The 70,356-nt window shown below is 40.8% G+C and overlaps 4 protein-coding genes across 14 annotated transcripts in view; 1 reads left to right on the top strand and 3 right to left on the bottom strand.

Moving 5' to 3' along the window:
* Positions 1-1,014: 1,014 nt before the first annotated feature.
* On the top strand, positions 1,015-14,675 carry si:dkey-23f9.4 (hydrolethalus syndrome protein 1 homolog). Of its 4 annotated transcripts, XM_031299908.2 has the most exons (12): positions 1,015-1,200; positions 3,205-3,342; positions 5,127-5,249; positions 5,393-5,466; positions 6,040-6,272; positions 7,692-7,747; positions 11,749-11,915; positions 12,014-12,059; positions 12,146-12,200; positions 12,380-12,461; positions 13,710-13,736; positions 14,412-14,675. In XM_031299908.2, exons 2-12 carry the CDS (start codon positions 3,243-3,245, stop codon positions 14,544-14,546), a joined length of 1,098 nt encoding a protein of 365 aa, XP_031155768.1. In that variant the 5' UTR covers positions 1,015-1,200; positions 3,205-3,242; the 3' UTR covers positions 14,547-14,675. The 4 variants fall into 4 exon arrangements, with proteins under 4 accessions (XP_031155768.1, XP_035856351.1, XP_035856350.1 ...); XM_036000458.1 differs by lacking the exons at positions 1,015-1,200; positions 3,205-3,342; positions 5,127-5,249; ... (1 more) ...; positions 6,040-6,272; positions 7,692-7,747 and adding exons at positions 8,204-9,221; positions 9,339-10,221; XM_036000459.1 differs by lacking the exons at positions 1,015-1,200; positions 3,205-3,342; positions 5,127-5,249; ... (1 more) ...; positions 6,040-6,272; positions 7,692-7,747 and adding exons at positions 8,206-9,209; positions 9,384-10,221.
* mrpl4 (mitochondrial ribosomal protein L4) lies at positions 14,600-23,052 on the bottom strand. The gene is made up of 9 exons (XM_031299909.2): positions 22,807-23,052; positions 20,719-20,800; positions 18,709-18,880; positions 18,471-18,522; positions 17,260-17,377; positions 16,922-17,028; positions 16,211-16,320; positions 16,045-16,118; positions 14,600-14,858 (listed from the first exon to the last, which is right to left on the bottom strand). The coding sequence occupies exons 1-9, from the start codon at positions 22,852-22,854 to the stop codon at positions 14,713-14,715; spliced, it is 909 nt and encodes a 302-aa protein (XP_031155769.1). The 5' UTR covers positions 22,855-23,052; the 3' UTR covers positions 14,600-14,712.
* A 1,822-nt stretch (positions 23,053-24,874) lies between these two features.
* Positions 24,875-38,241, bottom strand: si:ch211-69b7.6 (neuroblast differentiation-associated protein AHNAK). Of its 3 annotated transcripts, XM_036000450.1 has the most exons (7): positions 38,098-38,234; positions 35,052-35,105; positions 34,787-34,907; positions 33,924-34,093; positions 33,202-33,563; positions 33,005-33,159; positions 24,875-32,884 (listed from the first exon to the last, which is right to left on the bottom strand). In XM_036000450.1, the coding sequence occupies exons 2-7, from the start codon at positions 35,052-35,054 to the stop codon at positions 25,782-25,784; spliced, it is 7,914 nt and encodes a 2,637-aa protein (XP_035856343.1). In that variant the 5' UTR covers positions 35,055-35,105; positions 38,098-38,234; the 3' UTR covers positions 24,875-25,781. The 3 variants fall into 3 exon arrangements, with proteins under 3 accessions (XP_035856343.1, XP_035856341.1, XP_035856342.1); XM_036000448.1 differs by having other exon boundaries at positions 24,875-32,843; positions 32,952-33,563; positions 38,098-38,241; XM_036000449.1 differs by having other exon boundaries at positions 33,005-33,563.
* A 5,172-nt stretch (positions 38,242-43,413) lies between these two features.
* Positions 43,414-70,356, bottom strand: part of abcc10 (ATP-binding cassette, sub-family C (CFTR/MRP), member 10) — a 28,717-nt gene continuing 1,774 nt past the window's right edge. For 5 of the 6 annotated variants that reach the window (XM_031299901.2, XM_031299904.2, XM_031299900.2 and 2 more), the window contains 21 exons: positions 70,133-70,346; positions 68,157-69,522; positions 66,568-66,795; positions 65,307-65,463; positions 63,737-63,894; positions 62,382-62,461; positions 61,429-61,600; positions 60,343-60,441; positions 58,248-58,437; positions 56,508-56,585; positions 55,897-56,085; positions 54,055-54,193; positions 53,489-53,681; positions 52,384-52,727; positions 49,832-50,001; positions 49,594-49,754; positions 48,440-48,693; positions 46,957-47,102; positions 46,148-46,245; positions 44,320-44,432; positions 43,414-44,127 (listed from right to left, as the gene is read on the bottom strand). In XM_031299901.2, coding sequence (XP_031155761.1) covers positions 43,992-44,127; positions 44,320-44,432; positions 46,148-46,245; positions 46,957-47,102; positions 48,440-48,693; positions 49,594-49,754; positions 49,832-50,001; positions 52,384-52,727; positions 53,489-53,681; positions 54,055-54,193; positions 55,897-56,085; positions 56,508-56,585; positions 58,248-58,437; positions 60,343-60,441; positions 61,429-61,600; positions 62,382-62,461; positions 63,737-63,894; positions 65,307-65,463; positions 66,568-66,795; positions 68,157-69,522; positions 70,133-70,308 — 4,647 coding nt within the window. In that variant the 5' untranslated portion in view covers positions 70,309-70,346 and the 3' untranslated portion in view covers positions 43,414-43,991. The remainder of the gene's footprint in view (positions 44,128-44,319; positions 44,433-46,147; positions 46,246-46,956; positions 47,103-48,439; positions 48,694-49,593; positions 49,755-49,831; positions 50,002-52,383; positions 52,728-53,488; positions 53,682-54,054; positions 54,194-55,896; positions 56,086-56,507; positions 56,586-58,247; positions 58,438-60,342; positions 60,442-61,428; positions 61,601-62,381; positions 62,462-63,736; positions 63,895-65,306; positions 65,464-66,567; positions 66,796-68,156; positions 69,523-70,132; positions 70,347-70,356) is intronic. The other variant, XM_031299903.2, reaches the window with a different exon arrangement.

The following is a 70,356-nucleotide window of genomic DNA, read 5'->3' on the forward strand; positions in this document are numbered from 1 at the left end:
AGTCCAAGTCGGTCAAGCCCAAAGCAAACTGGCCATTAGATGATGCATTATTTGAAGCATGTGTTAAAAGTAATTTCTGTGAACATGTGCTTTTATTGTGTAGGACTAAAAGCTAAAAAGACTGCCCTTCCTTTTTAAATTTTACCAGGTTAAAACTTTAGACTTAAATGTTTATTTCGAAGTGTCTGAGTGAAGTCTTAAAGAGCTCAAGTCCACCTCTGAACTCAAATGTTACAGCTTTGAAAAATAATCATAATGCCTATGTTAAAATGAGAATGGACAAGGTGGATGTTAAATAAATATAATTTTAGTTAATTTAAGAGACAAGGGTCTAGAAGAGAGAATTTAGCCTAGGTTGTTAGCAGTGGTGGAAAGTAAAAGAAAGAAATAATAAAAGGTATTATAAAACTAAAATAGGGTATTATGTAGTAAACTGTAGTATATAATAGATAATAGATGGATGGATGGATGGATGGATGGATGGATAGATAGATAGATAGATAGATAGATAGATAGATAGATAGATAGATAGATAGATAGATAGATAGATACTGTATTCATCCAGAGGGAAATTTTAGGCATCTAGTAGCTTAGACAAACACAACACAACAAACACACATACACACACATATCTCACATACATAAAAATCATTCACAGAAATTTAAAGAGTTATAAAAAGTTATAAAAATCACTTAACAAGAGTTAAAGGTGCTACGGTAGACTGTGTGCAGTGGTGGTAGTGCAAAAGAGAACAGTGCAGGGATTGAACAGTGCAATAGCTTATTATTAAATATGAACTATGACTATGAAAAGACAAGAATGTAAACATAATATAATTGCTTGACAAACAACAAAAGAAATGATATACGTTAAAATATAGATAAATATAGGATAGCTAATATAAAATATTTAAAAAAAGTTGAATATATCAACCATATATATTGCCGCTTTTACGTCCATCAGCCGACTATGGGTGGCGCTAGATCACTAGATCTCTCACCGCTAAAGAGTACAACGAAGAAGAAAAGGACCGGAAGTTTGTAGCAGGCGTCCTTTTCAAAGCTCGTTAACGGCTGTTGTCTTGGTGTTGTTGTGTGTTTCGGAACTAGTAAACAATAAAACACGAGCACTACTGATACACATAACCGGTGATGCTACCGTGATAGATACCGTATAACAGCAAACTGAGCCTCGTGCAGGTGAGAAAGCAACCCGTTAAAAGTATTTTACTATTTAACATTGTTTATATTTACTGCCTGTTTGGCTGCTAACTGTTAACTTAGCTAGAATGTTAGCTTCCGTTCACTTTTTCATTTGAGAACGATGTACCGAAACCCCTTCAGAGATCAGTCACTTTTGGATTGGCTTGCTTATTAACTATTAAAGTTGAAATATTAACAAAGCTTTTGAGCTATGTACAATCTTAATAGCTTACTGATAAGTTCGGCTTGCACAAAAACCACAACTAATTTTATTTGGTTTTAATAGCAGCTATTAAAGTGTTCACAACGATGGAGATCTTGATAAGATAAAGACGCAGTAACGTTACAAGTTAGTAGGGCTGGGCTATATATCGATATTATATCGACATCGTGATATGAGACTAGATATCGTCTTAGATTTTGGATATCGTAATATGGCATAAGTGTTGTCTTTTCCTGGTTTTAAAGGCTGCATTACAGTAAAGTGATGTACTTTTCTGAACCTACCAGACTGTTCTAGCTGTTCTATTATTTGCTTTTTCTCCACTTAGACATTATATCCACATTACTGATGATTATTTATCTAAAATCTAAGTATGAAGATATTTTGTGAAAGCACCAATTGTCAACCCTAGAATATCGCCGCAATATCAATATCGAGGTATTTGGTCAAGAATATCTTGACATCTGATTTTTTTCCCCTCCCTATCACCCAGCCCTACAAGTTAGTATGATATATGACACGGCAGACACATATGCAGCACAGAGTTGTAAGACGCAATTTTAGAGAAACCGATGGAGTGCCTTCTCCAGGTAGGGAATGAGTCCTTACCCCAAGTGAAGGAGTTCAAGTACCTTGGGGTCTTGTTCGCGAGTGAGGGGACAATGGAGTGGGAGATTGGTCGGAGAATCGGCACAGCGGGTGCGGTATTACATTCAATTTATCGCACCGTTGTGATGAAAAGAGAGCTGAGCCAGAAGGCAAAGCTCTCAATCTACCGGTCAGTTTTCGTTCCTACCCTCACCTATGGTCATGAAGGCTGGGTCATGACCGCTGCTCCTTCACGTCAAAAGGAGCCAGTTGAGGTGGTTTGGGCATCTGGTAAGGATGCCCCCTGGGCGCCTCCCTAGGGAGGTGTTCCAGGCCCGTCCAGCTGGGAGGAGGCCTCGGGGAAGACCCAGGACTAGGTGGAGGGATTATATCTCCAACCTGGCCTGGGAACGCCTCGGGATCCCCCAGTCGGAGCTGGTTAATGTGGCTCGGGAAAGGGAAGTTTGGGGTTCCCTGCTGGAGCTGCTACCCCCGCGACCCGATACCGGATAAGCGGACGAAGATGGATGGAATTTTAGAGAATACCAAATTGTTAAAGTACAGGCAGTAGTGGTCTAAAGGTTAAAGAAGAGAGCTTGTGACCGGGAGGTCGTCGGTTCAATCCTCAGACCAACAGGATAAAAATCTGGGTGGGGAAAGTGAAAGAGCAGCGCTTGTCCCTCCCTCATTACCACCACTGAGGTGCCCTTGAGCAAGACCCTTAACCCCAACTGCTCCAGTGGAGCTTCACAGTGGCCAGCAGATCAGACTGTGGTTGCACTGGGAAGCTTCCAGGTGTGAATGTGTGCAACTGTGCTGTGAGATCAGGGCGTTCCTGCAAAAGAGAGGCTGCCTCTCAGTGAACCTTCCCTGAATAAATAAAGGTTAAAAAAAAAAAAAAGTATATATATATTTTTTTTACATTGATTTGATTTATTTGTGACCCTACAAAACACTAAATCAAAGCTTTGGATGCTACAGCGAGAGAACTTATTTCCTACATGGTTTCAAGATGTTAAAAGACATAAAATAATAAAAGCCACAATTACGTAAAGTATTGCATTAAATCAAGCAAATACAATAAAAACAAATGAATGGCTTTAGTAAAAGAAGTAGCAAGCTTTCACCTCTAAAAAAGTCTTTTGTTCTTTATATCTGTTTTGTTGTAGTAAATATTTGTTTCCCTTCAGGTTTTATGCTACCTCCTTGACTTGAAGCTGGAAACATTATGGACAGCCTGGATTTCTCAGAAGAGGAAATTCATGAACAACTAGTGGCCCTGGGCTACAAAAACATACCAAAACACAGGCTGCGTGAATTCAAGCAAGGTTAGAATCTGAAATGTAAATGAAACTGAATGTTTATGTTGTACATTGATGTTAAAAAAATGAACTCTTAAAGTGCTCATATTATGCTCATTTTCAGGTTCATAATTGTATTTAAAGGTTATATCAGAATCAGGGTTTCCCACAGAAAATGTGTTAGTTAAGGTGGTAGGTTTGCCATCTGAATGTCAAATTTAAATATATAATTAATACATCTCTGTAGTGCAGACTCTGTACTACACACTACACTAAATATTAAATTTAAATAATAATAAATAATTAATAAATAACCAGCTTTTCAAAATAACAGTTGCAATGTGCAATTTTAAGCTCAAACTATTTTCAAAAAAAGTGCTATAACAGTTTTACTGCCATTGCTCCCATTATCCTCCGTGACACGCTCTCTTCCTCTTTGCCTGACAACTATAACAATAATAATAACAGAGCTCAGCCCATAGCTTCACTCACTCCAGCAGATAGTATGCGTGAAATAAAAACCGCCCGGGCATGCCCCAGCTGCCGCACATTTGTTGACACACACGCGACGGTGAAATGGCGATTGTTCTCACGGACACACGCGCGATATCAACTGGCTAGTTATCCTCCAGACAGGACGGACCACGTCTCGTTTTCTTTCTCTCATTTCGGCCGTGTGGCGCGTGTGCCCGCTCGCGATGTGAAGCGTGTCCACGCTTTTGTCCGAGATGCACTTGACGGCCTTTTGTGCAGCGGATTTTTTTTTTGACGACCTAGTTAAGGCGGTAGGGTTCCACAGCGTAGGTGGGCCGCCTGAGCTGCAAAGTGCTGCGGGAAACCCTGGGTTTACATGGTTTAATTTTCAAAAAACACCATATTTTTGTTGTGCTGCACATTGCTGCAGCTCCTCTTTTCACCCTGTGTGTTGAGCTCTCAGTTTTAGCTACAGAGTGAGACATCTCACTTCTGTTCCATCTTTGTTGGGAGTCGCACGTGCGCAGTACCTAGGTAAGGACTACTAGCCAGTCAGAAGCAGAGTATGAGGGCGTGCCCTGACAGTACCTAGGTAAGGACTACTAGCCAGTCAGAAGCAGAGTATGAGGGCGTGCCCTGACAGTACCTAGGTAAGGACTACTAGCCAGTCAGAAGCAGAGTATGAGGGCGTGCCCTGACAGTAGCTAGGTAAGGACTACTAGCCAGTCAGAAGCAGAGTATGAGGGCGTGCCCTGACAGTACCTAGGTAAGGACTACTAGCCAGTCAGAAGCAGAGTATGTGGGCGTGCCCTGACAGTAGCTAGGTAAGGACTACTAGCCAGTCAGAAGCAGAGTATGAGGGTGTGCCCTGACAGTACCTAGGTAAGGACTACTAGCCAGTCAGAAGCAGAGTATGAGGGCGTGCCCTGACAGTACCTAGGTAAGGACTACTAGCCAGTCAGAAGCAGAGTATGAGGGCGTGCCATGCTAGCAGCTAGGTGAGCATTATAACGTGTGTTCCAAAGTGACCACGTTTGTCTCTGAAGTAAAGGCTGGACTACAATAGAGCTGTTTGGAGCAGTTTGTGAACAGTGTTTTCTGTTGGAGATGGTAAGTCCCTTTGGGGTGGACTTTGGGCTTTTTCACTTTGTAAACCTGTAACGTGCACAAAAAAGATATATAACACAATAAAGGAAAGGGGAAAAAGTCAAAAAGCATAATATGAGCACTTTAAATGATTACATCTCAAAATATTGAGTACATGGGGGGGAAAGAAACTTCAGCACTCTTGATTTTCCATGTTTTAACTCAGCCAGTCACTCTTTGTGTAACGTCAGATCTTGATGAACTGGTCCGACATGGAGAATGGAAAAGCCTGGCTTCACCCGCTCAGCTAAACCCCGCCAAATCTCAGACGGCCACATCTCAGCAGAGTCCTCCCGCCTACACCAAAGAGAAAGGTCAGGGCACTGGGGGATAATGATAACTGTATTATTACGACACTTTTCTCTAAACAAAGCATGCCAGCAAACAAGTGAACAGATTTTCCATTAAAATTAGTTGTATGGCAACTTGGTGAATTCTTTGTGTTTCTTCTTCACAGTAAGTCAGTGCTACTTAGAAAGCTCTGGTGAAGGGTTTTTCTTGCATGCCGGACAAGCGGACCATGACAGACATGTAAGTGTTAGCCACACATTACTCTCATTTTTTTCTTTTATCTGATATCGAGTAATCTTATCCATCAATTACAACACTCAGCTTTTAGAATCGGTCGCTCAGAAACGAGAGAGACATTCTTACAAAGAGTTTTCTGAAGAAGAAACACTTGTATATTCCTATAATATTCCTGTATATGTCTGTGGTGCTCTCTGGGCCATTTATTGACCTTATTTTACTCTATAGTGTTTTATTTCCTATGCATACTAATAATATAATAAATAGAGAATCTGTGTCTGTATGATTCCTAAAAGTAAGTTTATATCTAACATCTTAAATACGTTTTGAAAATGGAGTTACTAGTTAAAGATCCACTTTCAGAAAAAAATAACTTGCGCAGTTTAATCTGCATCACCTGGTATGAAACCAGATTATTCTGTGAAGTTTGGTGCTTTGTCAATCAAGGGACGGTTTGTTTTATTGTCAAAAAAAATAAAGACGAGATTAACATTTAGGGTGGACAAGCAATCCATCCAATACTTTCAGTATGTCGGGCACATATGATTGGTTAACTCACTGTATGATTTAACTCAGGTGCTCACCGCCGGTCTGAGCAAAGACTATGGACGGCAGCAGGGAAACTGTGACTCGTACGCTCAACACTCGGTGGCTCTGAAGCGCCCGCTGCCCCCAGGGGCTCCCGGCAGGCTGCAGGTGGAGCCGGATCCTGACGACACCCTCCAACCGCCGCTTAGTGACAGCTGCGACAGCTCCGCGTTCATTCCTGAATCCCACAGGGGGCGCTTCATCAAGAGAAAAGTCCTGAGGTAATTTTTTAGTAAATACGACTCACGTGTTTGTTCATTTAGCTGTTTTCCATTTGTTTATCAAGTTTCAAGTTAACATTCCATGTGTGAAAAGTAGAGCAGAATGTAATATCGTTTCTCTCATAACCGGGATGTCAAACCGACAAAACATCTTACAAATCATGAAACATCTTAGGTGTACAGAACAGAGCATATGAGCGGAGTGGAGCGGTGAGAATCTCAGCTCATCGCTCACGGAACTGTTCACCCCTCCGCTCCCCCACTCAAAGCTATCATGCTAAATCTACATGTATATCACTTTTAGCTTAGACCACAAGACAGATGGATTCTGGGTCAGGCTTGACTGAGCATGCTTCAGACTTGTGGTGTGAGCGGAGCGAAATTGGAGCGGGAAATAGAGCGACGCTCCGTCCTTTTAAAGATGCCGCTCTGCGCTCTGTCTAAGACCCGCCCGCTCGCGCTCCCCGCTCGCTCCCACTGCACTCCGCTCACATGCTCTGGTACAGAACTGAAAAATATGAGTGCAATAAATGATTTTAATTTGTTTGAATAAAGCGCACATGGCAAAGTCACACATCATATCTCGGATATCTCCCAACATTTTACTGCATGGCTCATCTGTCAAAGGCAGGTATGCTAAAGATTTAACAGAAAACTGGAAAAATAAACAGACCACAGGATCGACATGTAGAGAGAGACACAGAAAATGGATGCATTTATAACAATTGCATCAGAGTTATGGGTCTGTGACTTTCTTTTATTTTTAAAATTGTTGTAAATTATTATATAAACCCTAACTCCCCTGATAATTTCTACAGGCCAAAATAATGAATGTACACTTTCCATAAATATGCTATTTGATGTACATTTGGCTGCAAATAATTATCATTTTCAGTATTGATAACCCGTCAAATTTTAAGTTAATTTATATATAAAATTTATATAGTGTCAATAATGACACATTTTCAAATTTTCATTGAAAGCAGAGCCCAAACTAGTGTCTTAAAAGTTATTTGTCAGACCAGCGGTCAAAGAAATCCAAATAGTGTTTATTTTCATTCATAGTGATAAAATAGTGCAGTATTGAAAATCTGTTTTGTATTTTTATTTGACAAATGACAAAAATTGACCCAAGTTGTCGATCCTTTTCTGTGGATCTGTTGTGTGACACATTGAATAAAGACACATATTTAAAGTAGCTTTAAATTGACTTTATTGCTCACTGGCAACAGAAGATTTGAATTAATCATGAAGTGACTGACTTGTCACATAAGAATGACAACTGTCTATATAAAAGAAAAGAGTGAGGATCCTGAAGAAAAACCTGTGTAACTGCTCAAACCAGAGCTTTTTACTTCCTTAAGATCATCTTTGCTGGAAATGTAACAAAAATACTGTTGTATTTTTCTCTCCCTACAGGAAACATAAAGGCCAATCCCTTGTCTGCGATGAATCCGTCTACAGTGAAGACTCAGGTAATCTATTAGATCTAAACTTATCTAATCTATCTTTAGCAACATCAACAAATTCTAAAATCATGTAAAATTAAATAAAATGGAGACTTTTAGGTGACAATAGACTGGACCAGTATAAAATAGTAATTTCAGTAATATATAATATATACATATTTATTGTCCCACAAGAAGTAATAATTTTTGCAGCAAGCAAAATAAATACATAAAATGAAACGAGAAACACAATTAAAACACAGACAACTGAATACCGAGGTGTCCTGGTGGTTGAGTGATTACTACAGCCCAGTGCCAAGTTCCTGTCACTCTTTTCAAATGGATAAAATAATATTGAATCAAATAAAAGGAACAAACACAAAGAAGCTGAGGTGTCGCCAGCAGTTTGAGCTGTCTCAGCATTGAGACGAGGCTCGGCAGAAGACGGAGCTCCTGGATATCGGCTTAATCCTCTTAGCTCCTTGGTTAAGCCCTCTGCCTCCACAGATCACACACCTCGGCAGGAGTGCAAGTCGTCAACATGTACAAAACGTACGGCACTCCGTGGGATGACGACAAGACTTCTCTTAACTCCTCTTTTTGGTCTGATGGAGAGCGTCAAAAGGAGGAGGAGGAGGTGGAGGAGATTGAGCGAGTGATCGGCAAGAAAGAGTCCACACCTGTTGGTAAAACAGAGGACTCTTACCAGGAGGCTTCAGAGAAGATAATCGGCGAAGAAAAGTCCAAACCCGTCAGTGATGCAGAAGACTCTTACCAAGAGGCTATAGAGGAAGAAGATTCCAGTCCTGCTGGTGATTCAGAGGACTTTTACCCGGAGGCTTCAGAGGAGGTGGAGATTAAGCGAGTGATTGGCAAGGAAGACTCTAAACCTCTTGGCGATGCCGAAGACTCTTACCAGGAAACTTCAGAGGAGGAAGAGGAGGAGGAGATTGGGCGGGTGATCAACGAGGAAGAGTCCAAACTTGCTGGCGATTCAGAAGACTCTTGCTCGGAGACTTCAGAGGAGGAAGAGGAGGAGATTGGGCGAGTGATCAGCGAGGAAGAGTCTAATCCTGTTGATGACGCAGAAGACTCTTGCTCGGAGGCTTCAGAGGAGGAAGAGTCCAAACCTCTTGGCGATGCAGAAGACTCTTACCAGGAGACTTCAGAGGAGGAAGAGGAGGAGATTGGGCAAGTGATCAGCGAGGAAGAGTCTAATCCTGTTGGGGATGCAGAAGACTCTTACCAGGAGACTTCAGAGGAGGAAGAGGAGGAGATTGGGCAAGTGATCAGCAAGGAAGAGTCTAATCCTGTTGGGGATGCAGAAGACTCTTACTCGGAGGCTTCAGAGGAGGAAGAGGAGGAGATTGGGCAAGTGATCAGCGAGGAAGAGTCTAATCCTGTTGGGGATGCAGAAGACTCTTACCAGGAGACTTCAGAGGAGGAAGAGTCCAAACCTGCTGGTTATTCAGAGGACTTTTACCCGGAGGCTTTAGAGAAGGTGGAGATTAAGCGAGTGATTGGCAAGAAAGAGTCTAAACCTCTTGGCGATGCAGAAGACTCTTACCAGGAAACGTCAGAGGAGGAAGAGGAGGAGATTGGGCGAGTGATCAGCAAGGAAGAGTCTAATCCTGTTGGGGATGCAGACGACTCTTACTCAGAGGCTTCAGAGAAGGAAGAGTCCAAACCTGTTGGCGATGCAGAAGACCCTCATAAGGAGGCTTCAGAGGAGGAAAAGCCTGAACTGAACAACCAGGTCAACATCAGCAGGGATACTTTGGAAGGTGGAAGCAACTGTGATGATGAAGAAAGCTGTAGCAGCAGTTGTGATAGTCCAGCTCAGAGTCTGATGACGTCTGGCTACGGCACGTACAGACCAGAGGAGCAGGAGGGAGGAGACTACAGAGACGACCACACCATAACAGAGTTTGATCAAGACAGTCGGGGAGATCTGTCTGAGATAAGAGACGACGAAGACGACGACCGTTCGCTGTGCAGCTTTGCCAGGTTTGACGTGGAAGCCACAGTGCCAGACTACATCGAGACTTGTCCACTGAGCGTGTTAGCGGACGCCGAGCCTGAAGCTAACGTGGCGCGTTGTGCAAACGATGATTTGCACAAAGAGGTGGACATGACAGACATGAAACCAGAAGAAGATAAAGACCAGACTGATGGGAAATCTGAAGATGTACATGCAGCGTCCGACAATGAAGTAACAAATGCAACGTCAGAGGAACAACAATATTACAACGATGTAGTTGAAGACAATTTAGATGGGAATCATTTGGAAGGTGGGTGTGATGATGAAGGGGGAAAACAATGTGAAAGGCTAGAGGAAGAGGTGCAGGACCCTAAAGAAGAGAAAGACGGTGAGGACAAAGTGGAGTCGGAGGAGTCTTCAAGCAACAAGGACATCAAGTTTATCGACTCCAAAGTGGATTTCAGACAAATGACGTTGAGCAAGATGTGTGAGTGGGAAGGAAACCTCAGACAGAAGAAGGGTAAATGGTTTTCTTTCTCTCTGTTGCTGAACCTTTACTGTCAATGTTAGGTTGTTAAAAGGCTAAAGTTTGTGGGATTACTTCATCCCAAAAACCATTTCAGATTGAAATATACCTCATTGCCTTAAACATCCATACCTACTTGGAGCTTGACATGACCTTGATTCATTTCTGTTTCTGCAAGATTTACCTGTTTGAAATCTTGTAATTTAAAACATGTTATGCAGTCAAAAGTGATATTGACTTTCATCCTCACTACTCTATTCCTCCAAGTAAAAGTGGTATACTGACATTTGGATAAAGTGCTTTTTAAACCTAAAATAATTGCTGCTAATTAGAGCTATGTTCACACTTGGCGTCTTTTTTTTTAAGCTGCCAGCGTCTGTTTTACATTACAATCCTGTCGTGAGCGCTTTTTTAAACGCCACCGCCAGCTTTTTTTTCTGCAGCTCAGGGTGTCTTGTTGAAGCCGACGAGCGGAGTAGCCAGACCTGTTGTTTCCATAACAACAAGAAAACATGGAGTCGGAGCACAGCGAGTTATATGAAATGACCGGGTTGTCCCTGTACAGGGAACTCTCTTTGTTTTATCTAACGTTAGCACCGCTCCGCGTAGCGCTCTAGGATACTGTAGCTGTTGTTATAGTAACAAAAGAAGCTCTCGGCTGCTTTTTGGAACCAACCTGCTTTTCTTTTTTTTTTGCTACAAAAGCGCCCTAGTCAACTTTTTCTTGTCAAAAAATACGCCAAGTGTGAACATAGCCTAACTGTTCTTTTTGGCCAACAGCATGTCAGAGGTCAATGTGATTTTCTTTTGTTGAAGCATGTAGATTTGTCTATTTAGACCTCAAACTCATGTTTGATTCAGAAACCCAAAATAGTTCAGGTCTGTATTGATATTTTGTGAACTAGAGAGGTTACCAGCACAGAATCAGAAGGTGAAGGTTTGATAAAGAATATTTTAAGATAAAAAAAAAAATCAAGACAATAATTAAGCAAACTTGCAGTGAGAATTAGCCATAAAAAAGGATTGAGCAGATATCACAGATACAGTATCAGACTAAACATCGTCAGTGAAGGTTCTCAGTCACCCAGGTCATAGTTATCCAAGGAAGGGTTAAAATCAAGGGCAACTGGACCTGGTTAAAGGTTCTTCGAAGATGTTTTGTCTCTCATCTGAGAGACTTGGATTACACAAAGCCTTGATGCAAAAAAAATTGCAATTTTTAGTAATCAAATTACTCCGGTTACTCAATTAATAGTTTCAGCCCTAGTCGTTGGAGACACCAAAAGCCAAGTCTGAACGACTATCGTAAACATTCACACCAAACGTGAGCGTTTGTTTAGTTTCAGACTAAACAGAGGCAGCCTGATGACTGAAAGTTTACTAGTCTGAATCCTCCGAGCAGCTGGAAAACTCGGATCAGACAGAATATGTTACGTTTTCTGGCAATTGTGACGCTAAAGGATGTTAAAAAACAAAGCCAGTAAAATCCTGATAATCTGACTGAATCTTGTTTCTTTGCAGATGCAGCGAGCTGTCTGGAGGAGCGACTGGCCGATCTTCAGTTATCCTCGTCGGCTCAGCGCGACTTTGAGACTGAGCACGAAGACGTCACCAGTCAGAGTGACACCCGGACCTCAGAGACAGAGGGACTCTCTTTCAGCGCCTTTGAATCCTACATAAGAGGCATGGTGGGTAATGTAGTCTCCCAGAGAGTGGTGGCAGATAAACTTTCCACTGTTTGTGTCTGATAAAATTAATGAATTTACTGTTGTTTAATTTTGGGCAGACTCGAAGTCACAGTGATGGTGACCTCAGGCCCAAACCCAAATCCTGTAAGTCAACCAATGTAACAATTGATATTATGGTTTTTATGGTACTGAACTGTTTTATAATGTATCGAATGGTTTTTATATTTCAGTCATCCGGCCAGTGATGAGTCAGCAAACCCTAAAGAAGACAGACCCAGTGGCCAAGTAAGTTAAAAGCATGAAAATGACTCAAAACTACCCGTACACAGGACTCATACCTGGATAAAATATGGAGTGAGTTCTGCTAAAATTAACTTGGAACCACAAGATACGAAAACATGTTTATTCCCATTAGATTCATGTTGGCCTGATAGTTGACTTGTGTGGTTTTCTCATCTCTGCAGGTATTTCCAGTATAAGCAGCTCTGGGAAATGTTTAAACTTCCAGGAGAAAAGGACAGGAGAGATCTCCGCTGGGAGATAAGGGTATGAAAACATATCCTCATGCCTTCTTCTTCTTAATGACATTCGCAAGTTTCCTCTACGAACGATATATCGGCGGGCCGATATTAGGCATTTTCCAAACTATCGGTATCGCCATTTATAATGGCCGATAAACGAATATTTAAAAAGATAAAATAAAAACGGACGAAACACCCTTCAACCATATTATGAGTGTTGGCGTTGCATAGTTTGTCCACCTACAGCATCTCTGTTGGCAACACTCTTTGATTTTTGTTGTTATTGTGTTTTTGTTCAAAGGACTTTAAGTTTCATATCTTAAGTTTGTATTTTTATACATTTTATTTATCAGAACTTTAATATATTTTGATGTTCCTCTGTTCTGTTGTGACAATAAAACAAGTTTATTTTTAAACTGCATTATCATATTATTTTAGTGAGGACTGAATAACTAATGTTAGGGAAATCTGTTTGTTTTGTTACGCATTTCTGGATTTCTTTTTTAAATATATATCGGCCAATATATCGGATTTTTAAATCACCAAATATTTGTATCGATATCGGCCTTAAAAAATCCTTCATCGGTTAATGATTGCTCGTGAACTCGTGAAGCAGGCAGTGCGGATTAAATATGAGTCAAGATTCTGTTTCTGCATTGACTATTTCTTGGCTTAAATATTTTCAGAAACATTTTAGTGGAAATGATAAAAGTTTGCTCTGGCTGGTGGGCGGTGCTTTGTTTTGGCTCGACTTGGTCACAAACTTTCTCATTGTTCAGCAAAACAGTAACTAACATGTTTCTGAAAACATCTGAGGTAAGAAATACGCAACGCAGTAACAGAATCTTGATTCGTGATTGATAAGCGCTGCCTAGTGTTACAGTTTGATGGCAGTTCACAAGCAGTCATTGGAACAGCGTTAGAGACTCCTCGGCTCTGATTGGTTGTAGGAAACCTGCAGATTCCTTTAGGAGCTCTAGGGGGAGACAGAGGAACGTGATTTCTTTAGAATAATTGTCTGATTCATGTAGTACTTCCAGGATATAGTGATAGTTTGAGCAAATTTGACAATTCTTTTTTTTTTTTTATTATAAAAGTTACCTACTGCACCTTTTAAGTGCATATTGATGAGAATACTTACTAGGACTTTTACTGACATAAAAAATTGAAATACTTTTTCCACCTCTGTTAAAAAAGAACAAGTTGGTATTCAGTTGTTGCTTCATAATGATTTTTAATGTTTGGCTCTCACAAGTTTTGCTTTTCTTTTTAGGAACGACTTGCATACCAGCCTCCGCCAGTAAGTATCTTTCCAAATATTTTATTATAGTAATTATGGCTTACCTTCAATAGTTATTTACTCTTCCACTCAGCATGGTGGCTTGGCTTTAAAGCTTAATGATTATGCGATTTCTCATAACTTACATTTTCTAAGGTGGCTTTAAAACCAGAACAATAAGTGCATGTATTAAACTGCAGATCAGAAGACCGTGTTCAATTGTAAAAATTCCAGTTTGTGTACTTGTGTTATGGCCACATTAAGATGCTATATTTGACAGTCAAAAACAAAAAAAGGCAGATGACTTTAAAACTAAAAAAGCTGATATAAACCTTTTCAAAAGCGACTTCAACTTCTGCATGAACATACTTTTTGTTGTTGCAGAGGAGCTGATCACACGGTAAAGGAAGTACTATTAACACATCTTTGTTGTAACAACTGCACCAATAGAAAGCATTTAATCAAGAGTCAATTCTGCACCCCAGAATTACCAGTTTATACATTTGCAGTCCTTTTTAATTACTGGTTATGAAAGATATGTAAACAAGAACAGCTGTGCAGTGTGTTCAGCTCTACTGAAACACAGTCAGTGTTTACAGACAACTTTACAAGAGAGAAATATAAGTACTCTGAGGCAGCAAAAACAATAACTATTAGTATTTAGTAGATTAAGTCTTGATTTGTTCTGTGTTGCAGCCTAAACCTCGGAGGGTTTATGTGCCGAACACCTACATCGTGCCAACAGAGAAGAAGCGCTCAGCCCTCCGCTGGGAGATCAGGAACGATTTGGCTAACGGTCTCCCTCCACACAAATTCAGTCATCGATTTTAGGCCTTTTACTCTTCACGTGCCTTTTTAGATCATTTTAATACAACTTTGCATGCTTTTTCTTTTAAATCATTGACATTATTTATTGATGATTTTTTTTGTGAAACATAATAAACGCATAAAGAAAACATTGCAGTCAGTGAATATATTACAGGTAATTTGGTGTTTTCTATGGGAAGTCGGAGTAGGGCAGTTTAAACGGGTACAGAGGGGTGTAGCGCTGGTCGTGCCAAAGCAGCTTGTCTTCCAAAAACTTGATGGTTTCCAGAGTGAGGACGACTGCTTCATGTTTCAGCATGCTGTGGACATTCAGACCTGGCAGAGAACAGACACAAAACATCGGTTTACTTCTACAGAAGCTTAAAATCATAGTACTCTCCCTTGTTAGGACTTAATTTGCTACACTATAGTAGTGCATTACTTCATGCTTTTCGAGCGTCCTTAAAGGCTGCTGGAGCTGCCAACCTCAAACCTATTGAAGTTTTAAATAATGGCGTCATTATGTTTGTCTTCAAAGTGATGCTTGGAGTTCCACTATTTGATGATGCAAATTATATGCCTGCTACTATTAGCTTGTTAGCGAAATTATCATTCTGACAAATTATTACATAACTCAATAGATGCAGTGCCACAGAGTAAATTTTTTAAAATGTGTTCCAATCAACTGCGGGTGATAAACAAGAGGGACGATTCTTAAGAGTTTTTTTTAATAGATCCAGGATATTGACAGTTAACATTGGCACTAAAGTATCTTCCACTGAAAAATAAAATGGGCATTACAAATTATATTTTGATATTTTTTATGACAATTTTCAGATTGTTTTCTTCATGTAACTCTTATTTCAATGAGTTCTGTCGGTTTGAGGGGAGGGGGGGGCGTAATTGTGGCTGAAAGTATGCAGAAGTAGTAGGCGAGCGGAAATCGAATGGAAAAATCGGATACTTCTGCATACTTTCAGCTACAAAAACCATTCAAATATAAACATGTTCAGCTCTTTAAGGACATCTATGCTTGTATTCAACTGTTCTCCACCATTTATAGTTTTTAAAGTCAATGAAGCAATCTTTAAATCCTCTTCAGGCTTCTTCCACTTCTAAATTCTACTCCTCCCACATACTTTCATCTACAGACATCATTCAAACTTTAAACTATTCACAAAACTTTTTGATATATTTTACAGTTTTTGTGTTATCACTGTTTAACTTTAGTGCATTTTTGAGGGCTGCTCAGTTGGTGATGGCACAGCTACAGGACAGAGAGCATCGTCTTAAAACTTTCTCTTTAACTTGCTCTCACGGCCACAATTCTTAATTCTCATACACCATTTATTTGTCAAAACGTACGCAAAAAGCTAAAATAAATCAAAAATAGTTCTAATGACTGTTTTATTTCCACAAATTAAATGGGAAGTAACAGTTCTCAGACATTTAACCCAAAGAGACGAGTGCAACAGAGCTTTACGTCACCTTTGAGAGAAAATACTGAGTGCTGCTAACTTACCGATGGCTGGAATAATGTTCACTGTCTTCAAACTCGCTGTTGCCTGGAGGATGTTCTCAGGAAACTCTTCACCTCTGAAAGCAACAAGAACAACGTCAGCACTGAGCGATCCACCGAAGTCTGTTTGAAGCTGGAGTTGTACAGGAGCCCCGCTGATCATACTCACACGTCGACTATTAACAGCGACTCTCCCCAGTGTTTGTGTCTGATGAGGTCCAGCAGGTACTGCGGGTCGGGTGAGGGGATGTTCAGAGAGTCCACAATGTGAAGGTATTGCTGGAAAAAATACAGAATATTTAGTTCAACATGGCCTCAGCATTTCAAAGTAAAAGAAACATTTTTTAGCTGAAACTATTGGTAAAAATAATCAGCAGTTATTTTGACAATTGTTTGTCTTTTCGTTTCTTTTTTTTTTAATCAAAAAAGCAAAACTCACTGGTTCCAGCTTTTTAAATGCTTTTGTTTGTCATATTTAACAAGATTTTTTATTTTCAACAATCTGCAGATTAAATCTGTAAAAGATTTATTGTTAGTTGAAGCCCTAAAAAGTTGATATAAAGTATTTTTTTTTTTTTAAAACAAGCCAATGGAAATTGATATAAAATTGTATAGTATGCCATTGAAAAAGTCATAGTATTTATTGTGTCATAAACAAGTCATAGTATAGTATGCCTTAAAAATTGATATAGGATGTAAAATAGTAATTTATAAATAAATGACTCTTGTGAGGAGAAAGTACTACTTTTTTCTAGACATGGTTTTTAGTTCTGTGCATTTTCAATAGTGTCCTGTTCCCCATTAACCCACAGCACAGTAAATACATGTTTATGCTATTTTAAAAACGGACAGATTAAATAGACACAAAGGTTTCAGTTACCTGGGCCATCTTGGAGCTCAGAGCCACTTTGAGTCCTTGCACTCGAACTTTCATGGGCAACATGTAGAAGTAACTGGTCGGCCCTCTGGGTCCGTTCGCCACTCCGCCTGAGAGAAACACATCGGCTGTCAGACTGACGTCCAACCTGAGAATCACTCGAGATCAAACGACCTCAGGAAGAAAAACTGTTTGTCTCTAATGATGATATTGCGGAGGTGAAAGCAAACCGGCTTCTAGGTATTTGTTTGCAAGTTCTCCAGGACAGCGCTGTATTACGAAACATTAAAAGAATACATGAAGATTATGAATAAAGCACACAGCTCAAAAGAACCAGTCACCTCCTTTCCACAACGGTGATCGGATGCTTCCATGACGAGCTCTTCCACTTCCTTTCTGTTTCCATGGTTTCCTGCCTCCACCTCTGACCTCTGACCTGATCTTTGTGCTGGCGTGACTCTGACAGATCAAAACAACCGTTACTTGAGTGAATATTAGAGTTTCTGTGGGTGGCCTGTTCTGTTATTTCAGGGATCACCCTCTCCTAATCCAGACATATCAATAGTTTCATAAGAGCAGTAGACCAGACATGCCTTAATATTGGTTTTAATTGTAAGATTTTAGAATTAACAAACAGTAAAGTGCGGCAAAAGAAAAACTAACTATAAATGATAACACAGGACAAAACATGTGTTTTGAAGCCAATGTCTGATATTCATATGCACTGTCTGCATGATACACGTTTACACTAAGTTTAGCTGCTGCACATGTTAATTGTTTTTAGGCTTTTAAAAAAGATGAGAATTTGAATCCGTTGATATTACTGCAGTTGAATTAAGAGACATGCCTGTTCCATGATTAGGCAGTAAAAATGAGATTTGACTGATAGAATTGGACTTTAAAAACTGATATTTAATGTGATACCAACAGTATAAATATGTACCAGTAACATCTCAAACATTATCAAATTTACAAAAAGTTATGCAAGGCTGTTGCTAAGGCTTTACTGCTAATGATATAATGATCATAATATATGTATCAATTTCTATTAAATAATGAATAATAATTCCTCATGTTTTATATATTGAGATGAAGCTGAAGCCTAAATGTGTCCAGAATTCATCAATCAAGCATACTTTTTTTATATAGCATTTTTCATACATATAAAATGTAATCCTAAATGCTTCATGTAATCCACACAAGGTGATACATTGCTTTATAATTAATAAAACACTCAATAATAACAGCATTCATTAAAAATGCTATATTAAATCTCATCACTGTACAGTGAGGAAACACCAGTGGCAGGATTAGAAATAGATAAAAACTTGTTACATACCAACATACAGCAAGTATGCTGTAAAATGCACAGATCAATAAATAAATAAGGCTTAATTAAAAGCCAGGCTAAAAGGTAGAAGGTCTTTAGTTTGCTTTTAAAAGTATCAACATTCTCTGCTTCCCTCAGGAATCACCATCTCTCAAAACAAAAATAACAACAACTGACAACCGACAACACAAACGTTTCAAAATGAGGGAATCTGTAACTTACAATTCTTTTATAGTTCCTCTGCCATGTTTCAACCTCGTGGAGGATATCGAGCCTGAGAGGAGAGAGGGGAAAGGCATTCAGGATTCACACAGACTTTTCTTTTGTGGCTGGATTTAAAGATTTGAGTTGGTGTTACGCAGGATGGAAGTTCACTATGAATTAACAGGAGCAGAACTAACAACTCTTCCCTGGGGAAAGGTGAAAGGTGAAAGCTATATAAATGTGAGCTCATCTTTACCTCGGATGCACCGCGAAGACATCCGGGTGGAGCTGAGCCAAACCCAACGGCTCGCCGTCCAGCCTCGCCAGAGTCTCCACCCACGTCTGGACGGGGCTCAGGTGAGCAGGAACGACCGCGTCGCACTTCCTCAGGAGAGGCAGGGAGCAGTCAGCAGGAGGAGGAGGACGCCCTGCAGGAGGAAACACAACGCCAGGCAGTGATGGATGTCTTCAGACAATCAATAATAATATCTATCAATTTTATTAAAATGAGAGACCTGACTAGAGAAACCGTTCTAGTGAGCGGTAGTTTGTAACAGCTACAGCGGGAACTGTTGACACTAGATGTTCTTGATGAGTCGGGAGAGTTTAATTTGTCCCATGGTAGTCTGGATCAACGGAGGTCCATTTGGGCCAGATATCAGGCTTTGGCCCTCACCCTCCTCCTTCTGTGTGTTGCGGTTCTCAAAATCCCTTCGCTACGGGAAACAACCACAAACTTCGAGCTAGCAAGCGACGCGCCGAAAATGGCAACTACTGAAGAAAATTTGAATCGTGCAAAAAGACAGGTCTGATCGGTTCTTTTCGGGGGAATGATTGTAAAGATTTACAAAGAATATGTCACTTATGGACGTGACTGGGGTCCTTCATGTGTAAGTCATCATCAGGCTTGACTTTAACCCTTGTGTTTTCCTCGGGTCAAATTTGACCCGTTTTCAGAGTTTTTTTTTTTTTTTTTTTTTTTATATCAGAAGTATGAGAAGTATGATTTACCCACATAGTTATTATATCAACATAACTAGTGCCGTCAAATGATTAAAATATTTAATCGCGATTAATCGCATTAATGTCATAGTTAACTCGCAATTAATCGCACATTTGTATCTATTCTAAATGTCCCTAGATTTCTTTTTGTCCCATTATTTTTTCTCATTTTAATGCTCTTATCAACATGGAAAAGTGGATCGGCTTGCTTTGTGCTTTTGTCGCCTGGCTTTGACGCGGGGGCGGAGAATTGGCATCAGCTGTGTGCTCGGCCATCAGCTGTGTGCTCGGCCATCAGCTGTGAGCTCGGCCATCAGCTGTGTGCTCGGCCATCAGCTGTGTGCTCGGCCATCAGCTGTGTGCTCGGCCATCAGCTGTGTGCTCGGCCATCAGCTGTGTGCTCGGCCATCAGCTGTGTGCTCGGCCATCAGCTGTGTGCTCGGCCATCAGCTGTGTGCTCGGCCATCAGCTGTGTGCTCGGCCATCAGCTGTGTGCTCGGCCATCAGCTGTGTGCTCGGCCATCAGCTGTGTGCTCGGCCATCAGCTGTGTGTTCGGCCATCAGCTGTGTGCTCGGCCATCAGCTGTGTGCTCGGCCATCAGCCGTGTGCTCGGCCATCAGCTGTGTGCTTGGCCATCAAGTGGTATTTCAGACTGGACGTGCTGCGATGATAGCTCAGTTCACAACGACTAAACACACAGATCACTTTGGTCTTGTCAATGGAACCATTTGGCAACTTTTTAAAAGTAAACTTTCCATTCAGAATCTTATTGGCATCCATTTCGGCGTCTCGCGCTCACCATCCACTCAAAACGTAACGTTAGCCTACTACTCTTTGGCCGGCTCGCAAGCCCAAACAAGTGTGTGCAGCGTGCCTGTTGTTATGTTTCCGGTCTAGCTAGATCCGGTGTGGTGTTGTAGTTTTTCTAACGTTACTAGTTGTTGCAACAGCATGTGAACAAAACTACAAAGTTTGCTAGGCCAAAAAGAACGTTAATCTCGCGATTAAAAAAAATTACCCCGTTAAAATGGGTTTGCGTTAACGCCGCTAATAACACGTTTAACTGACAGCACTAAACATAACTGATGATTATTTATCAAAAATCTCATTGTGTAAATATTTTGTGAAAGCACCAACTGTCAACCCTACAATATCGCCACAATATCGATACCGAGGTATTTGGTCAAAAACATCGGGACATTTGATTTTCTCCATATCACCCAGCTCTAATCCATAGTCACAGTTACAGAAGTTTGGACTTACTTAATCTGGCAGGATCCACAAGGTTGGTTGGCAGCAGTAAGTTGGGAGGCAGAGCGCTCTCTCCGGGGAAGGAAGAGGCGAACTGAGGAGGAGGAAACTCTGAGTTAGTGAAGCAGCAAGTTAAAGGCTGTTATTAACGTTCAACGGGAACTGCAAGACCTGCAAATATTTCACATTTTTACTGGTTAAATTACAGTATTAATTATGATTAGACTTCATGTCTGTCAGCACTGCATTTCTAAATAAGTAGTAAAGATATAAATACACTGTCAAATAATTAGAACTGTAACAATACACTCAACTCACGATTCGTTCACCATTTTAAGTTTCTGACAGCTGTGAATTATAGGTGTTCATTTACTTTACTTTACTATCACGATACGATATTATATCGATGCTTTGGACAATGACACAATATTTGCTGAAATCTTAAAGTCTGTCACGATACGACTTTGATTAAATTCAGGGGCCTGCGATGGATATGAGACAATAACATATGCCCATTTACCACAGTTTGATTTATATCAACTCAAAAAAAGCAACTAAAATATGATTTAACAATTTCATTACTGAGCTCTTCCAGCCACTGAAATTAAAAATAAACTTTTTTTTTTTTATTTTTTAAATAAAAAGAATAAATACAAAGTGGGGTTCTACAATAAAGGGGAACCTTACAGGCGATAAGTATCAATATTTTCACTTTGAATCAATAATATTGGACATTTATATATATAATATTTTCATCCCCTTCCTGTCCAGTGAAAACCACATACCTCCAGATGTGTTGATGTTGAATGTTCGTGATAGACTGAAGGAGAAAATGTTCCTTTATGTATTGAGAAAGTGCTCCTACTTCTTAAGCTAAATAGTCTTTAAAAAGCCTTTTTGGATCAGCTGGAAAATGCATCGTCACAGAGCTGAAAACAGGGCTGTTTTTCCATGAAAAGTTTGAAAACTTTTTAGAGATACGTGTTTGTCACAGGACAGCGACACTATACAAACATATGATGATCTTATAGAAAATGATGCATTGCTTTAGCTTAAACTACCCAACAGTATATAAAGGAGTTAAAATTAGCACAACCTTAAACATTTACAGTAGTAAAATGCAACATACACATCAGATATAATATAGAAATAAGAACAGCTCCTTTCCCACTGCCATCACTCTACTGAACTGCGGATAAGTGGGGTCATCCCCACTTTGGCCACTCACCCACTTCTCTACACATCACATACTTATCATTCCAATATGCATCTTGCACACTACTTTGCACTATTACTTTTTGCACTCTACACCCCACTCCATGTGTCTTGATATTATGTCTTATTTATATATTTGTACATTATGTTGATATGTGCCTATATGTATATTGTTGTCTCTGTTGTACAGTATGTGTCTATATTACTATTTGTGTATGTAAGTATACTAGGCCAATACAACTGATTCTGATTCTGTTATTCTGAAAACACTTACAGGGAACCTTTTACTGCACAATAATACTTTTATTTCAAGTAACGTTACATTTAGCTGATATTAGGGCTGCAACTAACGATTATTTTCATAGTCGATTAATTTGTTGATTTTTTTTTCTCGATTAATCGATTAGTTGTTTGGTCTATAAAATGTCAGAAAATGGTGAGTGTTTCCCAAAAGCCCAAAACGACGTCCTCAAATGTCTTGTTTTGTCCACAACTCAAAGACATTCAGTTTACCGTCACATAGGAGAGAAGACACTAGAAGATATTCACATTTAAGAAGCTGGGATCAGAGAATGTTGACTTTTGTCTTAAAAAAACTACTCAAACCGACTAATCGATCATCAAAATAGTTGGCGATTAATTTAAGAGTTGACAACTAACCGATTAATCTTTGCAGCTCTAGCAGATCGACATAAAGGCTTTTGAAAATAGTTGTAGTGGAGTATTGTCACACCGTGGTATTACTACTACACTTTTACTTAAGTACGGTTTCTGAATACTTCTTTCCACCACTATATGTGCAGCTGATAATGAACAGGAGTTAATTTAAATTACATTGTAACAGCTTCCATGTTCACACGGCTGCAGGTTAAACGTTAAACTCACCCTTTTAGCGACTCCTCTGCCGCAAACCACCAGAGTACACCGAAACATTTCGCGTCTGTTGTCGTCCACAGTCACCCGCACACACTTAATTTGCTCTTAAATCATTTAAAATACGCATTATAAACGGACTGGACTCTCCGCAGCATGAAAGGTCGTGGTGGCTTTTCCCGTGTCGTGTGTTGGCGCGTGTCGATGACGTAGAGTGGGACCAGTAGTGACACGTAGCGGTTGGAGGGGGAAGTGCTTTAGAAAAACCTCCAACAAGATGGTTTAACAGAAATGTTTAAAATGTTTCTTGAACGACAGGCTACATACGCATTTTTATCTTATTACAACACTCACATGCCTACATGTTCATTTAAATAGATACTGTCAGTAGTGGAAATAACTAAGAACATTTACTTAAGTACGAATTTGAGTTATTTTACTTGAGTATTTCCACATTTTATGCCACTTATACTTCTACTCCACTACATCTCAAAGAGAAATATTGTACTTTGTACTACGTTCATCTGATACCTTTAGTTATTTGCTGATTTATATTAATAATACAAAATATGAATCAACTAATAAATCATGACGTATTATTATAGGTTACGCTACCCAACAGTTTAAAGTAATTCATTTTAACTCCCCTTTTACCCGATGCATAGAATAGAATAGTCTTCATTGTCATTGTACAAGTACAACGAAATGGGATGCAGTCTTATAAGTGCAAAACATCTGCAAAAGTGTAAAACAGGTGAATAAATGAATATGAAAGAGCCTCTAAATGTGACTATATAAATATATAAAAGAGGTAGGTTAAAAAAAAAAAAAAAAAAAGGTAAGACACAAAATACAGACAACCACACATATAAGACATTGACCGCACGATTCATCTTTAAAACTCAAGTAGCGCTGAGTGCAGTTTGTTTGTGTTTTATTTGTCCTGAAGTACTTCAAACAGACAGTGTCCGAGGTGAGATGGACCTTAGTACTGTATGCTCTGGGCTTTTTTGAGGCAGCGAGTACTGTAAAGATTATCCAGGTATGGAAGAGGCCAGCCAATGATCTTCTGGGCTGCCCCTCCAACACGCCCCTCTCATCTTGATAGAATATTAAAGTAGAGGTGCAACGATGAATCGATTAATCGTCATTAAATTAATCGCCAACTATTTTGATAATCGATTAATCGTTTGAGTCATTTTTTTATTAAAAACATTTCTCTGTTTCCAGCTTGTTAAATGTGAATATCTTCTAGTTTCTTCTCTCCTCTGTGACAGTAAACTGAATATCTTTGAGTTTTGGACAAAACAAGACATTTGATGACGTCCTCTTAGGCTTTGGGAAACACTGATCCACATTTTTCACCATGTTTTGACATTTTTATAGATCAAACAACTAATCGATTAATCGAGAAAATAATCGACAGATTAATCGACTATGAAAATAATCGTTAGTTGCAGCCCTATATTAAAGCAATACACATTAATGCATCAATAATTATTATCCAGTAATATAATGTATATGATTCTGAAATGGGCCATTCTGCATCTTGAGTACTTTTACTTTTTGTACTTTAAGTATATTTTAATGCTTATACTTTTGCACTTTGCTTAAGTAACCATTTGAATGCAGGACTTTCACTTGTAACATAGTGTGTCTACATTGTAATACTGCTACTTTTACTTAAGTAAAAGATCTGAATAGTACTTCTTCCATCACTGTATAAGTACTGTATACTTAAGTACACATTTGAGGTACTTTTCTTGCTACTTTCTATTTCTACTCCAGTACAATTCAGAGGGAAATATTGTTCTTTTTACTTCACTGCATTTATCTGACAGATTTAGTTACTTTACAAATTAAAAACAAAACACATATGGAGCGTATAAAATATGTTTTGTTATAAATTAAACTACCCAACAGTTTATACAGTATGAGTACAGCTGAAACGATTAGTCAATTAATTGAGTAGTCGATTGACATACATTTATTGGCCACAATTTTGATAATCTTTTAAGTCATTTTTAAGCAAAATAGTCAAACATTTTATGGTTCCAGCAAAAACCGGCCATACATAAAAAAGTGTGAGATGGGTCAGTTTATTTGTATCTTCTCTTACTAAAGAAATACTTTAATTAAATGTATACCTAAAACATCTTGTACATTCTTTTCCTTGCAATAAAGCAGCATAATATAAACCAGGAAACAAATACTGTACTTATTTTTGTGTTTATCTTTCCATACAATATAATAACAAAATGATATGTGGTGCATCCAAACATATTTCAATATCTTAATGGTCACCTTTAAAATAGGTAATTTATTTTTATAGTTAAGCATATAAAGTCATCTTAAATAACTTCATGAAAATGTATTATATTATTGCGCAAAATTGTTAAAACAAAAACTCTGTTGAAGCAAAAATGGTTATTAAAAATTATATAAACTCAACTATATACAGTACATCCCCAATGAATATGAAATAAAGTGGGTGTTTCAAAAGTATAGACATACAGTATAATATAAACATATGCAAAACTTTGAGTATTTTAACATTTAGTTGATAATATAAAACTAAAAAACTTTCACGCTTTGACCTCGTAATAGTACCCAAAAAATCCACAAATTTCCTCCTTGAGTTTTAACATCAGAGGAAATTAGGGGATTTTAGAGATTTTGGGTGCCATAACCTAACTTAAATGTACATAGAAAGAATACCTACTTTTCAAACAAGTATTGAATAGTACATAGTACAAATTACAAAATGTAATTTATATAAAACATGTGCAGGAATGGTGCATTACAAAGCAACAAGATTGGCTTTATATACAAAAAACTCATATGAGGCAGGAACACATTTCAGAAATGCATAAATTATACAATAAACAGACAACAGCTTAAGTCACAAGTCATACATAAACCCAATATAAAAAACACACTAAAAGAGACATTTTGTATCGCTTATGGACACGTTAGTGGTTTGAAACCTACATGAGGTTTGAGAAAAAGAAAGTTGACCCCCCTTTTTGGTCATTTTCTCTTGGAACTTCAAGGTCCATGTTTCCTGAACGAAAACCAGCCCCCCCAAGTGTGTTATATTTGCGGTTTGGCATTCTTTGATCTTGTGCTTTGTTGGGAAAAACAGTAACATAGTATCCATCTGAACTGTCAGGGACTCTTGTTCTTGGATTTTGTGGCAAACTTGTTTTAGATTCCTGCTGCATTGTTCTGTGGTGCCTTGAATACATATCCACATCACCAGGAAGTATTGTTCTGGTGTGTCTGGGGTCCCTCATGTCAATATTAACACCCGATGGGGAGATCACCTTTCCATAGTTAGGTGGTGGCTGGAAGCCCAGTTTTGTACCTCTGGCTTTAAGCACATGCTCCTTTTCTGTGAAATCATCAATGTTGAGATCTGAATGGTCGTAATGAATGTTGTGGCCAAAACTAGCATCCACCTGAGGGTAGCTGGACCTTACTTTGGTCCTAGATGACTGTTCATCAGTGTGATGAAGTCTAACATCTCCATCTACGTCCATGACAGGCATTCTCATGTTTAACCCTGGGATATCTGATCTGCGATTTGAATAAGAAGGTACTCTGAAATTTAGTGAAGGATCATCAATGTTAAGATCTGGAGATTTAAGATGCAGCTGTGGACTCTGCATTGCCACTTTTGGCATTTTTGGAGCACTAACATTTGGACCTGTAAAATCACCCTCCAACTGTGGTTGTTTCATATTCAGTTTTGCATTTGGAGGAGAAAAATCCAGATTTGTTGGTCTCAGAGATGTATCAAAGTCAATATCATACCCTGCCCTGTTTCGGTCTGGGCCTCCGAGCTGAGGCAGCTTGAAAGAAGGAACATTGAATTTCCTGTCTGCCAAATCAAAATCAGTCTGAGGACCATGGATGTTTCCTGAGGGTACATTTATGCCAACCTCTGGGCCTCTTATTCCTCCTTTGACATTAGGGGCAGTAAAGTTCATGTCAGGTCGTCCTGTGTTACCATTTATTCCTAGATCTGGAATTTTTGCATTGAGGTCTAGCTTGGGACCTTTGAAACTGGCATCAGGCAAATCTAAGTCTGGCATTCTCATACTAGGGCCTTTCAGTTTAGGTCCTGAAAGATTCAGGTCTGGTATTTTTGCCTTAGGTCCAGAGAGACTGAGGTCTGGTGTATTTAAACTTGGCATTTTAAGGTCCATTTTAGGAGCATCAATTCCACCTTTCAATTTTGGAGCTTTGACATTAAAATCTGGAGTTTTTAGGTCAGAATTGAAGTCATAGTTTGGGCCATCTAACTTTGGACTGGAAAATCCCACATCGGGCATTTTTAAATGTGGCTTTTTAATATTTCCCGATGGGCTGCCAAAATCAACACCTTTGGGGCCTTTGAGGTTGATGTTGGGTGCATTCATGTCAATGTCTGGGCCATCAAAGTCCCCATCAATCTCAGGTCCTTTGAGGTTTGGTACATTAAATTTAGGCATTTTCATTTTGGGCATTTTAAATTTTGCTTTGGGTGAACCAATGTTGACATCTGGAGTGTTAACATCTAACTTGGGAGCTTTAAGGTTCATGTTTGGTAAGTCCAAGTCAGGGGCATCAAATCCACCCTTTATCTTTGGAGCTTTCAGACTCAGATCTGGTGAATCGATGTCCATATTTGGTCCCTTTGGTAATGTACCTGAAAGGTTCAATTTAGGCATTTTCAATTTGCCTGAGGGAGCATTAACATCCCAGTCTGGAGCATGAAGCTCTGGCATTTCCAGTTTACCTGATGGCATGTCTAAGTTGAGCTTTGGGGTATTAAGGTCTAGTTTGGGGCTTTTGAGATCAGCCTTGGGCATGTTTATGTCTGGTGCATTTATTCCACCATGGAGATTGGGACTAGATACATCTAGATCAGGTGTTTTGAGGCCCAGGTTGGGGCCATGTAACTTTGGACCAGAAAGTCCAAAATCAGGCAGGTTAAAATTTGGCTTTTTGAATTTTCCTGATGGAGCAGAAACATCAAAATCTGGCATTCCCACATCAGCTTTAGGACCTTTGAGGTTGACATTGGGTACATTTACATCAAAATCAGGCTTATCCAAATTTCCATCAATCTGAGGTCCTTTTAGTCTTGGGACGCTAAATTTAGGCATTTTAAATTTGGGCATTTTAAATTTTGCTTTGGGTGGACCGATGTTGACATCTGGAGTGTTCACATCAAACTTGGGAGCTTTAAGGTTCATGTTTGGTAAGTCCAAATCAGGGGCATCAATTCCACCCTTTATCTTTGGAGCTTTCAGACTCAGATCTGGTGATTCTATGTCCATATTTGGTCCCTTTGGTAATGTGCTTGAAAGGCTTAATTTAGGCATATTCAATTTGCCTGAGGGAGCATTAACATCCCAGTCTGGAGCATGAAGCTCTGGCATTTCCAGTTTACCTGATGGCATGTCTAAGTTGAGTTTTGGGGTATTAAGGTCTAGTTTGGGGCTTTTAAGATCGACCTTGGGCATGTTTATGTCTGGAGCATTTAAACCACCACTAAGATTGGGACCAGATACATCTAGATCAGGTGTTTTGAGGCCCAGGTTAGGACCATTTAATTTTGGACCAGAAAACCCAAAGTCAGGCAGGTTAAAATTTGGCTTTTTGAATTTTCCCGATGGACCAGAAAGATCAAGATCTGGCATTCCGACATCAGCTTTAGGACCTTTGAGGTTGACATTGGGTACATTTACATCAACATCAGGGACATCCAAGTTTCCGTCAATCTCAGGTCCTTTTAGGCTTGGGACGCTAAATTTAGGCATTTTCATTTTGGGCATTTTAAATTTTGCTTTGGGTGAACCAATGTTGACATCTGGAGTGTTAACATCAAACTTGGGAGCTTTAAGGTTCATTTTGGGTAAGTTCAAATCAGGGGCATCAATTCCACCCTTTATCTTTGGAGCTTTCAGACTCAGATCTGGTGAATCAATGTCCAAATTTGGTCCCTTTGGCAATGTGCCTGAAAGGCTTAATTTAGGCATATTAAATTTGCCTGAGGGAGCATTAACATCCCAGTCTGGAGCATGAAGCTCTGGCATTTCCAGTTTACCTGATGGCATGTCTAAGTTGAGCTTTGGGGTATTAAGGTCTAGTTTGTGGCTTTTAAGATCGACCTTGGGCATGTTTATGTCTGGAGCATTTAAACCACCACTAAGATTGGGACCAGATACATCTAGATCAGGTGTTTTGAGGCCCAGGTTAGGACCATTTAATTTTGGACCAGAAAACCCAAATTCAGGCAGGTTAAAATTTGGCTTTTTGAATTTTCCCGATGGACCAGAAAGATCAAAATCTGGCATTCCGACATCAGCTTTAGGACCTTTGAGGTTCACATTGGGTACATTTACATCAACATCAGGGACATCCAAGTTTCCGTCAATCTCAGGTCCTTTTAGGCTTGGGACGCTAAATTTAGGCATTTTCATTTTGGGCATTTTAAATTTTGCTTTGGGTGAACCAATGTTGACATCTGGAGTGTTAACATCAAACTTGGGAGCTTTAAGGTTCATTTTGGGTAAGTTCAAATCAGGGGCATCAATTCCACCCTTTATCTTTGGAGCTTTCAGACTCAGATCTGGTGATTCTAAGTCCAAATTTGGTCCCTTTGGCAATGTGCCTGAAAGGCTTAATTTAGGCATATTCAATTTGCCTGAGGGAGCATTAACATCCCAGTCTGGAGCATGAAGCTCTGGCATTTCCAGTTTACCTGATGGCATGTCTAAGTTGAGTTTTGGGGTATTAAGGTCTAGTTTGGGGCTTTTAAGATCGACCTTGGGCATGTTTATGTCTGGTGCATTTAAACCACCACTAAGATTGGGACCAGATACATCTAGATCAGGTGTTTTGAGGCCCAGGTTAGGGCCATGTAACTTTGGACCAGAAAACCCCAAATCAGGCAAGTTAAAATGTGGTTTTTTGAATTTTCCTGATGGAGCAGAAACATCAAAATCTGGCATTCCCACATCAGCTTTAGGACCTTTGAGGTTGACATTGGGTACATTTACATCAAAATCAGGCTTATCCAAATTTCCGTCAATCTGAGGTCCTTTTAGTCTTGGGACGCTAAATTTAGGCATTGTGAATTTGGGCATTTTGAATTTTCCTTTGGGTGAACCAATGTTGACATCTGGAGTGTTAACATCTAACTTGGGAGCTTTAAGTTTCATGTTTGGTAAATCCAAATTAGGGGCATCAAATCCACCCTTTATCTTTGGAGCTTTCAGACTCAGATCTGGTGAATCGATGTCCATATTTGGTCCCTTTGGTAATGTACCTGAAAGGTTTAATTTTGGCATATTCAATTTGCCTGAGGGAGCATTAACATCCCAGTCTGGAGCATGAAGCTCTGGCATTTCCAGTTTACCTGATGGCATGTCTAAGTTGAGCTTTGGGGTATTAAGGTCTAGTTTGGGGCTTTTGAGATCAGCCTTGGGCATGTTTATGTCTGGTGCATTTATTCCACCATGGAGATTGGGACTAGATACATCTAGATCAGGTGTTTTGAGGCCCAGGTTGGGGCCATGTAACTTTGGACCAGAAAGTCCAAAATCAGGCAGGTTGAAGTTTGGCTTTTTCAATTTACCTGAAGGACCAGAAATATCAAAATCTGGCATTCCCACTTCAGCTTTAGGACCTTTAAGATTAACATTTGGTACAGTTACATCAAGATCTGGGCTATCCAAGTTTCCATCAATCTCAGGTCCTTTCAGTTTTGGTTGATTAAATTTAGGCATTTTCATTTTAGGCATTTTAAATTTTGCTTTGGGTGAACCAATGTTGACATCTGGAGTGTTCACATCTAACTTGGGAGCTTTAAGCTTCATGTTTGGTAAGTCCAAGTCAGGGGCATCAAATCCACCCTTTATCTTTGGAGCTTTCAGACTCAGATCTGGTGAATCGATGTCCATATTTGGTCCCTTTGGTAATGTACCTGAAAGGTTTAATTTTGGCATTTTCAATTTGCCTGAGGGAGCATTAACATCCCAGTCTGGAGCATGAAGCTCTGGCATTTTCACTTTACCTGATGGCATGTCTAAGTTGAGCTTTGGGGTATTAAGGTCTAGTTTGGGGCTTTTGAGATCAAATGTGGGCATGTTTATGTCTGGTGCATTTACTCCACCATGGAGATTGGGACTAGATACATCTAGATCAGGTGTTTTGAGACCCAGGTTGGGGCCATGTAACTTTGGACCAGAAAGTCCAAAATCCGGCAGGTTGAAGTTTGGCTTTTTCAATTTACCTGAAGGACCAGAAATATCAACATCTGGCACTCCCACGTCAGCTTTAGGACCTTTAAGATTAACATTTGGTACAGTTACATCAAGATCTGGGCCATCCAAGTTTCCATCAATCTCAGTTCCTTTCAGTTTTGGTTGATTAAATTTAGGCATTTTCATTTTAGGCATTTTAAATTTTGCTTTGGGTGAACCAATGTTGACATCTGGAGTGTTAACATCTAACTTGGGAGCTTTAAGGTTCATGTTTGGTAAGTCCAAGTCAGGGGCATCAAATCCACCCTTTATCTTTGGAGCTTTCAGACTCAGATCTGGTGAATCAATGTCCATATTTGGTCCCTTTGGTAATGTACCTGAAAGGTTTAATTTTGGCATTTTCAATTTGCCTGAGGGAGCATCAATATGCATGTCAGGAGCATTCAAGTCAATATTTGGTTTCCTTATTGCTGGTACTTTGAATTTACCTGAGGGCATATCTACGTCAACATCTGGGCCAGAAAGATCTAGTTTTGGTTTATTAAGGTCCATCTTAGGCAAATTTAAATCTGGGGAACCAATATCACCTTTAAATTTGGGGGCGGAGAGGTCAAAGTCAGGAGTCTTTAGATCACCATCAAGCCCTTTCAGCTTTGGTCCTGACAGTCCAAAATCTGGCATTTTAAAACCTGGCATTGTGAATCTTCCTTTGGGTGAACCAATGTTTAAATCTGGAGAGTGGAGGTCTAAATCTGGAGCTTTAAGATCCACTTCAGGAGCATTTATGCCTTTTATCTTAGGGGATTTCAGAGCTAGTTCAGGTGTTTTCATCCCTGCATTGATATCTACATCTTTTTTCTTTGGTAATGCGCCAAAGAGTTTGAATTTTGGCCGTTTAGGCTTGCCAGAGGGAACTTCTGCATCAATGCCTAATTTACCAGGAGGCATATTAATATCAACATCAGGAGTATTAAGGTCTACCTTTGGAGCTTTGAGATCACCACCAGGCAAATTGATGCCCCTCCCCTTAAACTTGGGAGCGGATACATCAATGCCTGGAGTTTTTAAATCATATTCAAGGCCTTTAACTTTAGGCCCAGATAGACCAAAATCTGGCATTTTGAGCTTTTCAGATGGGCTTGGAAAGTCAAAGTCAGTTGAGGGGACATTCATGTCAACATTTGGATCTGCAATTCTAGCTTTGAGATCTGGCGCTGCCAATCGCACATCTGGTCCCTCTAAATCTCCATTAAAACTGGGAACTCGAATGCCTGGTAAATCGAATTTGGGCATTTCAAACGAAGGAGCTTTGTATTTTCCAGTTGGAGAGCCAATGGCTAACTTTGGTCCTTTTAGGTCAACTTTGGGTAGATTTGCATTAGGTCCATGAATTCCACCTTTTATCTTTGGTGTTTCAAGACTTAGGTCAGGTGTTTTACCATCAGCATCACCTTTGCCTGAGAACCCAAATTTGGGCATAGTCAATTTACCAGATGGGGCATCCAGATTTAAACCCGGAGATTTAAGATCAATCTTTGGTTTCTTAAATGGCACTTTGACTTTCCCTGAAGGCATGTCAATGTCCGGCCTATGTATATCAAGTTGTGATACATCAACACCTGGCATTTCTATGTCCAAGTCAGGAGATCCTCCAGACAGCCTGAGCTTGGGTGACTCTACATAACCGGTAGGATTGTCGACATTTAGATGTGGGTTTTTCAGTCTCTTGGAATACTTGAGACCGAGTTTACCTGAGGGAACATCTGGGGTTCCTACATCTGGGGTCTGGACCTCACCTTCTGGACCACTAAAAGAAGGTCCAGAGAGGCCCAGGTCTGGTAGGTTGAATTTTGGCATTTTTAATTCTTTGTTTGTTCCTTCAATGCTCACTTTGGGAACACCATTGTCAAAGGATGGACCAGTGATATTTCCCCCCTTAAGGTTTATCCCCATGTCAGGGGTAGTAACACCTGAACCTTTTAAGTCCATACCCATTTCTGGAGCTCTAAAAGTTCCATTGCTTTCCAGCCCAATTTGAGTTCTTTCAAGATATGGCATTGTCAAGTCAATTGATGGACTATCACTGTTTGGCAGTCGTATACCAGCTATAGTGTTTGGACCCTCTGGTAATGTTTTGGACAGATGGAAGTCTGGAGCATTAAATTGTGGACTCCTAGCATTCACTTTCAGTCTTGGTACCTGAGCTCCACTTAGAGAAGTCCTATTCAACCCGAGACCCATAGGTGGAAGGTTCAGATTGCTGTCATATGATAATTCTCCGGCATCAACGTCTGTGGCCAGAGTCTTCTTTTTTTGACTTTCAAGTCCAAAGTCAACTCCAAAGCGAGGCAACCCCATGTTGTGCTTTAGGTTGACCTTCGATGAGCCTGGTACAGTTGACTTGGGAGTAACCTCCTTGTTCACAGAGCCCTCCTTGGCACCGTGCAAGTCATCTTTCATAAACTTCTTGATTTTGGCATTGTAGAGTTTGCTGTAGGAATCGTTCAGCATCTAGAATTATAAACCACAACTTAGTTATTTGAATGTAACTATAATATTTCCATTAAGGTAACTATTCTCTTGTGGGGTGGAGATCAATTTTAGCATTGTTTCCATGATTCAATGTAATGCAAATTGCAGCACAAAAAATAGCTCTTAGTTAAACATTTAAGAATGAATGCCCTTTAAATTACACAAAACAAAGCAAGAACTTTTGTTTTGGTGTAACCTGTATTAAAACCTTGAGCAGAACATCAGAACATTTCAACAAATGTGAGGTGTGACGTGGACCACCACTGCTGCATGAAGGTACAAGAAAATTATTAATGAACTAATTCAGCAATTCCTTGATAATATATTTACTCCACCTACCGTCTCAGGACTCTTGGTACACTGGTCCAAATTTCCAAGACTCTTGCTCATGTTGTTTCTGGTGAGAACATGGACCTTGTCATCAAACGGCTCCATCATCTTCAGTACTTTCAACACCTCGGTTTTTGAAAGTTGATCAAAGTTGATTGTTGCCCCCAAAAGTTCATCCCCTGAAAAAGAAGAATCAAGTGTGTGCATAAAACAATAGCTTGTTCCAGAACATTAAAGGCTGAATAATCTATTTAACAATAGCTCATGGGCGCAAATGAAAGGGTAGACTAAGACTCAAAACCCTAAACCTGGCACTTTCAATATCAGGGCAATGGAGATTGGGTTTTGTCTCAAATCATCTTTAAACTTTGATTAATCAGCAAATCTTTTGAAAAGAACTGCTATGCTGTTTTTTGACCACAGTTCATTTTACATACATTTACACTGAGTGAGCAGAAAAATATGCAATCCATTACAATTGGGCTGAATGGGATGAATTGGGTGTTTCTATAATTCTATACACTTCATTTACATAAATGAAGGAGCAGAAATATTAGAGAAAACTTTTCAAGTTAATGCAATAGTAACTGCCAATCAAAAAAACCTATAAACTAAACTATAGCCCAAAAAATACTATACGGCTCAATACGAAAATAATTGGACTCAACAAAAACTGCACATCTAATTATCTCCTGCTCACTTAGTCTAAAGCATTAAGATATACAACCTTTGATATGAGTCAAATGTATATTAATTTCCTTGAATTTTGAAGGCGTGTTCTTGTAGGGAACAACTGTTTAAACTCTTAAAAGGCAAGACAGAAAACATTTAAAAGCAATACAGAGGAAAAAAGCTTTAGCAGCTAGCCATACCTTCTCTCAGTCCCTGATTGGCTGAGGAACTGTTGTCGATGCTGGAAACGACCAGTCCTCCCTCCTCTGATTGCTCCAGGATCAGGGAATCGGAGAGACTCCTTCCCCTGCGGTGTGACGGCTGCAAACAAAGGCATTTCATAAAGCGTTTAAAACAGAAGCACGCCTCAACAGCGTAAGCTTTGAGAAGCAACATACATCAGATATTTAACTATTATAGAATGTTTTAAACACAGAACTAAAACAATATATGGATGTTTCGTACCATGATCCTTGTGTCTTTGTCACGGTGGCATTGCAAAATCCCCTTTGATTAAACCTATAGAAGAAAATAAAATGTTCAATAAATAGATGTACAGCAGCTCTTTACACGTGTGACATACTGTACAGTGCAGCTTCTGAGATACTGTATGTTTCTAACATGTTAAAGCTTATAAAACAAAGCAGCAGGAACATTAATGGAACGGATGAACCGGGAGAATCAAACAGCTCTGATTGTACAATAGTTTCACCTTTTTCAATTAGAAAATGTAACCAAGTCAAGTGAAAGCCACGAACCGGCAACCGGCCTACTGATTGGAGCTAGTTTTCTTATTTTACAGCTAAACAGGAACTCAAACATGATTCTGAAAACATTCGAGGCAAGCAATAGGCAACGCAGTAACAGAATCTGGATTCATATTTGATCAGTGCTGCCTGGTTTTACAGTTTGACCGCAGTTCACGAGCAGTGATTGACACTGCGTTAGAGACTCCTCGGCTCTGATTGGTTGTTTTCCTTATGCCATTAGGAGCTCTAGGAGGAGGCAGAGGAACATGATTGTTTTTTCAGAGATTATATGATTCAAGTAGGACTGTCAGAATATAGTGACAGTTTGAGCAAATATGACAAAAAGTTATTTTTTATAAAAGTTACCAACAGTAGCTTTAACCACTGAGGTAAAGGAAGACTACATAAGAAGTTTGTGTACTTGTAGTTGACAGCCATAGACTGTATAATATTAATGGACAAAGCATCCGGTTCAGCGAAGTTCTGCAAATGTGGAAGTGCCTTAAACCTGCATTCTATCTGAACTCCAGCAGGGGGCGACACGTGGGAGTTCGGTTTCTGTAGAAGTCTATGAGAAAGTGACCCACTTCTCACTTGATTTTTTTCTTCAGCAAACATTTTTATAATGAGTTTATGGTCTCAATCACTAGTTTTAAGTCTTCTGCAACACAGAATGATGTTCATTTTTTGAATTATGGTCTCGTTGATTTTAAAATCGCCGATGAAGCAGGGAGTGTTTTCGGGCGTGGCTATGATGTGATTACCAGTGAAAGTGTGTAACGTAAAGTAGAGTGTAAGGGCTCCTCCCTCACTCCTCCCTCTCGTCTAAAATCGTCACATCCGCAACCAGGATGGCTGCGCCCGTAACGGCAAACTCAACGATGGATAGCAGATCTCCACAAACCAATGGGTGACGTCACACATGCGCTGTCCATTAATATACAGTCTATTTTTGACAGCACATAAATGCACCACTTTAGCAAACACAGTTTTAACTGCATTTCTAAGCAGACCTTTGAAAGGAGGGAACAAGAAATACAAGAACATAAATAAACTTTCTATATTCTATGCTTGGGAAACACGGTGTTTTATTTTATTACAGTTGCAGAGTGAAGATAAGAAGGCTTGTATCATGTGGACGCGCCGACAGTGTTGTTGTCATTACTTAGAATTCCTCATGGCGGCGGCAGAAACGACGCACTATAGCTTTAAAATAAATAAGCAGCACAGAACACTTTGACTGTACGCGACTGTGGGCGAGTGACAACCAGGAAACTCGCTCAGGTTTTTTTTTTTTACTCAGGTTTGGCCTTGAGGAACACCAAGAACAGGTTTATCGAGAGTTTCTTGAACAAGTGTTCTGTTTTTGGGGTGTTTCCTTTTTGTAAGCACACAAAGTCATAAGTGACCACACCCACTGCGTTGTAGTATCGAAATAAGAGCGCTGGCACACTATGTTCTTCCCAGATCGTGTGAAATGATGTACAAAGATAAGCTGGATGGATGGAACTAGGATTTTTTTTTTCTTCACACAAACACCTAACTGCAGTTTTAACATAACACATCCAAATAAAAATATGTAAATGAAAGGGTCACGCAAAATTTAATCTGTATGATTTTAAAAACTGCTGAATTTTTACCCCACTTCACACAGCATCAGTGTGCCATTATAGCAACAAATATTAAATGTGTTTAGGCAATAATGACTTCATCATTACTACAATAATTATCGCAGGATTATCTCAATATCAATGTGACTAAAGAATTCTAAATTACATGGCAGAAAGTAAAAATGACATTCAATTTGAATAAAAAAAAAAAAAAAAAGATGTCAAACTGGGAAGGATTTTGATAAAATCTTACTTAACATTCACTCAGACATAACTGTGAACCACAAAACCAAAAAAATGCATGATACAATTAAAAATACACAACAATCAATCAATCAAAACCCTAAATCTGAGGTGGTACAATGGTCCTATATTTAAAAAAAGAAGTGTAGTTTGAATGTTTAGAAAACTTTATCAGTCTGTAGTTTTGCATCATGTGTCCTGCATGTCTTTAAGAAATATGGTTTCCCACATTTAATGTGTGAAACCAAATACTTACATTAATCACATTATTGGCATTTAGGTAGTATTACACAAGGCTCTAAATAGATTCTGAGCAAAGGCGTCAGCTGATTTACTACTTAAAAAGTTAAATATTACACATTTTACAGGTAAGCCAAAGTGCACCTGCCTGCAGTTCTAAAAGTAAAAAAAAAAACATGTTCAGAAAGTAGAGGCTGAATGCACAATAGAGCTTGCACTTAATCAAAAAAAATTTATTTTGACAACAATAAATGGTAAGCAATCAGCACATTTGTAATTTGGTGGCAGCAGAAGATTTGTAGTTTGTAATAATAAGAGGGTAAACAGTTTAAGGTGCAGACCAACTGACATGACTTTTTATATGAAGTATTATTTGTTCTGTTTTTTTTTTTTTAGATCAGTTAATGATAAGACTGAACAGCAAGTTAAAAATGAACTGTGTGCAAGAAAGAGAAGAAGAATCATTGTGCCTGCTGGCTGAACATGATGCACTAAGAGTTGATTAAAAAAAACAACTGTAACAAAAATAAACTATTTCTCAAAGAAGTCAAGATGAACACTTGACAGAAACTACCTGGATGACATTACCTGAACCTGAAATACTGTCACCCAGAACTCGCCACCTTAAGGACCAAACACCACACAGGAAAATGAATGAGTGAAACTGACCTCAGGGTCCATCAGGCAGGTGTTTTGGCCTCCGTGTTGTTGAAGATGCGTCAAACTGTGCGCAAACAGTCACGACTGTTTGCTCTGCAGGTTGGGACTGAGGAGAGGAGCTGCAGGCAGGTGAACAACTACTTCACCTGAAGCAGACAAACAGGTTCCACCTTACATGCCCTGCCTCTGTTAGCTGTTAACATTCATACACAAACACACATTCACACCACACGCCCTTGTGCAAACACACTCTGGTGACCACACACCTGCGGCTCACATGCACATGCACACAAACGCACGCGACAGCAGACAAAAGTACAACTTGAATGTCTGACCCGCTTTTTCTTATACAACACATCTGTTCCCAGAGTCTAAACACACACACACACACACACACATAAAAGCTTGGTAGTCGAAACCAAGACAGAGCAGACAAACATAAACCAAACACTCCCCTCTGACAACTTGATAAGCATGTTAACAAGAAAAAATGCTGACTTGTGCCAAGGGAGCGGCAGACGTTCCCTGTGTGAGTCACTCTGATTACAGTTGCTCGTTGATCACAAAGACTTTCGCCTGTGTGAATCTGGACTGGAAAGAAAAGGAGTTCAGTGGCTTTCACACAGTTGTTATGTAATCGTACATGGAAAGGTACAGCTGCATCTCCCGATGATTGTGACGTAAGAACAACCCTGTTCTCAGGTGAACCTGCTGAAATGAAAACAGGTGTGACGACGACGGTTATTATAAAAGAAACTGGTTTATTACGAATTATAAAGCAACGGTGTTGACAAAACAAGCAACAAAAGAAATCCTTCACAAATGATTTGTATTCAGTGGCTCTGAATTGTTCAGTATAACAACAATGCATGTAGTAATACCACCATAGGTACATCCAGAAAAAGATAGTTTGTTCTTTAGGTCAGTAGTTTAATCTAAATTTGATTTAAAGTTTACATTAGAGCTGCAACGATTAGTTGATTAATCCATGAGTTGCTCGAAAGAGAATTCATCTGCAACTACTTTGATAATCTGTTCATTGTTGGGAGTAATTCTTCAAGCAAAAATACCAAATATTTGATGGTTCCAGGTTCTCAAACATGAAAATGTGCTGCTTTTCTTGATTTTACATACAATAAAATGGGTATTTTCGGGATTTAGCCATTTAAGAACATCACATTTACATCACATTTATTTTAAAGTGCTCATGTTATGCTTTTTGGCGTTTTCCCTTTCCTTTATTGTGTTATATATCTTTTTGTGCATGTAATAGGCTTCCAAAGTGAAAAAGCCCAAAGTCCACCCCAAAGGGACTTACCATCTCCAACAGAAAACACTGTTCACTAACTGCTCCAAACAGCTCTGTTGTAGTCCAGCCTTTACTTCAGAGACAAACGTGGTCACTTTGGAACACACGTTATAATGCTCACCTAGCTGCTAGCATGGCACACCCTCATACTCTGCTTCTGACTGGCTAGTGGTCCTTACCTAGGTACTGTCAGGGCACGCCCTCATACTCTGCTTCTGACTGGCTAGTAGTCCTTACCTAGGTACAGGGCATGAAATTGGCACCCGCCCACCCGCCAAATGCGGGTAACTTTTGTGATTGGCGGGTGAAACTGTCAATCTACCTGCCACATTGGCGGGTAGCCAATGAGAATTGAGTGATTCAGACTCGTAACTATCGGTAAGCAGGGTACACGATTGCTTACAGGGGCCCGCATCACTGGAAGACATTGATTGACAGCCGGGGCCCCCTATCGCATTTTCATTTCTCACACAATCCCCACGTGCAGCCACTGACCAAGCGGGAGTGAGAACGGGTCAAATTAATTTCCTAGTTTCTGATATGAAGACGAGACGTGTGTGTGACTCGAACATCTCACATTTACCAACAAAACGTACAGCGAAAGACCGTGCAAAACATTTCAGACCGTCCTGCCAAACTGTATACATTTTAACATCAATGTACGCTGTAACGTTTTTTCACTCTAAAGTCAGCGGCTGCTGTTTCAATCTGTCGGCTCTCTGCAGCGGGCGGGGCTGCTCCGTTTACCCCGCGACTGACGCGCACACACAATCACACACAAACACACACACAGACACACACAAACACACGCACGCACAGACACACACACAAACGCACACGGTGGATGCAGGAAAAAACGCAGATGAGACGTACAGGATGACCTAAATTGAGGACAGCTACGTTATTGTAAGTGCTATGATAAGTTAAAGTCCAATAAGTACTTTATTAAACCGTATGAATGTGTGTCCCAGGCCAGGATAGGAAATGAACTAACAATGTAAAGATCAACAAGCCACTGACAATGACAGATATGTTCATATTTGATTCATCCAATAAATTATTTTGTGTCCTAACTCCACCAGCCTTTTTCATCACAACATTTGCAGCATCCTGAGCCTTTTTGGTAAGGGTCCTAGAAAATCTCAGCCCAGAGTAATTAATTAATAGTAATAAGTATTATTCTCCCCAAAACAAGTTTCCTTTTTATTTATTTTTTTATTTTTAAGAACTATACAAAAAACATTCATGTGTTATGGTGCGCATTCACCAGTGTTTTGTTGTTGTGGTGCGGGTAGGCTACTCGTGATTTTGTCAGTCATCTCATCTCTTATATGCAGTGGCGTAACGAGCCAACACCGGGCCCCAGTGCAGGATTATCAAGGCGGGCCCCCCTACTACAGCACGTGATGACGGCGCAATATCCACCAGTAGGCTACCATGAATAGGACAGGATAGGATCATAGAGACACAGCAATTCCTGTTTTTCACCTTTATGACGCAAAAAAAAGGTGAGGTCAAAGGCTGGTAAAAAGTCCCTGGTTCTGTGTGCTGGTGGTCAAAAAAGTTAACTTCATGCCCTGCCTAGGTAGTCAGGTCACGCCCTCATACTCTGCTTCTGACTGGCTAGTAGTCCTTACCTAGGTACTGTCAGGGCACGCCCTCATACTCTGCTTCTGACTGGCTAGTAGTCCTTACCTAGGTACTGTCAGGGCACGCCCTCATACTCTGCTTCTGACTGGCTAGTAGTCCTTACCTAGGTACTGTCAGGGCACGCCCTCATACTCTGCTTCTGACTGGCTAGTAGTCCTTACCTAGGTACTGTCAGGGCACGCCCTCATACTCTGCTTCTGACTGGCTAGTAGTCCTTACCTAGGTACTGTCAGGGCTAGAGGTGTTGAAATTAATCAAATAATCGGCTGGGCCATAATCGATTATTTCTGTTTACAATTTAATGCATGCCTACATATTTCTGTTTACATATTCTGGTATGTTTTGCACATTCAGGAAGTGCCATGTGCTCAGTGCTGTAGTTTTATGTATCCAATTTATTTAGTATTAGAGCACTGCAGAATGTTTTGGTTTTGAAGCTTGAAAAGCTACAAATTAAACATCCTATTTGGCTTTAATAGAAAAATGTATTTGACGCATCGTGACGCATCGATATATTGAATCGAAGACATGATAATCGTAATTGAATCGAAAGATCAGTGAAGATTCACACCTCTACTAGTAGTCCTTACCTAGCTACTGAGCATGTGCGACTCCCAACAAAGATGGAACAGAAGTGAGAGGTCTCACTCTGTAGCTAAAACAGAGAGCTCAACACACAGGGTGAAAAGAGGAGCTGCAGCAGTGAGAGAGAGCGGTGCAGTACAACAAAAATATGGTGTTTTTTTGAAAATTAAACCATGTAAACCTATTCTGGTACAACCTCTAAATACAATTATGAACCTGAAAATGAGCATATATGAGCACTTTAATATATTATTTTGACAGGCCTGTCAAATGTTTCCCAAAGTTTTACAGTTAAATATCGACCCACATGACAAAGGAGCCAGGTTGAGATTACAGATTAGATCATTCAAATCAAATTTAGACTGTTATGGCTGACTGATATTGCTTCATCTCTGAGCAAATTACAAAAACAGGCTACTAAACTGTCCTGCAGTGACATCCGACATCATTTACACCGGTATTTTTCCTACATAAATCAACGGAACAGAAACTGAGGGTCTTCGATAAATGCTTACTCAACTAAAATCATTTCCAATCTGGGATCTTGTGGAGGGTCCTATAACCGTCTATATTAGCCTTTAAACCTAAAGTTTAATGGCAGCTAACAGAGAACGTGCATTTTTATACTTCTTCCTTTTCACAATTTAAGTTATTTCCCAACTAGCTAAATGTGAGCGCAACTAATGTCCCCCATCAGCCACCGTAGCTGGGTTATAGCAGCCTATAACTGGGTGATTTCTTTCCCCAGTGCATGCTAAGTGAAAAGAAGAAAAATATAAGAAAATAGAACCCTGAAACTGCTCCACACAAACCACTCCACACCACAAATCAAAAAATAAACAGTAAATATTGTCAGATGACGACGGACTGGTTGAATATAGAGAGTCGTATGTAAGACCTGCTGCCAGTTAACTGCTTGTAGTGATACATTTAAACAAATCTTAGCAGGACAAATTGTCAATACACCAATATACAGTGCAAATGTATTCCTTCATAGAAAAAGGTCCCCAAAAAATGAGATCAAGGAGTCATTTAAGGGAAGTGTAGTCTTTAGTCTACCAAGAAAAAGTGTGTAAGCTTGGGGTTTTCTCGGGTTCTCGGGCTTCCACACATTGTCCATTAATGCAGATTAGGTTAATTGTTCACCTTAAAGGTCCCATGGCATGAAACTTTCACTTTATGAGGTTTTTTTAACATTAATATGAGTTCCCCCAGCCTGCCTATGGTCCCCCAGTGGCTAGAAATGGTGATAGGTGTAAACCGAGCCCTGGGTATCCTGCTCTGCCTTTGAGAAAATGAAAGCTCAGATGGGCCGATCTGGAATCTTCCCTTTATGACGTCATAAGGAGGAAGGTTACCTCCCCTTTCTCTGCTTTGCCCACCCAGAGAATTTGGCCCACCCATGAGAGAGAGAGAGAGAGACATCATGGCTTGCAAACGAGCAAAGCATGGCAGTTGGTCAAGGCCACACCCCCACCCTCCACCTTTCCCCCCCCTCTCCTCCTCAATAGCATTTAAAGCTACAGACACAGAAATGGCACATCCTAAGGAAAGCTCATTGTGGGACTGGCTCTAGTGGCTGTAATTCTGCACCAAGGCTGAATTTCGGGAAAGAGACTTCAGATACAGTATTAGGGGACCACTAAGGTCTATATAAAAGATACTTCAGATACAGTATTAGGGGACCACTAAGGTCTATATAAAAGAGACTTCAGATACAGTATTAGGGGACCACTAAGGCCTATATAAAAGCATCCAAAAAGCAGCATGTCATAGGACCTTTAAATTGCCCGTAGGTGTGAATGTGAGCATGAATGGTTGTCTGTCTCTGTGATGAACTGGCGACCGTGCCCCCGGGAAAAGGAAATTAACATTCAGTAAACATTCTTCTCTAAAAGGTAGTTTCCCTTATATATTCTGTAATTTGTTCTCTGCCATTATGTATACAGTACATAAACAAGTTTTCCATGTCAGCTGGGATCGGCTCCAGCCCCCACCCCCGACTGAATAGGAAAAGCAGTTACAAATAATGGATAGATGTTAAGGACAATTTCAAATAATGCTATTTAAGCATTGAAATTATCAATTAAAGAGAAACTAAATGTCAGCACAAAATAAGAAAATGATCTGCAAATCCATATCATCACTTCCCAGTCCAAACAGAACCCTGGAGCAAGGCATTCCCCGCTCCTCTGCTCCAACAGTAGAAGAGTTTTTCACTCTGCGAACACACTCATGTGTGTGCTGTTAAAGTCGTAAAAGTGTATGGAGGACGGTGCTGAAAAATAGGCAGCGAGTTCTAAAAAATATAAAAAAAATAAATATTTTTTTCCTTCCTTCCAGTGTCTTTTAAGTCCTCTCATTCTCCTGTCTGACCGACCAGTCTTTGGAGGATGGAGTGGTCAGTTTGACAGAGAGCAGCCGGGGTGTCAAACTCCACCACCTTCCCAGCATGCATCACCAGCACCCTGTCACAGTCCATGATGGTGTTGATCCTGGAGACAAAAACACAGACCAAAAAAAAAGATATTTTCCCACATTTCCATGTAAAGAATGAGCCAAGAGTTTAAATTAAGGGTTTAAAAAAAAAATTACCAAAAGACCTAATTCTGTAACATCTGTCCATGGTTGGATGTAATAATACGTCTTGAAAAATAGACAGGATTTTAAATCAGAAAAGCTTTCACCTGTGTGCAATCGTGAGGACGGTCATGTCCTGAAACTTCTCTCGGATGGTCTGTTGCAGCAGTTTGTCCGTCTTCTGATCCACGCTGGCTGTGGCTTCATCAATGCAAAGGACCTACATGAGGGGAAACCAGTGTCTTGAGTTCCAATGTGTAGAATAATGTTCTTACTATTTGCAGATAAATATAATAAGGTCTGAAAGTCTAGAGATACGTGGACCGGCTCCAGCTTTTTGTCTGTTGCTAGGGAAACTTAGTCTCTGCGTGGTTTGTGATCCCGCAGATATGTGTATTGAAACTCCGATGCTTGACTGATTAAACGAATGTATTTGACTTTATCTTATCTTCTTATTTGGCTCTTCCTTAGGATCAATGTAATACCAATTTAAAGAATGTGCGGGGATATATATTCCTTTTATTGGAGTCAGACACATTGTCCCAAAAGGGGGGACACAGATGAGGAAATCCGCTACAAATGCTGAGATTTCATCAGAAACAGAGGGTAACATCAGTGTAGGAATTACTAGAAACGATGGTAAGAGGTAGGCGGACAACACACTTTTTATTGTCATTATATTAAAATTAATACAATGAAATTTCAAATGCCCCTCCCAGCAGTGCTTAAAAGAAACTATATTGCACAAGATGATGCACATGGATGGGATTATAGAACTGAATTGCATTGTGTGCAGTTTTTATTGTGTCCACCAATGTTGTTAAAGGTTTAGTGTCTCATGCTGCTGTACAACGGAAAAAGCAGCAGCTGTAAGTCAATGTAGACTAGGCGTGGGCCGGTATAAGATTCTGACGGTATGATAACCTTCAGGAAAAATATCACGATTTCACGTATTGCAATTACAGCTTTAAAATGTATTATTTTTTTAAATGTCTGTGTAAAAAACTTTTTTTCATTGAACACAATGCATTTTATTTGAAAAACACTGTACACTGGCAGCGAGAGGGATTACTAAACTGCACTTTCTGTCCTTGACCACAAAACAGCTCATACCTTAGGAACGGTATGACAGACAGTTTCAGTGATTTTGAAACCGCGACTTTTTGAAATACCTTGAAACCGGTAACCTTCCCATGCCAAGTGTAAATAAACTAAAATGTAAATACTAACATGTCATCGCAAGTGACAGGGTGTTGAATGATACACAGCTTTTTGTGTATTTTGCATTCTTTTCTTAGAAAAACCGGAGGGAAACTGTTAATCACAGTAAAAAGAAAAAGCAGCATGAAATTCAGATGCCAGCTGCTCAAGGCGTGATGGAAAACTGGTTTGTTTGGTTGCACTATGAACAGATACTGTACATCGTGAAATCTTCAAAAATCACAACTTTAACTTTTCTCTAGGTTTGACTTAGACTTGGGTGCAAATATTTGGCGAGGGGTTTAAGGGTCCTCCCTCAAATAATTGTTCCATTATCAATAAAAAAACAAAATGCAATTTTACATCATTTTGGACCATTATTTAGTACCACATCTGTGTCTAAAATGTTGAAAAAACTAGAGCAGATAATACAAAAATAACACTCAGGAAGTTTAAAGTAAAAACTTGCTCAAGAAGTCCACTGGGGAACGTGTTGATTTTACAAAGTACATTCATTTGGCTTAGGTGGTGCCAAAAAGGGCTTGGGTGCTGCGCCTAAGCCTTATAATGGTTGGAAAACCCCAGGGTATATAAAAAAAACATCATGACATGTTAAAAGAAAAACAAATAAAACAAACAAATGATAATATGGTGAGCTGCGTCCTCATGGGTACAATGCTCAAACAGCTCCTCTGCGTTGTGAGTTTCGGTGTAATAATACAGGCGAGGTCTCACCTTGGCCTGGGTCAGCAGAGCTCTGGCCAGACACAGCAGCTGTCTCTGTCCCACTGAGAAGGATCTTCCTCTCTCCCCAACCTCAGCATCCAGACCACCTGAGACACGCACGCACACACACAACACACACACACACACACACACACACACACACACACACACACACACACATACACACACACAATATATTAGCAAGGTCGCCTGAATCTGACACCATCATCTCAACCATCTCTCATTTATGCTGATACATCACTGTGAAGCCTTTTGTGATGTGGCACACAGAACATTTAACACAACATCAGCTGCAGAGGCAGCACACTTTAAGCTGTTTTTTTTTATGTTCAAATCTTAATAGTGCAGAGAGAGTAGAGTGGCCATTTCTCCTGCATCCAAATTAAACCCCGTCACATCCTCCTCTTCTCCGTCCTCCTCTTTTCTTTCCAAGCTAAATAAGAAAACATAACAGAGGAGGAGGAAGATGAAAAGAAGACAAAGACGATATGTAAATTGTGTCCTATAACGTGACTTTATGTAACATAATCAAGTGTCTGTTATGGACTGGCTACCGGTCATGGGTGTACCATTCTCACTGATCATGTTACCAGACAGGAGTGATGAAGGGTGGAGTGAACTTTGTGAAACAAAAGTACTGTGAGTCAGGTGGATCAATTTCAAAACAGACACACCTTATCTCAATAAGCATCGCACGGCTCATCCTCAATTCACTGTCATCCCATCTCATCGCCTCACTTCGATTAATTCCTCTTCCTCATTACATGTGTTCACCCCCTAAATCTCGAGTCTCTCACCCATCCTGTTGACCACAGAGCTGAGGTGGCACTGGTCTACGACGTCCAGCAGCTGCTGGTCTGAGTGTCGCCCACACGGGTCCAGATTCTCCCTGATGGTCCCGCTGAACAGGAAGGGGTCCTGAGGAATAATGGCCAGCCTGGACCTGCAGAGGGCGCCACCACAACACACACACACACACACACACACACACACACACAAAAGTGTCAACTTTGAACTGTCACTGAATGCTTTTATCACACTGTACAGCATCATCAAAGTGTGAATTAAACTTTAGATAATGTATGAAAAACAAGGATTAATCGTTAAGGGCAGTCAGACAGAAATATGAGGCTCGTTTCTCAGTTTTAATACGTGTGAAACTGAAAACAAGCAGTATCCCCTCTATCCCCCGCTTGTACATCCTCGATTCCTTTCCTCGCTTCTCTCCTCGTGTCTTATTCCCTCTCATCTGAAATGCGAGTGGAGGTGGCGAGGAAGAGTCACAAGGAGAGAGGAGTGAGAGAGAACAGAGACATCTACGTGCTTCGGAGCCGCCATTTTAATGCAAGGTGTGGCGCAGTTTGTATATTCCAGCTGTGTGTCACGCCTCTTTTAAACGCCGTTGGTCCCGAAAACACTTCCGCAAAGGAAACACCTGTGCATCCTCGCTCACAGCTCCTCTGGTAAGGCTCCCCCCCCTCCTCGAGATTAATTTTAGAGTTAAGACATCCTTCAAGTAGGCGGCGCGGGAGGCCGGTTTCCGGTTCACAGGCAGGAGGACAACAAGGAGATGAACAAAATATAGAAATGAGAAGAGCCCAAAGTCTGGGTTGAGTTCTCACTGGAAATACAACACAAAGAAACTATATTTTCAAGAGAAGTTTAGACTTCAAGTCACTTTCCAGTTTACTGAACTAAAAAGGAAAATGTAATAAATCTTTGGATGGAACACAGAAAAGTCAACCCCCTCATGAAAATAACAAAACAATATTACAATCAGAATTAGGGCTGCAAAATATATCTTTTTTTGATCGTTATCGCGTTATCAACTTGCGTAATAAACACATCGCGAAAGGCTGCGACATATCGCAAAAGACAATCAGAGATTTTTTTGAATTAGTTGAATATTGAGTATCAGTAGAAGACTACACATTAACTGTCATTCCTTTCTTAATGGTGTTTTTTTTAATGTTTAATTCAATGTTATTTTCGTTGAATAAAATAATGTTACAATCTTTTTTTTAAAATTCAACACGCAATTTTCCGAATTTTAGAGGAATACTGAAAGCAGCAGAAAATAGTACACTTTAATATCGGTTTATGTATCGCGAGTAATATTGTTATCGCATTATTCAACAACGTTATCGCATATTTTCCTCATATCGTGCAGCCCTGATCAGAATATGTATCATTGGAGCAGCGAATACCCTTTATCTCTCAAACTGTGTTGATTGCTCCTTGTTAGTTAACACTCCAAAGCCACGGCCACTTCAGGCTCACCTGAGCTGAGACAGGCCCACGGAGCTGATGTCCAGCCCATCCAGGAGAATCTGACCCCGGTTCAGCTCCACCATACGGAACAGAGCCTGGAACAGGGTGGACTTTCCGGAGCCCGTGCGTCCCACAATGCCCACCTTCTCCCCAGGTCGCACTACCAAGCTCACCCCGTCCAGGGCGTTAGGAAGACCGTCCCTGTAGACCAAAACCACGCCGCGGAACTCCAACCAGCCCTGCTCGGGCCACGCCGGGGAAAGCTGATGTTGAATCAGAGAGGGCAAAGTGAAAAAAAGTGAAGGAATAATAATTTTGGGAAAATTCACCCTCAAATATTGTTATATACTGGCAAATTAACTTAACTCTTTTGCATTTTATTAGATGGATGGCAGTCTAAACAGATCCAAGTCTTCTTTTGTTGCACAGGCCATCAAATTTCAAAATGAATGATGGTAATGTACGTCACAAGGTTTTTCCAAGCTTACGCTTTCTTTGTGTTGGAATTTTAGACTCTGATGGATTTTATGAGGACTATGGTTAAAGGACAAATCCAGCACAAAATGAACCTAGGGGTTAATAACACGTGTACCGAGTCGACCGTTCTCTGGGATATGTTTTCATGCTAATAGAATGTGACCAGTTTTAGCGCAAACCGCTAATTAGCTTATAAAGCTAGTGGTCGGTACACATGTGCTATTAACCCCTAGGTTCATTTTGCGACGGATTTGTCCTTTAACTGCTCCTCAGATCTCTGCAGGGTAAATCCAGACAGCTAGCTAGACTATCTGTCCAATCTGAGTTTTTTTGTTGAACGACTAAGACAACTTGTGAACGCACACGTTCCACCAAAACAAGTTCCTTCCCCAGGCTATTTTGCAGCGGCACCGGGGCTCTGTGCAGTGCCTAGCACCACCCAAGACAATTGTGATTGGTTTAAAGAAATGCCAATAAACCAGAGCACGTTTCTCTCTCATCCCAGAATGCTGTGTGGACTAGCCAGACCTTCCTTTGCAGCGCTGTGGAGGATGGTCTGGCAATGCGTGACTACTCCTGGGTTAACCATCACAGTAGCTTACAGTACTAGACTGAGCTCCTCTAACACCCCTCTTTATTTACTGATTATCAGTGTGAGTTTGTGGCAGTGCAGCAGTCGGTCTGACCTGTGTGTTCTGGTGCTGTGGCTCGGTGGGAAGGCCGGTGGAGTACTCCTCAGTCCTCTCCACGCTCACCAGCTGCATCTCAGTCTGGGTGAAGCTGAATATGAGGCCACACAGCAGGTTTGTGATGGACAGGGCGTAGGACAGGGACAGACCCACCAGACCTGCAGCCAGCAACACACATTATGTAAATTATCTCCTATTACTGGTGCACAGCCACCAAACTCAGCTGCGGACTCACCTGGATCGACAGAATTATACTGGTGCTGGACAACAGCGATCACCCCAAGGCCGGTCACCACAGCAACACCAATCATTTGCAGGCGGATGCTCAGCCACTGTGTGGTGGCGTTGCTAAGGAACAGGCAGCGTTGGTTCTGCTCCAGACGCCTGGCGATCTCCTCCTCAAACCTGGAACAACAAAATGAGTCTTTAAGTCAGTGACTGCTAAGAGTGACAATTTTAAAGACACAATAAGTATGTTTGCATGCACACTTATATTTTCATAATTTCCAAATTTGATACAGGTCATGTAAACAACATATTTCGTTTAGATATTCCGAATAAGGCCTCTTTCTGAATTTAGCACTATGCGATGTGTGGGATCTGCTGGTATTATTCAGGTTTTAGAAGCATTCTTTGGACATGTATACAGTAGTGGTGACTGCTGGCCTTTCAAAAAGGGGAAGCTCATTTTCGGCCTACATCATAAAAATTGTCCATTTATTCATACGTCAATTCTGCCCTACGTTCCTTTGCAAGAAAATGCTCTGTGACCCTGTCGTACCAACTGGGCGTCTTTTCCATTGACTTGACCAGTGTCCTTTTAATGGCCAGCAGAGCTAGGCTGCTTAAACGGCCTTGGCCCATTGTGTTACGGCTGTAGGACTCGAGCCGCTTTAAACAGGAGAAGCTCATTTCTACACCTGCAGATGTAGCTCCAATTGTTGCCACTAATGACAACAGTTTTTAAAGCTGAGGCATTGCACTGTCCAACTCCATGTCTTTAAGGAACACCAAGTAATCACACAGCTTTCCCCTGTTAACCTGCAAGTCCTAATCTGAATACAGGACTTGAAGTTCAGACCTCAGTCTCCCTGAATCAAAGTGATGGCCATAACATAGGCAGTTGAGAAAAAGTGCTGTCTGTGCGAGAGAAAGCTCCATTTGGAGTGAAATGTGCTTTTTTTGTACTTTATACATCTATTACATATGTACAAAACTATATAACACACTAAAAGACAGGAAAAACATAATAGGGGCTCTTTAACGTATACTGATATATTTTCAATAATGTTTATATTGACAGTGTATTGCAGTGTTTGCAACTTTTGCAATCTCTCTCTCTCTCTCTCTCTCTCTCTCTCTCTCTCTGAAACAAGTAATGTGGTGTATAATTATATGAAATGTATGATGAAAATTGGCTAGCAATTTCACCAAGCAAATACCAAGAAATAGGTTGCAGCAGTTTGTCTTTCGACTACACTTGCAAAACCGGCGATGGGACTGAGCTCGAATAGCTTCGGCGACTTTTTGATAGTACAAAATCGCTGTCAATCAAAAGGAGATGCAGCCTTTCGACAGACCCTCCAATCATCACGCAGAAGCCCGGATTCCAGGCCAGCCCACTCCTCCATTGACCCCCAGAGACGCCCGAGCGTCCGTGGGTGGGACATAATCACAGCATTTATCCAATGACCGTCTAGTATGGAAGCGCTGAAAAAAACTGTTCAAAGCAGCCCCATTGAAGTCAATGGAGGCCAGGCTTCAACAGGGAAATGCACTGTGACGCTACGGGAATGTATGAGAAGGAAATCGAGTCGGTTGACCTGCTATATGCAGCTCGTCTTCGAGATGAACGTGTTCTAAAGCAATTTTAGTCAATAAAATGTTAACACAATAGTACATATTTGACCATTCATTTTTTGACATTTTAGGGGAAGCCGATCTTCCCTTGCAGTCTTAAAGAAATCGCCACTGGTATACAGTGCGTCTCAATCAGGGTTTTTACTGCAGTTTGTGACAGTTTACGGCCTATGGTCAGCTCTGTGCGTTGCTATGGTTTTTGTAAACAAACCATCCAGCCAACAGTTTGCAGGGCTGTGGTAGAGATGCATGGCCCAAAAGAAAAGAAGGAGAAACACCGCTACTTTTAAAGATTATCAAAGACTTGGATATCAACAGGTTTTTGGATATGCGCAAACATCGCAACACCAACCTTTTCAAGAAGGTGGTTGAAGGAATGAAAGAGAGAGGCTGTGTTTGAACGCTCCAACAAGTCCGCCACCGGTGGAACATTTTCAAAAAATCCTATTTTGCACAGCTGCATGTAAATGAGAATATTACTTTCATTAGCCATATAAACAGCTTAGTCGGAACACTATCTTTTTCGGAATAAAAGCAAAAGCCGAAATATAATGTGCATGTTAATGTAGTCAGTGAAACGGTGGTTAGGGCATCTAACTTTATAGCTTCTGTAACGTGATGTATCTCTGACTGAAACAGAAGATGTGGGCAGGGTATAATTTCAGGATGGATTTGATCAAAATGTTCATGATTTGGTATCTCTAAAGTACGGAGTCTTTAGAGCCACACAGATAAGGAGCGTGATAGTTGGACCAGGAAGCACAGGAAAGATTCAAAAATAAAATCCACTCACTTAGACCGAAACCACAGCAACGTTTTTTGAAATCCAAATGCATTTTTAATCTCAAATGTAGATTTCGGTATGTGCCTGAACAATCTGATTAAAGTATCTGAGGCTCTAAAAAGGTCTGTCCTCCTGTCTCTCACCTGGCAGAGCTGCCGCTGGCCCGGATGGTTCCCAGCCCAGTCAGCGTCTCAGAGAAGTGCGAGTAGACGGGCGACAGAGTGATGCTGCACAGGCGCTTCAGCTCCCGGGAGGTGTGTCGGTAGAAGTGCTGCGTGCGGTGGTAGACCAGAGCCAGGGGCAGAAGAAGCACGAGGACCCAAGGGAGGCCGTAGCTTATCACCACCAGCATGCCCAGCAGACCGAAAACGTTGGCCAGCAGGATGTTCAGGATGAACGGCAGGCTGTCGTCCACAGTGTACAGGTCCGAAGAAAAACGGTTGAGAATGCGACCCATCGGGGTGGTGTCGAAGAAGCACACTGTGGCCTGAGGGGAGGGTGCAAACAGGAAGGTAAGGTTTTTTAACATTTAAATGAACCAAGGAAGTTAGGGATGTACAATTAATCGCAATTTGTTTTTTTTAAAGATCATTTTTTGGGCATTTTAGGCCTTTATTTGACAGGACAGCTGAAGACATGAAAGGGGAGAGAGAGAGGGGGGATGACATGCAGCAAAGGGCCGCAGGTCGGACTTGAACCTGGCCCGCTGCGTCGAGGAGTAAATCTCTATATATGGGTGCCCACTCTACCAAGTGAGCTATCTGGGCGCCCTAATCGCAATTTAGGTAGTTAAAGATAAAAATATATATATCTTACGTTTATGTTTAGTCATATTTATGGATGTACAATTAATCGCAATGTTATCGAAATCGCAATATGGACTGGTGCAATATCCAAATTGCAGGTAATATATGTTAAAGGCAAAATATGTGTCAAACTTCAAATCATATCCTACTATCCTACAGACTAAAGAAAACATCTTTGTTTGGTACAGATAATCGCAATAATCACACTATAATCATTTTCATTTTAATATTGTTTGATGAAAATGAGAATAACGATACAAAACTGATTGCCTCGCAATATCGTGAATCACATCGCAATCGCAGTATCAGTCAAATCAATCGGCATTAGATATTTTCCTCATATCGTGCAGCCCTAGTCATATTTAATCTGCTCGACCCTGACTGGCTCAGCTCGGGGGAGCACCAACAGTTGCTCAGAGGCTCAAACCTCAAAAGGACGCACCTTTAGGACCCGGTCCAGAAGTCTGTTGTGGATGGCTGTGGCGGCACAGATGGCTCCGTAGGCAAACAGGAAGGCTCGGAGGGCGGTGAAGACGGTGTTGGCCGTGGCAATGGAGGCGTACACCGTCAGGTAAAACTTGACATCTGAACTCATGTTGCTTGAAGTGAACGTTTGCAGTGAGGACAGAGGAGATCTGGGTGGGTAGATGTGAATGTTTTATAAAGATTTAAGTGGTGACGTTTCCAATCCAATCCAACTTTATTTGTTAAGCACTTTAAAACAACCAAAGTTGACCAAAGTGCTGTACAGAAGAATAAATAAGACATCATAAATAAAAAAACATAACCAAAACTATTTGGTGTTTGAATTTTACTGGGTTTTTTTGTTTTTTTTAAATCTCTGTTTAAATAGGTATTATTCAAGGAAAAAAGAAAAACATCAATGAAATAGCTGATTCATAACTTTTCAACATTTGTGTACATGTGATATTGAACTTGACCGTCTTCTGCATCAATCTTAATTTGTTCTCATTCAATTAAAAAAATCTCAATGATTGGAGAACTCACATTAACCCTACAGGTGAGAAGAGAAGCAGGTGAGGTGAGCTGAAGGCAGCGGAGGAAGAAACATTTGTTGTAGTGGAACCGTTGTTTTTCAGCTCGGAGATCCAGTGAGACAGCCACCAGTCGGAAACGTTCTTAGAGGCTGAATCACACACACACACACACACACACACACACAAACAAACACATCGGCAGTTTGTTGTTAAAAAATCTGGATTTAAAACAGGAAAAAACTTTAATATTTCTGTGTTGTTTTTTTTAAGATTATTTTTGGGCATTTTAGGTCTTTATTTTTATAGGACAGACGAAGACATGAAAGGGGAGAAAGGGGGGGAATGACATGCGGCAAATGGCCGCAGGTCGGAGTTGAACCCACGGCCGCAGTGTCGAGGAGTAAAACTCTATATATGGTCACCTGCTATACTAGGTGAGCTACCCAGGCGCCCATATTTTCTATATATACAGTGAAGTCTGACAAAACTAAAGTCTTAAAGCCACTCAAAGCTGCAACAATGCCAAAGATAGTCTAAGGTTATTAATGCGAGTTAAGTTTACATCTGTTCTTATTCTCTCTTCACCGGGTGGTGTCCTCTTCGCCTCCAGGCAGAGTGTGTGAGTGTGTGTGTGTGTGTGTGTGTGTGTGTGTGTGTGTGTGTGCTGCTATCTTCATACACCACAGCCAGGGTTGGGTCTTCTGTCTGGTGCAACTTCCTCTTCTTGTTCTCTTAACCTTTAAAAATGCACTTTTATGCCATATAAGGCCTACACTATTTTCATCACTAAAGAGATCACCCGGAGTACTTTTAACCACTTCCTTAATTTGACTGCACACAGCTCTTTCGCAACTAGCACATACACACATTCTCTTAAAGCAGCCATATTCTGCTCATTTTCAGGTTCATAATTGTATTTTAAGGTTGTACCAGAATAGGTTTACATGGTTTAATTTTCAAAAAACACCATATTTTTGTTGTACTGCACCGCTCTCTCTCACTGCTGCAGATCCTCTTTTCAGCTGGTCTCTGTTTTAGCTACAGAGTGAGACCTCTTTTCTTCTTCTTCTTCTGTACTATCTTTGATTGCACTGCACATGTGCAGTAGCTCAGATGTAGATCATGTCAGCTAGCTAGCTCCATAGACAGTAAAAGAAAGGCTGTTTCTACAACTTTGGTCAGTTACAAGGCAGGATTAGCTGGGAGACTTCTAAATGAGGGCGCACATGGAAGTAGTTCTTTTGTAGATTATGGTGAACTTGTGTGTGTTGTAGCCGTGCTTTGCTATTGAGAACGAGGTAGCATGCTAGCGTTAGCATTAGCGTTAGCATACTAACGAGCTAATGGTTGCGGTTAGCCTGCTCGTTTCGGCTTGTGACGTCACAAGCCGTGCCGATTTTGAACAGCTCACCCAGAGACTGAAGGCAGGACACATTCAGAAACCGTATCTCACTCTAAACAGCATGGATGGATTTTTTTCAAAGTTTGTATGTGTGTGGAAGCACCAGAGACACAACATAACACCCCAAATCCCAGAAAAAGTGATTTTTTCATAATATGGGCACTTTAATAAAATATTCCTCCATTACCTAAAAGTGTTTTGTCTGTGTAATTGTCTGTGCATTACTTTGTTTAGTGTTTGATTGCTCATTAGTTGGATCGACTTAGTCCTTTAAAGACCAACCTGTTATGGACATAAATAAATGAATGAATGCATTAAATATACTAAATAAACCTATTTAAGTTGTAAAATAAGAATCACAATGTGATGCGCTTCAAATGACCGTGAGCATCTGCCGAGCGACATCATTGTGCACAGATCGCGCTGAAAGGCCGAGCGGTCGGTCCAAACCTTGCATGAGGAGCAGAGACATCAGGATGGAGGCGGCCAGCACTCCGCCCACAGCAACCCAGTAGGTTTGGTAAACTTTCCACGCCAGCCCGCCCATCTGCTTCTGCTCCGCCCCCGACAGGTTGGGGTCATCATCCACACACAGATCAGGAGATAAACCCGGCTCCTCCTCCTCCTGCTCCACGCCATCTGGTTAAAACCAAGAAGGGACGTGAAAATAATCCGATTTTTCTACAGCAATACCAGACTAAAACGACAACACTGCTCTGGAGAATTTATGCAGGTTTTCTGAGCCAGCTGTTAGAGCACGTGTAAAGTTCATTAAAAAAAAGTTAGATCGGTTGGCAACAGTGGTAACCCAATTTCAGTCACAGTACCTGAAAACATAATGCCTCCAGGCATGGCTATCGCCAACATGGAGGCATAAAAGAAAAAATATATTCATGTAAATGTATCCTCTGGGCACCATTAATGTCTGTACAAAGTTTTGTGCCAATCCATCCATCGGTTGAAGAGATATTTCAGTCTGGACCAAAGTGGTTGAAATCAAAAGCTGCATTGGTACATCCCTCCTTTTTCAGCCCAGCAGTTTTAACCCGAGGTGAACAAACCTTTCTCTTTCACGTTGTGGTCATTCTTCCGTTTCTTCGGCATGGCCTCGACCAAAGGAAGGATTTCTGCTGGTGTGCCTGTTCAACAGCAAAGGAACAGGACAGGTGGAATAAATAAAGGGCTCCAAAATTGTAGTGCCTTGTTAACAGAGTCCTTTGACTCAGAAAATATAAATTGGCTTTGAAAGTTGTAGACATCCAGTCAGCATTTATAGGTTCAACAACAAACCATGTTTCAACTGTAAGAGCACATTTCGCATTTCCTCTTCCATGTATTTTCTCAATGTTTATTTGGAAGCGTCAAGAGAAATTAAAGAGCTTATAAAAGCTCCTGGGTACAGCCAACATGCTGTAGAATGAAGTAACCTAAATACAAAAAAAAATCAGAATCAGGATATAAAGTTATTTAGTTAAGTATGAACAATTCCTGCAGTTTTTCTGCCTTTGTATAAAAGCTTTCTTGTCTTGCTGGTGACACACTGGTTTATAATTGTTATACTCTACTATGTCTCAGAATCAACGTAAAAATAATACCGTATTGTTGTTGTAGCCTTTAAATTATTAATTAAGTTATTAATGAAGTTATTACAAAATGATGTAAGTTACAGCTGAAATGTAGCAACTTAACCTGACAGAAAATATATATTCCTTGTTGTAATCTACACAAATATTTGGAAAGTATGCTTTACCCTGCAGTGAATAAACTAAATACTGAATACTATTAAATAAACGATCAGCACAGAGGAAATAAAGTATAAACAATTCCTGTTTTGTGCTTTGAAGACATCCCACAGATTCCCTGTCTTTGCAGAAGAGCTGCTGGAGGCTGACGTCTTGTTGGTGATTTTTTACAAAATGAATTATTTCTGACATTTAGCAACTTAACAGAACAACATATATGTAACTTGCAGTAAACTGACATTGTAGAAAATCTTTTTAGAAAGTATTTTTGACCCTGCAGTGGATAAACACTGCATATATATATATATTATCTGTCTGTCTGGTCCACCATAATTAATCATAAACAATAAGTTGCCCTGAATTTGTTGGTAAACCCTGACAATTCAGTACTTGTGATTGATGATAAAAGTAAGAACAAATGCTAAATATCACTGCATCCCAACCAAAGGAGTTGATTTATGGAACAGCTGCAGTGAAGAGATGAAATCATGTACAACAATGAGCAAGTTTAAGAGACTATTTCAAATGAATATAGTGAATGGATACGGGAAAGTTTGGATGGGTTATTATTCGGTTTGATGCAGATAGAAGGAAAAGAAGTAAATGGACGGAAAATAAAACAAATGTGTATATGTACAGTATGTGTGTATGCATGTATGTATGCATGTGTGTCTATGTGTATGCGTGTGTAAATGTGTGTGTAGGTAGGTAGATATACTGTACATGTATGTGCATGTATACATATATAAATAAGTGAAGCATCAAACTGTTTTGTATTTAACTAAAGTAGAAATGTTGAAAAAGGGGGTTGGACCAGAAAAGTTATTTTTTTTCTTCCTACTCATTTTTGAACATGGGAATTCCTTATTTGAATCTTTTACAATAATTTTGCAAGATTGTGATGAAATGTACATGTTCTTATTTATCTATTATTTTTAATTTTTTTTTAACATGTTCAAAATAAACTAAACTGAAAAATAAAACCAAGATCATGAAAGCATCTAATGAAACAACCACATGTGACATTTCCACCAGTCAGATCCAGATTTGAGTTTCTACCTGTTTTGACGATGGTTCCATTGTCCATGAGGACGACCATGTCGGCCTTGTCGACAAACTCTATGCGGTGTGTGCAAAGGATTCTGGTCTTCCCCCTGAGGAGCTCCATGATGCATCTCTTCATGAGGTGTTCGGCCACATCGGTATCAACCGCTGCCAGCGGATCATCGAGGAGGTAGATGTCTTTGTCCTGCAAAAAAAATAATAAGGAGAGAGTTGCACCACACGATACACCTGCTGATTGTACTATGTTCTTCTGGTTTCATTGTTGTAAACTATAAGGCATAAGGATATCAGGTCCGATGAGTCAGTGATCTCCTTTAAAGGTACACTGTGTAGGACTTTCCTCTCATCTAGCGGTGAAATTGTAGTTTGCATTCAAACGAATATTGCTCTCTAGTGCCTCGCTTTTTCAAATGCGTGTTGCAACTACGGTAGCCGTTATGGACCAAGAAGCTACGACAACATGTCTTCCAATTTTCGCATTTTTTTTGGCGACGAGGATTCCTTCTCCTGTGGCTCGGCATAAGTATGATCCTCCATTATGAACTAAAGGGCAGTTGCAGGTTTTCACATTTGCCGGGGCGGTGACAAGCGCCTCTCACTGATCTCCTTCTCCGTCTCAGCTGGTTTCAGTCACGTGACGCTGGCTCTGATCGAAAACGCGTTGTGGATTAGCTAGACAGGTCCCTCTACGTCCCTCTCAGCCATTATAGTTTTTCAACATGGCGGAACGACATTGGAAGCCTCCTTGGACTTGCCCGTCCGATGTAAATACAGATAAGAAATTCTTCGCTTACGAGGATAAGTCAGATCATTGGCAGAGGTCATTTTACACCAATGAGGACATATTTATGAATGAAGACATTGATTTTAGCTAATAAAATACTTCAAACACTACACAGTGTACCTTTAAGTCCCTTCTTAAAACAAACTTTTATCGGAGAGCTTTTCCTGATTTTATATAATAAGATTATTTTTGGGGCATTTTAGGCCTTTATTTGTATAGGACATCTAAAGACATGAAGGGAGAGGGATGGGGTGGGAAACGTCATGCAGCAAAGGGCCGCAGGTCGGAGTACACCTCTATATATGGGCGCGTGTTCTACAAGGTGAGCTACCCAGGCGCCCTTCCTGATTTTATTTGAGCTTGAACTAGTGCTGCTCGATTATGGGGAAAAAAATCACCATAATTATTATTATATGTTTTACATAACAGTAATGGTTTCATTCAGTGACAAGACTTAGTGTCCTACATGTAGACAGTACAGCTAACGTATGGGTTAACGGACAGGCCTCTCAAACCACCAACTTAACTTCTTCTAATAAAAGATGGATCTAATCAAATCTAAAACATCTGTAGCAGTGCATGTGTATCTGTTTTTTAACATTTAAAAAAAATATATATATATATATCAATCCATGCAACAGAAATCAATTCATATTAATATCACATTTAGAGGAACAACGATTGATGGATTAGTTAACTATTTTGATAATCGATTAATTGGTTTGAGTCATTTTGTGTCAGGTGTAAACCTTGCATGTCCAAAACTGTTGTTTTTTAGGAAATGAAAAAAAGGCTAATTTGAATATTTCGTTGAGCTATTTCCCTCAGACGAAATTAGAGCTGGAAAGATTAATCAATTAATGGATTAGTTGTCAACTATGTGCAAATAATTGTATTCTGTTTTTATTTACACTTAACACAACGTCCCAACTTCATTGGAATTGGGGTTTGTAAATTAAAATGTTAATTTCTCTGATTCCAGCTTCTTAAATGTGAATACCTTCTAGTTTCTTCTCTCCTCTGTGACAGTAAACTGAATATCTTTGAGTTGTGGACAAAACAAGACATTTGAGGACGTCATCTTGGGCTTTTTGGGAAACACTGATCGACAGTTTTCACCATTTTATAGACCAAACAATTAATCCATTAATCCAGAAAATAATCGACAGATTGATCAACGATGAAAATAATCTTCAGCCCTAGCAACATTCTGAAGTGCTTTTATCCTTGTTGTCTGCAGACGAACACGTGTTTGCATGTCTCTCTGAGCTGAAGGCAGATGGCCGGTGTGTGCAGAGGACTGACCATGTAAACAGCTCTGGCGAGGACTAGTCGAGCCTTCTGTCCTCCGCTCAGGGTCACTCCGTTCTCTCCCACTTCTGTCTTGTCACCATTTGGCAAAACCTGAAGACACATTTTAGAACAAGTTAATTATAAATGTTGAATAATCACATGCGCTGTATACAAAGCACACTTATCTCTAACTGTGTACAGTTGAAAAGCTGAAATTTATCAGGCTAATCTATTTGCTTTGGCCTGACATTAGCTTATGAGAAAGGCTCAATGAGTGTCCAAACTGATACAAATTCCTCCTCTGGGGTCAATGCAAAACGCTCTGGGTTGTTTGCATTTCTTTAAACCAATCACAATCCTCTTGGGCGGCGCTAAGCTCCGGAGGCAGCACCGAGAAAGGTCTCGGGAAGGAACTTGTTTTGGTGGCCACATACAATATTAAATGACGTTAACTGTTCACACAATAAATTAACGTGAGCTATTTAAATTAGCCGGATACATGGTTAAACCTCATTAGCTCTTACCAGTGTATCACCGTGTGTACTTCGTCCACAGCAACCCCAGCAATCTGTCCCAAAACGTCCCAGTTAGACAGTAAATGCCGTAAACATATTCTTTGTAAATCTTTACAATCATTCCTGAAAGAACCAAGCAGGACTTCTATGTTGCACGATCCAAATATTCTTTAAAACTTGCCATTTTCAGCGCGTAGCTTGCTAGCTCAAAGTTTGTTGTTGTTTCCCGTAGCGAAGGGATTTTGAGAACGGCAACACACAGAGAGAGGAAGGTGGGGGACAAAGTCTGACCTGGCTTCATCCTGGAAATGTTCTTCCGTTAAACCAGACTACACTGTGAATAACCCAAAGAATCAATAAGACACAGTAGGTAGTAATACCAGGGACGTCGGACTGGGGGGAAAAAGGGGACTGAGTACCCAGGGCCCTCATGTGAGGAGGGCCCAAAAAGATGCTAGAATGAATAGCTGTGGATGCGGGGAGGGGCCCATAGAAAATGCCGTTCTACAGGGCCCAGAATGTTGTGCTACGCCCCTGAGTAATACACAATCAAGAAAAGACATAAAGGGTAAAGTAATCGTACGTTGAGGTCGTCTGAGAGAGCGCAGGCCTGTATCACAGCCTGGTAGAAGACGGGATCGTAGTCTTTGCCAAACAAGATGTTGTCCCGTACTGATGCATGCTGGATCCACGGCTCCTGAGACGCCAGACCGAAGCCGGCCTCTCTGCCTGCGACATACACCACTCCACTCCTCCTGCACAGACAGTAGGAAGACTGGTGAATCTCAGATGTTCTTATGCACATAACATAAGTTATTCAATCTCACCTGAGCACAACAGCAAAGAGCGTTGTGACTTTTGTGACTCAAAACACTGTTCGAAGACCTAAAAGTGTTTTTTTTTCTTCCTATCTATTAAAGTAGCTTCTATGAAGGACAGAAAAGTCTAGTTCTAGAGTTGGGATGAAAAGTATCATCTAATGTCGTGAAAGTGTAGAAAAAAAACATACAAGAACACGTATACATAAATTACATACTTGTTAATTAATTTGTAAAGTTGTATGGCACTCACTAACCCTCGAGTTACAATTCCTTTTCTATCTCTGGTAGAAAATATGATCTCGAAAACTCCACAATGCAAGCAAACCTTATGAATCATCATTCAATGTAACCATGTCCACTGGAATATTTCAAGTGATGTTTCAGAGGAAATGGAGTAACGGACGTTCATTGATATGAAATATTTGCGCACTATGGTTTTAAGTAAAAGTGCAATAAAAAGTCCTTCATTCAAAAGCTGACTTTTCATGGTGTCAGAAAAACAGCCCTGTTTTCAGCTTTGTGACGATGCATTTTCCAGCTGATCCAAGATGCTTTTTAAGGACTTTATTTAGCTTGAGAAGTAGGAGAATTGTCTCAACACGTGAAGGAACACTTCATCCTTCAGTTTATCACGAGCATTCGACACATCTGGAGATACAGTACATGTTTTTTTACTGGACAGGAAAAGGATGAATGTAGTGTAAGTGAAATGTACCTGTTGAGTTCTCCAGTGAGAGCAGCCAGTAAGGAACTCTTCCCACAGCCGACCTTCCCCACCACAACAACCAGAGAGCCCTAAACCAGACAGACGTCAACACTTTACGTTAAAGCTCTTAACCTGCCACACACTGACGGCAAGATTCAACATTAAAGTGCTCATATTATGCTTTTTTGGCTTTTTTCCCTTTCCTTTGTGTTATATATCTTTTTGTTCACGTTATAGGTTTACAAAGTGAAAAAGCCCAAAGTCCACCCCAAAGGAACTTACCATCTCCAACAGAAAACACTGTTCACAAACTGCTCCAAACAGCTCTATTGTAGTCCAGCCTTTACTTCAGAGACAAACGTGGTCACTTTGGAACACACGTTACCCAGCTGCTAGCATGGCACTCCCTCATACTCTGCTTCTGACTGGCTAGTAGTCCTTACCTAGCTACTGTCAGGGAACGCCCTCATACTCTGCTCCTGACTGGCTAGTAGTCCTTACCTAGGTACTGTCAGGGAACGCCCTCATACTCTGCTTCTGACTGGCTAGTAGTCCTTACCTAGGTACTGTCAGGGCACGCCCTCATACTCTGCTTCTGACTGGCTAGTAGTCCTTACCTAGGTACTGTCAGGGCACGCCCTCATACTCTGCTTCTGACTGGCTAGTAGTCCTTACCTAGGTACTGCGCATGTGCGACTCCCAACAAAGATGTTACAGCAGTGAGAGGTCTCACTCTGTAGCTAAAACAGAGAGCTCAACACACAGGGTGAAAAGAGGAGCTGCAGCAATGTGCAGTACAACAAAAATATGGTGTTAGTTGGTGTTTTGAAAATTAAACCATGTAAACCTATTCTGGTACAACCTCTAAATACAATTATGAACCTGAAAATGAGCATAATATGAGCACTTTAAAAACTTTCACTAAAGAAATAGATCTTTAATTCAAACCTGCATTACATTTTATCCAGGTGACCAATCATTTTATTTGACTTCAGTTATGTTAAAGACACACCACTGAATTTTAGATTCAAGCTTTCATTCGACAAAAAAGTTATTATACAAAGAACTGCAGCTCAATTAAGTTTCCTTAAAAAGTATTTTGGGAAAGAAAAGAAGAAGTTGTATAAATACTGTTGTGGGATTGTTTTGTTCCAGTGCCGTCTGAGCACATTTGTATTTTTGATTCTCTTTTAACCACATGTATGTTTCTAGGGCTTTCTTTTTTAGAGGAAATTTGATTTTAATTAGACTTTTAAATCCCCTCCTCCGCACTGGTTTAGCTGGGGGCGCTGAACCACGAACAGACAACACAAAGGCAGTAAAGTAATTCACATATTTTATATGAGTTAACAGACGGTTTGTACCTTGGTGATGTGGAGAGTGAGACCGTGCAGCAGCAGACTCCCTTCAGCGGCTCCAGTTTCAGTTTCTCCCTCTTTCTTCTGGTTGGGACCGTCGGGCCCCTGCCAGGAAAATGTCCCCTGGCTCAACAGGATCGACGTCTGACTGTCCTCAGGAGACACTAGGACAGATAGGGAAATAAATATTATTATTTATAATAGGGGTGGGAATCACAGGGTACCTCGCGATACAATACCGATAATATCACGATACAGCAATGCTGCGATAATCAATATATTGCTACAATCCTATAATGATGTATCACGATATTGGTCTAACTATCAACACAAAATGCCCGTGAAATGGTTAAGTGCAGGTTTTCTCTCTTTATTCACTGCAAATTGTTAGAAAACAGCACAATTCTGCAGCACAAGTTTTTCAGTCTGTAAATTAAAATTACAGAGCTATTGAGCAACCATGCATTTAGACTTTGGACTTAAACGTGGCTGGGGCATCTGTTATTTTCCTCAAACTGCTGTCCGCCATCCGGTTGAAAACCTCTTCCTCTTCGGCTAGTTAACTTATGTTCGAGCTTCCCTCATTCATGTGTTGAGCGTAGGCCTGTCACGATAACAAATTTTGCTGGACAATAAACTGTCCCATGAAATTATTGCGATAAACGATAATATTGTCGTTCATTCATCAAGTGCTCCCACACTGCAGCTGTCGCGTTTGGCTTTGAAACCAATTCCATCTTTTTTTCTTTTTTATTCCTCCAACTTTCAACTAGCATTTTCTCTGGCTATACTCCTCACGCAGCTCTTTTGCTGCACTCTGTGGTAGGCTACGCCAGGAGTCCCGCCTCCCCACACAGAGACCACAAGTGACTGACATGAGGGTTCACTCCTCGTTACGCTAAGGAACCGAGAGGGGTCACCGATGCACCGGAGTGGTCATCCAGTCTCTTTGGTAGAGAGAGAGAGAGAGAGAGAGAGAGACGAGAAAAACAAACAAGCATGCAAATGGAAATTATCGCGTCCGGAAAAATGATCGAGCTCATTTTTATTTATCATGCGATTAATTGATTTATTGCAGGCCTAGTTGAGCGCCACCTCGAGGAGCCAGGAAGTAGGGATGCTGGGAGCAGGGAAATCTTTTCAGAGCAGGACAACGATATAAATGCCGTATAAATATTTTGTCCCACCCCTTATTTATAATGATATATAATTATAATAACATTTATTAACCTTTGAAAGGCCAGTCAATTTAAGTGTTTTGTACAAGAAACTAATCAGGATTCAGTGATCAGCTGTGCATTTGCTGAGGTTTCTAACTTACTTACTGGACTTACTTACTTTACACCCCTTTCAAATAATAACATTAACAGTTCTGGTTGTGATGATCCATAAAGTTGTAAATCAAAAGAGCTTAAAATGCTGTGGAACGTCACATATTGTTTTATGTTTCTATACAGTGACTGTTTTCAACAGACCGACCAAAATGGGATTAAATAAATACGACACTATGGCCTGTTTTTTGGTCGTTGATTAACCCCAAAAACACCTACACACAGACTTCAGAGCAGCAGCCTACCGAGGGCGTAGTGCGCCTGCAGATCCTGGTTGGTCAGTTTGAAGAAGCGTTGGATTCGATCCAGAGACACTTTGGCCTCCAGGATGCCGTTGAGCACCCAGGGGAAAGCGTTGAGTGGGATGATCAACATTCCCACCAGAGCCAGCGTGGTGAACACCTGCAGGGGGGAGGAGGGGGTGTAATTTACCACTGAGTCATCACACATACTGCAACCTGCATTAAAAAAAGGCTTCTCGGGCGCCCGGATAGCTCAGTTGGTAGAGCGGGCGACCATATATAGAGGTTTACTCCTCGACGCAGTGGGCCTGGGTTCGACTCCGACCTGCGGCCCTTTGCTGCATGTCATTCCCCCTCTCACCCCTTTCATTTCTTCAGCTGTCCTGTCAATAAAGGCCTAAAAATGGCCAAAAATAATCTTTAAAAAAAAAAAAAAAAAAAAAAAAAAAAAGGCTTCTCATCGAATGTTTTCACAAAAGCGCCGACTCTTTTAGGCTCCCATCAGTCTTTTTGACTGGACCGGCAAATCAATGGAGGCTGTTATGAAGCCTAACTTAAAAATAGTAACATTAGACAAATTTTTTTTGCCTCTTTTTAGGTGACAGGAATGAAAATCCTTAACATTTGTTGTGTTCTGGTTTCAGAATGATGAAGACAGTTGGAGAACAGTTAGATATGAAACAGAATTACTTATTCACTCCTGCTTATCTTCAATGGATAAATTTAAAGGGATGGTTCGGAGTAATTTCACCCTAGGGTCCTTTGCACCATGACTTTGAGCCAAACACCCCCCTCCCAGAAGCTTTTTTCCCTTGGTTGAACATTGAGCGCTATCAGCCGAATGGCTTAGTGCAGGCGCTAATGGAACCAAAAGTGTATCTCGTAAATTACCCCACTAATAATGCCCGGAATGGTACCAAACTTCTACAGTAGTACAAATAGGTTCTGAACTTTTGGTTCCATTAGCGCCTGCACTAAGCCATTCGGCTGATAGCGCTAACTCGCCCAATGTTCGACCAAGGGAAAAAAGCTTCCGGGGGGTTGTTTGACTCGAGGTCATGGTGCAAAGGACCCTAGGGTGAAATTACTTCGAACCATCCCTTTAATTGAAGGAGCTTTGATTAAATGCATTCTTAGCTCTTTGTGTGCAGCAAGCCTTAAAACTACAGCTGTTAAAATAATTCATAATCCCCTCCCAGCTCACCGTTTGCTTCAACACAGTTTTATTTCAAAGCATCTGAAGAAAAAAAAGAAGCTTCCCCACCTTGGCTGCAGTCAGCTGGTTTCCCAGCAGCACGTACGTGACGAAGGTGAGGATGGAGATGACCACGGGGAGAGCAGCCCAGGTGTAAACACACATGGCGTCCAGGTACTTGAGGGCTTTGAGGTGGGACAGCTCTTGTTTACGACAGTCGGAGACCTTCTGCGTAAAATGAGGCTCCCAGTTGTAGAACTTGATGATGCGAATGCCAAAGAGGATCTCCGTCATTAACTGGGACAGAAAAATCACAGATTTAAGAGAACAATCTGAATCTAAACATTCTTCTTGGGTAAATACTGCCGAACTCAATAGTAGGCAGGCAACAGGACACAAAGGGAGAAATGAAATACAACAGCTATCAAACTACTAAATTTAAAGGTGCTCTAAGCGACGTTGGGTGACGTCACTTACTCACTGTTGACGTTTGAAGTATTGTCAAACTAAATGGAGGCTAGCTTTCTCCTCCCTCCTCCTCTTCCTCATCCCGTCCCCTCACCCTCCCTTCCATGCACTAACCCCCCAACCCCCAACCCCAACTCCTTCTTGTTATTGGCTGGAACACTGTTTGTTATGTTTGGTGGTGCAGGTTGGCCAGTTTGTTTTTGTTGCCGTTTGTGGAGCCTGGGCTGTCTACAGAGACCGCGTTTTTTTACAGTGTGTTCAGGGGACAGGCAGCTAGCTATGTTTGCTATCTGTGACAAAAAATGTTGTAGCCTAAAAAACGCGTGACACCGCTTAGAGCACCTTTAAAGATTTTATATATATCATTTCACTAGAAATGAACAATTAACTATAAATTAAAAGTATTTTAAGCTTTAAAAAAAACAACAAAATGTATCCTAAATGAATGCACTTCCACTTCTTTTTTATATACAGTATATCATATCTTGACTGTTGGGCAGAAACCTTGTTTCTCCATATTTTCTTCCATATTTTTTTCATAAATCAATGGTATTGGTCAGCCTTTACGTCTGTGGGTTTAACAAATATTTAAACAGGGATTAGGCGATTTGCTTTAAGGCTGCAACTAATGATTATTTTCATTTTCGATTAATCTGTTGATTACTTTCTCCATTAATGGATTAGTTGTTTGGTCTATAAAATGGTGAAAAATGTCGATGAGTGTTTCCCCAAGTCCAAGATGACCTCCTCAAATGTCTTGTTTTGGCTACAACTCAAAGATATTCAGTTTTACAGAGGAGTAAAGAAACTGGAAAATATTCAAATTTAACAAGCTGGAAACAGAGAATTTAAAATTTTAATTTAATAGTTGACAACTAATCGATTAATGGAATAATCTTTCAAGCTCTAATTTTGTCTGAGGTAAATAGCTCAATGAAATGTTTTCAAATTAGCCTTTTTTCATTTCCTAAAAAACAACGGTTTTGGACATGCAAGGTTTACACCTGACAGCGATGATACAGTATGTGTCATATATCCAAATATGTCGATATAGATTTTTCTGTAATACGTCAAAATATATCATTAATTAATACAATCATTATTATAATTATCATTGCAACCACCATCATGTCCACAACTATTATTACTTTTCGTCCCGCCAGACTTGTAGAAAAAAAAAACGTTCTCACCTTAACGCGGCTGTCCTTGTGCCTGAGCATATGTTGGTTGTTGCTAAGGATACGTGTAGCGAGGAACTTGTTGAAAGGCACCAGCAGCAGAGCCACGCCCAGCCCTCCGAGGAAAGCCACGCCCACCTGCAGGTACAGCAGATAGAGGGTGATAACAAACCGGAAGGGAAGGCTCCACAGCTCGTGGAAACTGCTGCAGAAGTTGACCACGCGGTCGGTGTCCGTGCTCATTAGGTTCACCACCTCTCCCATCGTGGTGCCGGCCAGGCTGCTGCCGCTGACCTGCAGGGCTTTGCCGTAAATGGCCGACACGAGGGCGGCGCGTGCTGACAGCGCCACCTTGGAGACTTCAAAGACGAAGATGTTTTGCAAGAAGGAAGAGAGAAGGGTGGAGGCAAAGAGCCCCAGAGCGCACCAGGCACCCCAGCTCACAGGAGCTTCCCTGTCCTCCATAAAGTTTAGCAGACTGCTAAGGAGCAGGGGCCCTGCGAAGCTCAGCATGTTGACCGCCACCTTCAGCGCACCGAGGACGTAGTAACGCAACCCAAACGCCTTGTGCAGCACCCTGAGCAGTCCTACATCCCCCTCCAGCTCCAGCGGTTCCTCCTGGTAACTCCAGCTGCCGTTCAGGAGGTTCCGGCTGACCGGCCTGGGCCACGGATCCTGTCCGTTACTGACCGCTGCCCCGCGTCGGCAGGCTTCCCAGCACTGGTGGAAGTACCGGCACACCACAGTAGTCCGTAGTTTCCGAGGGAGGTGATAAACATCAGCTGGCCTGTCCAGCTCGCCTCGCTGCCCCCGTCTGAGGAGAGGGTTCAACCACAGGTAGAAGAGCCGAGAGACGCCACCACTCCCGTCCTCGGCCACCATCTCACCTGTTTCCGGTTGGGTGCTCTCTGGGACAAGTGGGGATCCATCCACAGCGTTGATATACAGAGTGTATCTAGCATCAGTGACGCAGGGAAATGCAAATGCCAGAATGTAAACCAGAAGGGGGAGCGTGCGGGCTGAGGCGAGCACAAAACGAGCCAGTTCAAGAGGTTCTGTGAGGTTCAAATATTCCTGATTGTCGCAGTAAATCCACAAGGTGATGGCCACGTTTGGGACAGACAGAAGAACCAGCAGCAGCAGCAGAGGAGGTCCTCTGGTTCTCCTGAAAGCTGTCCTCTGGAGCACCGTGATGGCACCGAAGTGGACCAGCCAGGCCAGGGTGGCACTGCCGTCAGCTAGGACGTCCAGGTACAAGTCCGTCCGCTGGAGGAAGCTCGCCAGGACGACATCTGCGGTGAAGAGCAGCGCGGCCAGCAGAGCCGACACCCACCGGAGTGTCCAACCACAGGGAGGAGACGACCGGAGGAGGTCGCAGCTACAAAGCAGAAATATTATTACTGAAAATACTTAAGATGCGTGATATTTAAAATGATTTTTTTTGTGGCCAATACTGATAAAATAACAGATACCATTATTGTTAAAATACGTAATTTTCAGATTGATAAGTTTAATTTCCCACTCTCTAAACCAAAGTTTAGAGGAACCTCACCATCCCTAGAGTAAAGTATAGATTTAATTATAGTAATCTAACTGGTAATCTAACTAGTATATTTATTTATTTACCAATAACTCCACCAACTGAGCATCCATCCATCCATCCATCCATCCCATACATCCATCCATCCCATCCATCCATCCATCGTCAAGTCGCGGGGGCAGAAGCTCCAGCAGGGGGCCCCAAACTTCCCTTTCCCGAGCCCCATTAGCCAGCTCCGACTGGGGGATCCCGAGGCTTTGCCAGACCGGGGGGATATAATCCCTCCACCTAGTCCTAGGTTTTCCCCGAGGCCTCCTCTCAGCTGGACGGGCCTGGAACACCTCCCTAGGGAGGCGTCCAGGGGGCATCCTTACCAGATGCCCGAACTTGTGTGAATGATATCAGAGAAAAGTCTGTGTTTTATGTTTTGCTGATAGGTATGACTTACCTTGACATGCTGATGTAGCAGGCACTGAAAATAGCCATCCCTGCATGAGGCAAGACTCCGAGGACCAGTTGGTTGAAACAGGGGCTGACGTGTCCATCCTGCCACACGGGGAAAGGATTCTTCTCGTCTGTATGACAGAGACCTGCGACCAGCTCTGCTGGTCCAAAGACCCTCATCCCTCCTCTTACTTGACTGCCATCATTCTAGAAAATATCTAAGGAGCA

This window comes from Sander lucioperca, chromosome 4, assembly GCF_008315115.2.
Source record: "Sander lucioperca isolate FBNREF2018 chromosome 4, SLUC_FBN_1.2, whole genome shotgun sequence".
Classification (NCBI taxonomy): Eukaryota; Metazoa; Chordata; class Actinopteri; order Perciformes; family Percidae; genus Sander; species Sander lucioperca.

What these genes read in the sequence shown, in the direction of transcription:
- si:dkey-23f9.4 (XM_036000457.1), top strand. Translation starts at nt 8,262, where the DNA reads ATGTACAAAACGTACGGCACTCCGTGGGATGACGACAAGACTTCTCTT. An exon ending in AATCCTACATAAGAGGCATG is followed by an intron (nt 11,916 to 12,013) that starts GTGGGTAATGTA and finishes AATTTTGGGCAG; the next exon opens with ACTCGAAGTCACAGTGATGG. An exon ending in AAGACAGACCCAGTGGCCAA is followed by an intron (nt 12,201 to 12,379) that starts GTAAGTTAAAAG and finishes TCATCTCTGCAG; the next exon opens with GTATTTCCAGTATAAGCAGC.
- mrpl4 (XM_031299909.2), bottom strand. Translation starts at nt 22,854, where the DNA reads ATGTTTCGGTGTACTCTGGTGGTTTGCGGCAGAGGAGTCGCTAAAAGG. An exon ending in ATCACCGTTGTGGAAAGGAG is followed by an intron (nt 17,029 to 17,259) that starts GTGACTGGTTCT and finishes TGTTTCTCTCAG; the next exon opens with GCGGAGTGGCGAACGGACCC. An exon ending in TGAGCTCCAAGATGGCCCAG is followed by an intron (nt 16,321 to 16,921) that starts GTAACTGAAACC and finishes TATTTTTTCCAG; the next exon opens with CAATACCTTCACATTGTGGA.
- si:ch211-69b7.6 (XM_036000448.1), bottom strand. An exon ending in CAATCAGGGACTGAGAGAAG is followed by an intron (nt 34,094 to 34,786) that starts GTATGGCTAGCT and finishes CTTCTTTTTCAG; the next exon opens with GGGATGAACTTTTGGGGGCA. An exon ending in GTCCATCCTTTGACAATGGT is followed by an intron (nt 32,844 to 32,951) that starts GTTCCCAAAGTG and finishes CCAGAAGGTGAG; the next exon opens with GTCCAGACCCCAGATGTAGG.